The sequence below is a fragment of the Monodelphis domestica genome, chromosome 2 (assembly GCF_027887165.1).
Source record: "Monodelphis domestica isolate mMonDom1 chromosome 2, mMonDom1.pri, whole genome shotgun sequence".
Classification (NCBI taxonomy): Eukaryota; Metazoa; Chordata; class Mammalia; order Didelphimorphia; family Didelphidae; genus Monodelphis; species Monodelphis domestica.
Window position 1 is genome coordinate 157,443,663 of NC_077228.1, and position 72,089 is coordinate 157,515,751.

At 36.8% G+C, this 72,089-nt stretch overlaps 1 protein-coding gene across 1 annotated transcript; it reads right to left on the reverse strand.

Annotated features, from left to right (window-relative positions):
- Positions 1-13,452: 13,452 nt before the first annotated feature.
- On the reverse strand, positions 13,453-20,260 carry MAP10 (microtubule associated protein 10). Its single transcript, XM_001378878.5, has one exon. It carries the CDS (start codon positions 20,084-20,086, stop codon positions 17,294-17,296), a length of 2,793 nt encoding a protein of 930 aa, XP_001378915.1. The 5' UTR covers positions 20,087-20,260; the 3' UTR covers positions 13,453-17,293.
- Between the last annotated feature and the right edge of the window lie 51,829 nt (positions 20,261-72,089).

A 72,089-nucleotide genomic window follows, 5' to 3' on the forward strand; every position in this document is an offset into this window, starting at 1 on the left:
GGAGTCAAACTGAAGAACCAATGTAAAATTCATTCGAGGGACTTTAAAAGTCTAGGTAAAGATCAGTATCAATTCTGAAATATATGTATATATATAGTGATATTAGACTTGGTTATAGTCCAGTGAGCTTATAACATTTGTTATTAATAGGAAGATGTCTAACTGTTTTGGCTAATAGGGTGTCAGATAATTTTAGTTAGTATCAAAGGAAATTATTTGGGCTTTATATAATTCAGGGACATTCAAGGACTTAAAAGACTAAGAAAATATAACATCTTCTAAAAGAGCTCTTGGAGGTAGGTAATTTTGCTTTATGGCTTCTAATAATGGATTTCTAAAACTATTGAGCAAGACAGAAGGTCATCCTGACCCTCTGTTCCCCACAATTCACTTTGTTCCAGTGAGGTTTTTTGTAAGAAAATAATGTGGCTTTGAAACAAAAGAAACTCAACAAGGTTCCACTGACTGTGTTCTAACTCTCCGGAAGACTATTTCCTGAAATGGTTTTAAGGACAAAAAACCCCAAAACATTGGCAGTCTAATGAATAGTTTTTAATTTCACCCTGTCAGTCTCATCAAATTCAAATAGCATTAATAATTTTTCCCCTCACTTTCTGTGTGTAGGTCCTAGGTTTCTTGATTCTTGCATTACTGTGGCCGGAATAAAAAGATGCGATTGAGAAGAAAAAAAAAAACCCACACTGTTTTTTTTTATTGTTGTTCAGGCTATCAATTTAGCAATTCAGAGTTTCAAAGTTAATTTTCCTGAAACTTTTCTACCCAAATATTATTCTCCATTAAAAAATAAGAAAACTGAGAAATGAATTGCTCAGTCACAAAACTGGTAGATGACAGAACTAAGACTTGAACACAAGTTTTCTGCCTGTGACTTCCCTCTCTACCATACTCTGATTTCTCTCTTAGGTGTTTATTACTAAGCTTTAAGACCAGTGGTAGATTTTTCATTTTATCCTATGTGACTTTTATCAAGTACCAGCAAATCCCTCAGGAATAAAGTTCCTTAGGTTGTTTTCACCAATCTATGTGCATGCATGTTCCCATGTATGTATGTGAGCATGTGATGAGCTTTGTTGCCCTTGTTGTTGTATGTCCTCATAGATCTATCTAGGCTTTATTTGGATGAGAGTCAGTATGGAATAAAGGATGGAAAGATCACGGTCCAGAAGACCTGGTTTCAAGTCTTCTCTCTTACTATGATATTTGATCTCTGGATCATTCCTCCATCACAATGGAGAGTTATTGTTATTATAGACCCTATATATAAAGGAATGTGTGAGACTAAGCATGGCAATATATTTGATTTGATTCTCTAGACAAAATAGCATGGTCAAGACCTCAGAAAGAGGAATGAGGTGGACCCAAAGGGAAATGCTAGCCTTAAGTAATTCTAGCTTTTAAAGAGTGTACAGAGAGAAAGCCAAAGGTATCAGATTGGTTTTAGTAAATCTAAGCAAAACCTGAGTTAGAAAATCAGCACTCTGATGAACTTGAAATTAAAACCAAAGGGATAGAAATAGGATATGGAGGATAGAGTTTACTTGATACTTTTGTGATCCCAAGCCACTGGCAGGCCAAATGAATTTATCATGAAGGACATCACTTTATACGGAAGATTTCACGAACATTTTGTCAAAAGTAAATTTGTTGGCTACAGAGAAAGAGATGTGATTTGTTCTATTTATGATGTATTGCTTTAAGAAAGTCTTGCCTTGTGCTGAGCTTCTAAGTGATAACATACAAAATGAAAATTAAATTGCCTTGCCCCATTTCCAGGATAGTAGTTGGATCAAATCAAATACACACGTCACTATAGCATAGTTTCTGAGATATTTCTATTTTATACTGGTTATATAATGTAAGAAAGCATTTACTTATTTAATAAAATAATCAATAGGGCAATTTTTTTTCTGAATTCAGATAAAATGTTATGAGGAATATAGAATATAATTTTAAGTACAAAAGTTTTTTTTTATATTTTGGAAAGAAAGACGGGAGGAAATAATCATAGCATTATTGTAGTGCAATAGTGTAAAGAGTAGTTAAAGACATTTCCCTCAAACCTATTGAGTGCCAAACTCTAAGTGCCCTTTCAAGAGCTTCATAGGAGGGAAGGAAACCAGAAAGCATTTATTAACTTTGTCCTCATTCGGTTTCTGATTCTTTGTGACCCCATTTGAGGTTTTTTGCTAAAGATACTAGAGTGATTTGCCATTTCCTTCTCCAACTCATTTTATATATAAGGAAACTGAGGTTAATGAGATGCCCATGGTCATAAAGCTAGTTAAGTGTTTAAGGCTGGATTTTAACTAGGGTCATTATGACTCTTGGCTCAGCACTCTCTCCACTGGGCCATCTAGTTGGGTGTTGAGGGAGGATTAACACCTTTTCAGGACTGCTCATCCACCTTTACTGTTTACCTTTTTCCCATCTCTCAACTGTGGCTCCAAAAAGCTATAGCACATACCCAACTCGGGGGGGAATGTTATTGTATGTAATCAATGTAATAATGTATTGCAAAGTTTTTTTTTTATAAATTATAAGGATGTTTGATATTAGAAATTGATCTTATATTAGTTTAGCGATAACAAGTAGAGAAACTAACTTGAGAAATAATTGGAGTTTGAAGCAGAGCTGAAACAGTGTCAATTTCAAATGTTGACAGTGTATGGGGGAAGTTTTAATGGTTAGTCTCTGACACTTGGTGGAGTTGGACTCCCTCTCTGAGGGTTTGGAGGAGGTAACATCTTTTCTCTTTTCTTACTGTCTGAGGTAGAAGGAAAGGAGGGAAAAACTTGAAGGAGCTAAGTGTTTTCCACTTGGGAAACACTAGTGACTATCCATTGCTGTTTTTATAGATTGTTTAACTTTGAGAAGATCCAAGAAAGACCTGGTCTTTGGTTTGGACTCTAATCTGCTAAGGCTCAGAATACTAACTTGGTTCTTGCTGAGGCTCAGACAGCTAGTCTTTGTTATTTTTATAACTTGGAGAAGTTAAGAATTATAAGGATAATAGTGTCAGTTTATTTAGAATAGTAAAAATTTGGGTTAGTCAGATCAGGAAGAATTAGTGTAGCCTGTGGAAACAGGAGAAGCAGTTCCTTGCAGAACCAGGGAGTTTTTTTGGGGGTGGAATTAATCTTAGAGTTAGAAATCCTTTTTTTATCCTTATACTCTCAATAAATAGTTTATTTTTATATAACAATAGTTTCCTTAGATCCTTGTGCCTGGCCCTGAAGAGAAGTTCACTTATGAGCTTCACTTCACTGATATAAACTGAAGATACTTTGTAAGCACAGCAAGCAGAGTATCTAATTAGTTTATAATCAATAATCAATTCATTGCCTATTATTTTTACAATAGTAACTAAGTTGAATTTGCATTATTATCATTAGGTTTTCTTTTGTAATAGTATAGCTTTTAAGTGTCTTATTTTTGTAATTGGAAATGTCTGTAACTGTAATATCTATATATAATATATGAAATGCATTTTGCAAGATGTTTTGCTTTCATTCTTCCTCCCTTTAACTCTCCCTGTTTTAATTTCAGAATAAGTTTAGTTAGGTTAATTGATTCATTGGGAAGACAGGTCTCCCAATGAATCACAGGGGGAAATGTTGCAATTAAAATTTATTTAACTTTCATTACGAACAGATTTTGGGTCGGAGAAAGGGTTTGCCCACTTTTACTCTGTCCCCTTTAAAAGGGAGAACCTACAGAACTTGCAGAGGGTTCTTTAAGAGGCCTAGGATAAAAAGAGAGGCAGTTGGAGATTTCTGAGCTTGTCTCTTGGATTTCCTCTCTTGAGCAGGTGGCTGGGTCTTTTTTCTGACAGTTGGGATTGGAGTTAAGGGAGACTGTGAGAAAGCCTATTTCTTCTTCAACTTCTAAAGAGAGAGAGAAACTGCTTCTACTTTTCTCTCTTGATTATGCACTTTACTTTAGGAGTTTAATATATATGTGTGTGTGTGTATATATATATATAATATATATATATATGTGTGTGTGTGTGTGTGTGTGTGTGTGTGTGTGTGTGTGTGTTTGTATTTAAAGTTCATCATTTCACCTTTGTAAAACCATACTGTCAGGTGGGCTAAACCAAGCTGAGGATTACTGATGGGCCTCAAACCCATGAGTAAGTTAGGAAGATGTCTACTCCAAGTAGACTTTCTCTGGCAAAATGGGCAGATGAGAACAATTTCATTCAATGGCATCTCTGCCTCACTTAAATTCAACTCATGAGTAAGCTATCACTTTATGATACTATCTTGGTCCTCTTTAGAAAATGAAGGACAAATAATAACAATAATATATAGGCAATAAATAATTTCTTGATTTGACAAAAGACAATTTATATTCTATATATATGTGTGTGTGTGTGTGTGTGCATGTGTGTGTGTGTGTGTGTGTGTGTGTGTGTGTGTATGTATTATGGGTATGATACTGAAGAGGAAACTGTTAAAAAAGGAAATTTAAAATACTTCCTATTGGAAGGCCCTACAGATGGTACTATGGGGTAGTTAGAAAGAAAAAACAGTATAAAATTCATCTCTGACCTCAAAGTATTTGAATCTGTTAGATAAAAGAGACAGAGAAAGAAAAGATAACACAATGCTGTATGTAATAAATGCCAAAGGAAGGGTTGAGACAATCAGGGCTTGCCAAAGGAATGAGGGAAAAGAGATGATGATCATTGCAGATTAGATAGTTATGGAAAAGAACTTTTATCAATGATTCAAAATATTTTAAAACTTTCTTGTAAAAGACTGGCCATCTTGAATTTTTGTGCTTTTATACAAATTACTAAGGGATTTTTTTTAATCCATAGACCTAAGTTTTAAAAATAACACTCCAGTGACTACAAGAAAGGCAATTATTTGATTCACATTTGATTTACTATCCCATTGGGTTTTCAGTTTGCTTTTTTTTTCTTTTGCTGGGCATACCTAATGGAATGCATCTTCATATTCTATATTGTAATTCTTAAGTGCTATATCTTTCTCCATTGCTTGCTAGAAATTTCTTTTCATTAGAACTAAATGGTTTTTTTGTGGGTCCTCATTAAGAAAAATAGATTCTATTTAAGCACTGTAAGTCATATAAAGCATTTTCTTTGTAACAAGTTTTAGATCAAGTGTTCTGATTTTGCAGATGAATAAATTGATCCAGAGTTCAGCTTTTGTTCATGATTATACAAAGTTAATAAAAATGAGAAAAACAAATAAAATCCAGCTTATTGTCCCCATCTGATCCTCTTTTCATTACATCATGTTGTTTCTCTAAACTTGAGAAGAATATCTCATATTGACCAGTAAGATGATTATACATATATCTATGCATGGGTCAAGATCAGTCATGTGCTGGTAAATGTTTCACAACTGGATTTATGGAAGAAAAAAGAACTTCTAAAACATTTTAAATATTAATCTGCTTTATTAATACTCTCTCTAGCACTTCTTCAAAATAGCAAACAAACTAAACAATAAATCAAGCCTTGATTTGTAGCATTGCTGATTTTCAAGTTGTAAGTGACACATTGAGAATTTACACACCAGTTCTCCTTGCCAGTTTGAGCTAGCCCCAGTATGACCCTGGTCCAGACTCATCTTTTCACTGGTTTAGGGATTTGCTTGATTTTACATTTTTCTTCCTTCTGCATTCTAAGCTCCTGTCAAACTGGCCTACCTGCTCTTCCCTCAGCACTACATCCCTCCCTTTTCACAGATTATCCTTATGCTTGGAATGTTCTCCTTCCCAACCTCCACCTCTTGAAATCACTAGCTCCTTTTAATATCCTGGTGAAATTCTGCCTCCTCCAGGGGCCCTTTCCTCATCCTTCCAGTTGTTACTGACCCTCCACTCCATTTTTTTTTATGGTTTACATATCTTGCATTTACTACCTGGGAACATTTATCCTTCAAATAGAATGCAAGTTCCTAGAAGACAGATCCTTTCTAAAAACTATCTCTAAGATTTAGCTCAGTGATAGGCATATAGCATAAGGGAAGAGGAAAGGAAAAGGAACTGACATTTTTAAGTGCCTACTATGTGCCAGGCTCTATGCTAAGCACTTTACAAATATCACTCCATTTGATCCTCACAACGACTGTTATTATCCTCATTTTACTATTGGAAGAAACTGAGGCTGATGGGATTTAAGTGGCTTATTTGGGATCACATAGCTAGAGTGCAAGTCTGGATTTGAATTTGTCCTCCTAACTCCCAGTCCAGACTAATATACACTGTGCCACCTAGCTGCCTCACATGAGCCTGAATAAATGCTTGTTGACTGAATAATTGATTAAATCTTCACAATTATACATGCCATTGGAAAAGTAACTTTAAAAATAATTTATTACATCATCTATGTTTCCACTTATTTGAAAAGAGACATTACACATTTTGATCCCTTATCGATAAGCTTTTTAATCTGACATTATCTAAAATTATAGTATTTTTATATAGCAAAAAATAGCATGCACACTACCTTTAAATGCAGATACCCAACAAAACACTTGGTGCGTCACTGTAGTCACAAGAAAATTATAACTTAAATAGCTCTCAAAACAACCCAAAGTGACTCAAAGAAGCCGTGGGTCCACAAAATTGAGTAGAAATTTTCATGAATCCTAGCTGAATCCTTGGCATTCAGGCTTTTATGACTCTAAAAAGATTCAAAGGGTTTCTGAAAACTGGGAAAATACTGCTTTATGTTAGATTTCTTTTTTGCTGAACATCAACATTAGGACATTGAAATCAATTAAGAACATTTTTTGAAACCAATGAAAGATGTACCAAAGCTTGTCCAGGCAACACAGCTTATTTATAAAAGGTACCAAAAGCTTAAAATCACATTTAGTTTATTAACCATTTATTGCTTATTTTATACCCAAAGAGCTAGTGAGGGGGCTAGGGAAAATACAAAAGCAAAGAAAGCAACCCCTAGCCTTAAGGAGCTTCCAATCTAGAAAAGGGAAATGATGTTGAGCTTTCTTAGAAAGGAGCCTAGAAAAGGAAAGACTTTTAACTTTGAGGAACTTGTTAAATTACTCAGAACTACGCAAGGCCATTAGGAAGAGTCAGAGTGGTGATGGGGGGCCATCATCTCCAAGACAGACAGTTTAATTATTCAAAATCATTTTAAATATTAATGAAAGACTGGTTTGATAGGTAACACCATTTCCCAGTGTCTGTCCCTTGGGATTGAAAAGGGCAAGTGAGCTAAGCTAGTACAAGAAAGGGAGCTCTAGATTAAATCAAAACATGGATTCATCATAACTCAGTTATTCATATTGGGGAATATGCTTTGTCTAAAACCTACCTCAAAGGTTGTTTGTGAGGATTTATTGAGAGAATATTTATAAAGTACTTAGCCTGGCACAAAGTTACTGATGGCATTTTCTATTTGGTGCCTAGTAAAACTTTTAGACTTATATTCAGAACATTCAAACTCAACTAAAAGATAGAATATTTACTCTAACCTGAGATTTTTTGTGGAGTCCTCGGCAAGGCTGGTTGCAAAAACAGGTAACAAGATCAGCAATAGTTTTCAAGTTCCTGTTAGATTTTCATAGTGGGAATGGCCAAATACAGTGCTATGAAAAATCACAACTCTAGTGACAGTGCATTTATCTACCATATTCCAATATTGAGCATTTTGGGTTTGGGTTTTTTACTTTGTCATCTTTACCAATCATGGGGTGAAACTTCGCAGTCCTTTGTAGTTTTCTATTCTGTTATTACTACTGATTTGGAGCAATCTTTTCTTTTTCTTTTTCTTTTTTCCCCCTTTAAACATTATTTTATTTGGTCATTTTCAAACATTATTCATTGGAAACAAAGATCATTTTCTTTTCCTCCCCCCCCCCAATTCCCTCCCATAGGCAACGTGCGATTCCACTGGGTATCACATGTGTTCTTGATTCTAACCCATTTCGATATTGTTGGTATTTGCATTAGAGTGTTCATTCAGAGTCTCTCCTCAATCATATCCCCTCAACCCCTGTGGTCAAGCAGTTGCTTTTCCTAGAAGTTTTTACTCCCACAGTTTGTCCTCTCCTTGTGGATAGTGTTTTTTCTCCTAAATCCCTGTAAATCTTGAAATCTCTCAGACTTATGAATGTTAAAAATTTCCCCATTGGGGAATTCTTAATTGGAACAAATTCCCTATGGAGAAACATTCCCCATTTTGATGTGAGAACTCGCCAGGATCAGAAATGGGAGGACCTCTACTCCAACCGTACTTAAGACTGCTTTAGGGGAGACAAATCCTTGCTAAACAAAAGAAAGTACTTGGATCCATGCTTATGGTGGGGTGGGACAAGGAGTTCTTTGAGCCAGGCCTGTTTTTAGAATTGATACAATGAGATGCTAGGTACCTAAAAGGGTCGGGCAAGTTTTGTCTTAATGAGATTAGTTGACTCAGCTGTGTTTTCACTGGTTCAGACTTACTGAGGAGATTTGTTGATTTAGCAGGAATTTAGATGGGCAGTCCTTTGGAAAGTGTCTACAGTGATTGGTAGATGTAGGGACTTAGGGGAGGTGACATGGGAGAAAAACCCCTATATAAGAAAAAGCAGAATCTCTTGAAGAGATATCCTTTTGGAGGATCTCTGATGAGGATCGCTTGGGAAGAATCTCTTGAGAGAGGCTCTGGAGAAGGGAAGCTCTTGGAGGACAATCCCTAAGGAGGTCTCACTGGAGCTCTCTCTGGTGAAGTCAGCTGAGATGGAGCTGGCCTGGTGTCACTAGAATCCTTGTTTAGGCATACCTTGTGGTGAGTGTTAAAAGACTAACTGACTGATTTCTCTCTTAAGACTCAGGTCTAGGCCATATTGGCTTGAGGCCCTTCATACTTATTCCTTTCTACTCTCCCTCTCTTTCTTTGATTACTCATTGTATTGTTAATTAAAAATCTCTATAAAACCCAGTTAACTTGGGTATTTGAATAATTGGGAATATTTCCCTGGCGACCACCTTATATTTGATTTAAAAACCAAGACATTGTAGTGAAACATATTTTCCACAGTCAAATTTACTCACCCTCTCTTATATTTATCACAATTTATATCTTCCACTATTTTAATCACTACAGTTTAAGACCTCAACCATTTTAAATCTCACATCCCTGCTAATTGTTCAGGGACACTAATGGAGAAGTCCATTATGTTTGATTGTACCAGAGTGTATCAGTCTCTGTGGACAATGTTTTCCTGGTTCTGCGCCTTTCACTTTGCATCGCTTGCTAGAGGTTGTTCCAGTCTCCATGGAATTCTTCCACTTTATTATTCCTTTTAGCACAATATATACCAACAAATACCACAATTTGTTCAGTCATTCCCCAATTGAAGGGCATCCCCTCATTTTCCAATTTTTGGCCACCACAAAGAGCGCAGCTATGAATATTCTTGTACATATATTTTTCCTTATTATCTCTTTGGGGTACAAACACAGCAGTGCTTTGGATGGATCAAAGGGCAGATGGTCTTTTATCGCCCTTTGGGTATAGTTCCAAATTGCCCTCCAGAATAGTTGGATCAATTCACAACCCCACCAGCAATGAATTAATGTCCTCACTTTGCCACATCCCCTCCAGCATTCATTGCTTTCCTTTGCTCTCTTGTTAGCCAATCTGCTAGGTGTGAGGTGATACCTCAGAGTTGTTTTGATTTGCATCTCTCTGATTATAAGAGATTTAGAACACTTCTTCATGTGCTTATTAATAGTTTTGATTTCTTTGACTGAAAATTGCTTGTTCATGTTCCTTGTCCATTTATCAATTGGAGAATGGCTTGATTTTTTTGTACAGTTGATTTAGCTCTTTGTAAATTTGAGTAATTAAACCTTTGTCTGAGGTTTTTATAAGATTGTTTGTTTGTTGTTTCCCTTCTGATTTTAGTTACATTGGCTTTGTTTGTACAAAAACTTTTTAATTTGATGTAGTCCAAATTATTTATTTTACATTTTGAGACTCTTTCTAAGTCTTTCTTGGTTTTAAAATCTTTCCCTTCCCAAAGGTCTGACATATATACTATTCTGTGTTCCCCTAATTTACTTATAGTTTCCTTCTTTATGTTCAAGTCATTCACCCATTCTGAATTTATCTTGGTGTAGGGTGTGAGGTGTTGATCCAAACCTAATCTCTCCCACACTGTCTTCCAATTTTCCCAGCAGTTTTTATCAAATAATGGATTTTTGTCCCAAAAGCTGAGGTCTTTGGGTTTGTCATAAACTGTCTCGCTGAGATCATTTACGCCAAGTCTATTCCACTGATCTTCCTTTCTGTCTCTTAGCCAGTACCAAATTGTTTTGATGACCACTGCTTTATAGTATAGTTTGAGACCTAGGACTGCAAGACCATCTTCCTTTGCATTTTTTTTTATGATTTCCCTGGATATCCTTGATCTTTTGTTCTTCCAAATGAACTTTCATCCTCTTTACCTTGTCTTTCATTTCCTTTTTCTCATCTTTCATCTTCTTCACCTCATCTTTCATCTCCTTTGCCTCATTTCCAGCTGGTTGATTTTGGCTTTCAAGACACTATTTTCTGTTTCCAGATTATTTATCTTAGTTTTTAAGTTCTTTTCCCAATTGTCTTCAGCCTCTCTTAATTGTGTTTTGAATTGCATTTTGAGTTCTTCCAAAGCCTATATCCAATTCACTAGGATTTCTGATTTTTCCTTGGCTGATCCCTCTCCCTCTGTTTCATTTGCTCTTTGCTTGTTACCTGTACTGAAGCTGTCTATTGTAATTTCTTTCTTCTTTTTCTGTTGTTTGCTCAGGTTTACCCCTTCTTTGCTTCCCGTATTTGTCTGTGCTCTTGCTCCTCTCATTTTTTTGTTGTTGTTGTTTTGGGGCTGTTAGTTTCCCCTCTTGGAGCTTTAACAGGAGATCTCTTGGTACAGTCTCTGGGGGAGGAATGTTGGCTTCCCTGTCCTTTGGAGGCTTTTGATCGGATTAAGTTCAACTGGCTTGGAGTGTATTTGCTCTGAGGCCTAAAACTCCTGGAAGGCTGGAGCCAAATGGAACGTCTCAGTTGCCCAGGCTCTCTCCAATTCTCCAGCTGCTTTTCCATTGCCTGCATTCCATGCTCTGAGCCTGGCACAGCACTGTCCTCAAGGTACACCAGTGCCTTTGCTCACCCAGAGGTTCCTGTCCTTGCGGGAGGCCTTGCACTCTACTGGGGGAGGGGTCCTGGCCTCCCTGAGCTCTGAAGACTCTTGATTGGATTAGGTTCAACTGGGTTGGTCTGGATGTGCCCCGAGGCAAAAACCTCTGGTGAGACTGGAGCCAGATGGAAGGACCCAGCCATGGGGCTACAGGCTCTTCAGTCTGTCTCTGGCTGCTTACCTGCCACCTGTGTTGGATGCTCTGAGCCTGACCCAGGTTGCTCTCAAGGTACACCCTCCAGACCAACACCTTTGCCCACCAAGAGGTTCCCACTGCCACTGGGGGCTCAGTGCTATGGGTGGGGGGGGGGGGCTTGGGACATTCCTTCTGCTTTCCCCTTAGACCCAAGTGTTCTAGGATTCTGGATTTGGAGGGGGTGTACCTTTTAAATTGAGTCCAGAAAGAGGGTTCCCCACCTCTGTCCTGTTGTTAAGTTTGAATTTCAATCCCCTAGGAGCATTCAGTTTGTGATAGGTAAGGAAGGGTTTTCAGAGGTCTGAACTTTTGCTGCTTCTAAGTCACCATCTTGACTCAGCCTCCTGGAGCAATCTTTTAAATAGGTGTTAATGGTCTGCAATTTTCCATTTGAAAACTGGTTGTTATCTCCTTAGATTAAATCATTCATTCCTTAAGGAAATCTTTTGTCTTTATCCTTTCCTGTTTTGGATTTTGGTTGCTCTTCCCATTATCTTCATTATTAACTTATTATAGTCTGTCATCAGCCAATGGCCAATTGGAAAGAGCCAATTGTACATTTGGTTATTTGATTCCACTCATACTTCTTCTGAATTCATCACAGAGCTCTGCTATCATAACTCTGTTATCTACCCCAGATTAAACACCAGCTTCAGCTCAATCTCTGGTTTTTAAGCTTGGTTCTCTTCTTTACTCACAATCTATAATGTTGTATCAGCAGTAGAGGACTATGGTAAGTAATGAAAGGCAGAACAACTAAACTTACAAGAATTGTTACAGGCAGCCAGAGAGGGCTATGAGAGCTAAACATAACAATATAGGACCCCAAAAGAATCTTTGCAAGTACAGGAGGTTTGTCTGAGCTCACAGAACTTGTGAATTGATAAGATCTTTAGCTGTTAAGAAGGGGATAATAGCACCTTACTCCCAAGGTGGTGAGGATCAAATGAGAAAATATTTGCAAAAGTGCTTAGCACAGTGCTTGCCATTATATGTGTTAAGTGCTTCCCTCCCTCTTTCATGCTCCTATGCTTCCCTTTGTATTCTGCTCATACCCATTCTACACAGACCATTTTCTTGGATTCCAGGCCCATTGCTCTATGCAGGAGTAGATACCCTAAAATGTTGAGGCAGAAAAAATCTGCACCAAAGAGGAAACAAGAAGGGACAAATCTGTGGCAAAGAGCAGAGAGTTCAAGGAGGGTCACTGGCCCTTACAGGCACATCTGTGCAAAGACTCAGTCTAATGTCACCAGTTGTACCTACCTTCTCAAAAACTGCAAGAAGTTCCAAGAAAAGGTCTGTTTTTCCCCTCTCCATGCCTATTAATAGTCACTGTAACATTATGCACATTTCTAAATTAATAATTTTGCCATGCTTACAAAGATACCAGGGGTTAGGCAAAAAGCAAACAAAAACCTTTGTCTAAACATTGGACATTTGCCTAATTGAGGGTTCTGAGCAATTGTAATTGTAATTATATGCCTAACTTTTCAGTTCCTACAGGGAATGAAGGAGACTTGAAGTGTTATTACTCCCCAAACCTCCTCTAGCCCCTCCCATCTTAAAATTAACTCCTTATTGGAATATGGTCTGGCTGCTTACATTTACAGAGATAAAGGCCATTAAGGGAGAAGAAGACAGAGAGAAAGATCATTGATTATCTGTACCTACAATACCTGCAGGCATCAGTGTTAATACTTGAATTGATATATAATGAAGTAAAACCTAGAAAATTATATGACATCATCTCTGAAACACTTAAACATTCTGATCAATAAAATGACCAATTTCTGGAGGACTAATGATTAATCATGCTTCCTTACTTCTTAGAAGTTATGATTTTAAGGAGTAGAATGAGATATAAATTTTTGGAAATTATCGATATTTGGTATTTCTTTTGCTTGCATATGCTCAGGAAGGTTTTTTCCCCTTCCAATTTTGTATGGGGAGTTGGGAGGGAGAGGTACTAATAAGAGTATTATTCTACCCCATCTCCACCCTTGTAAAAAAAGAAAACACAGAATGAAGACTTGCTAAAATGAAAAAGAGAAATTCAGACCAGTTAGCTTTGATATTAACATTGAATTTATTATACAAACATATTTTTGAATAAAGCAGAGATTTTTTTAAGCCCCTATCTTCCATCTTAGAATCAATACTGTGTATTTGTTACAAGGCAGAAGAGCGGTAAGGGCTAGGCAATGGGAGTTAAGTGACTTGCCCAGCGTTATGTAGTGTCTAAGCAAGATTTGAACCCAGGACCTCCCATCTCTAGGCCTGGCTCTCAATCCACTGAGCCACCTAGCTGCCCCTAAAGCAGAGGTTTAAAGGTTTTATTTGTAATTTTTATTATCTACTATTCTTTGTATATGGACATACTCAGAATAATGGATTTTTTAAAAAAGAGAAAATATTAGCAAGGTCACATAACCACTAATTGCAATGTAATTTGTTACACATAGTAAATACTTAGTAAGTTTGTTGAATTGAATTATATTTGTATATTTACATAACTGTTATTTGACATTTATTCTTATTTTATGAGAATGATACACTTTTTAAAGGAAAGAATATGAAGACAACAAAAATGAAAGTATTTCATAATCATTTTTTACTACTAAAATTTGTCTCTCTAACCCACTTTTAAATAAAATACTTTATCTTGGTCAAATTATTCTTCAATATCACTTTTAGCTATGCTTCCTCTGGTCAACAACCTAAAATAATTCCATTTCACAAAGTCTAAGTTTGACTTTTGACTTCAAAAGCTTGTGCTTGTAATTGGTAAAGTGACAGAACTTGGAAGCATGGAGGACAAAGTACAGGGCAAAGCAGGATGTGAGACAAGTATAAGCTGTGGTTTATCCAGAAATCTGTCCATGTAACATAGCAGGGGGTGGGGCAGAGAGGGAGGGACATGGTGTCAGGTGCCATTAAGGTAAAACCAGAAGTACCAACCGATTTACTAATTGTGAGTTCAAGAAGCATGGAAAATAGTTTTTTTTTTTTTTTTGGGGGGGGGAGTCCCAAAGGGATTCTGTGCAGAGTTGTGCAACCAGTGGGGAGATGCTTCATTCACTCAAATGGTCTGTTTTTCAAGTCTATTTTCCCACACTGAAGACAAGCATCTTTAGTTTGTGCTGATGTATCTTATCTGTTCAATTTACTTCTCAGTATTTTCCAACAGGGAACTTACATTCCACTCAAACTACTCTACTCTCTATCCCATCAATATACTTGGATCAGTCATACTTCTGTGCCTTTGTTACAATTGATTTCTTTCTCCTCTGTTCTAAAATTTCCTCCTCTCCTCTAAAATTTTTTTCTTCCTCCCCTCTACAAACAATCCAATTTCTACTCCCTTAAAAAAATTTTTAATAACAAATTTCCAGATAAGTTTTCCAAAGTTATACGATCCATATTATTTCCTTCCCTTCTTCCCTCCCCTCTCCCAGAGCTGACAAGCAATTCAATCTGGGTTATGCATATATTATCACTAAAAACACATTTCTATATTATTCATTTTATAAGTGAATAATCTTATAAAACCAAAACCCCAAAATACATACCCAAATAAAAAAGTAATAAATCATGTTTTTATCCACATTCCTACTCCAACAGTTCTTTCTCTGGAGGTGGATAGCATTCTTTTTCATAACTTTGTCAGTATTGTCCTAGAAAGTTGTATTGTTGTTATAGTAGCAAAGTCTATCACATTTCATCATTCCACAACATTGTAGTTACTGTGTATAATGTTCTCCTGATTCTGTTTATTTTACTCTGCATCAGTTCATGTAGGTCTTTCCAGCTTTTTCTGAAATCATTCTGTTCATCATTACTTGTCGCATAAAAGTATTCTATCACCATCACATACCAGTTTTTTCAGCTATTCCCCAACTGAGGGACAGCTCTTTAGTTTCTAATTCTTTCCACTACAAAAAGATGAGCTATTAATATTTTTGTACAAATACCTCTTTTCCCATTCTTTTTTATCTCTTTGGGATACAGACCTAGTAGTGGTATTTACTCAGTTGTTTTTTTTTGTTTGTTTTGTTTTTTAGGCAAAGCTCCCATTCCACCTCCTCCCTATATCTTCTCAACCTACTTATTTGTAGACAGTGGTCCTTAATGGTTACCTTCCATTTGAAATGAGCAAATTGTTCTAGAAACTATTTCTAGAACCTCAGAAGTAATCTAGTACAATTGCTTCATTTTTTCAGAGAAGGATACTATGATCCATAGAGGTTAAGTGACTTATCCAGGGTCATAGTAGAACAATGATTCAAACACAAGTTCTCCAACTCCAAAGTCATTTTTATCATAAACAATATTAAGATAACAAAAGGTAAATTTGTTGGGGGAGGGTTGCGAGTTGGGAGAGCTGAACACTTCCTGTTCCTATTTGGAAGAAGGTAGATTTAAGCCTAAATCCTAAATCCTTGCCTCCAACCCAGATCTACATAGGGATAAGCACATATAACACTATTTTTGTCACTTAAGATTTTGATAGCACCAATGCGATTGTTTAGTTGTACTTTATAAGTAATTGGGGCAAACTGCTACCAGTCCATACTTCAGTAATTGACAGTATCTATAGACAAGCCTCCCCCATTACACACAGAAAACTGGGCCTCATAGCACTCTTTTATAATAACTATCCTTTAGGATTTACAGCTGGATGGTGCCTCCGATATATTTGAAGTCAGATATCTGTGTTCAAACCTCATCTTTGTCACTAAATACATCATCATCAACCAAGTCACTTAAAACTCTCAGGACATCTACTTCTTCATGTATAAAATGATGGGATTGGACTAATAAATCTATGATTCTATGACTTACCCACAATTACGTGGGTAATAAGTACCAGATCTAAGGCTTGAATCTGAAGCCTTTGAATCCAAACATATAGTATAAATAATAGAATTTTCCATCAAAAGCACGAAATGCTCATTCCTATCGCTAAGATGATACAGGTATGGCACAAAATTTAAGATATAATATTACAATTCAATACAATACTTATTTTATTAGTCTTTAAGATTTTATCATTAATCCTTTCCCTTCACAGTTCCCTTAAGAAATTCTTAACTTTTGCTTTATTTCTGATTCAGGTCCACATTCTCTTTCATATATATGGATTGTCATTTAAAGTTGAAGTCCCTATTCCTAAAGCTTCCTTCATAGCTATGACCTGTCTTCAAACCTCACTCTGTTGTTCCTTGCTTTTTTGCTCTCCACCAACAAAGCAAAAATGAAAAAATAAAACAATTTGTACATTTTTATATTAGTAGTCCAAATATTTGTTCCTTATCAATAATAATTTTTTCAGTGGCTTTATCTTTCCTTTGGAGGAATATTTTATGCCTACTCCCTTTCCTCAGGCCTGTTTTCTATATAAATTGTAATTACACCCACTAGGATACAATAACATTGTATTTAGGGATTACATTTTATGTCTTTATATCACTCATAATGGTTAGAACAGCAACCTGAATACAAAGGAGATGCCCCAAAATGAAAAACAACTCCTCTAACCATTTAAAATTGTCTTCATAGGACCCTCTCTTTTCTTCCCCCTAGCATAAGCATTGCTTTTTATTCCCAACTTCTTTGGACGCTTTAGATAGTTCATTGAACAATTTCTAAATCCTTTGTACCTTTTCATATATACCTCTAAACACAAAACCTTATAAGGCTTATAATGGTTTCATGACCTACTCCAAATTACTTCTCGAGGAACACTGATTTTGAACAGTAACAGCATGGTATATAAGCAAAATTTTATTTTGCATTTCCATAATGAATGTATTCACATAATTTGTATATAAAAATAAGCAATATAAATGCTATAAAAATTCAGTATATACTACATCTTTAAAACGTTAAATATGAAAAAATTCCAATCTTACACTGTATACCCAGGAAGCTTATTTATTACTAACTCACAAATGTCTTTGTACTGATTGCAAATATTTAGTGAGCCAAGTTCATCATTTTCTTCAAACTGATCTGAAGTAAAGCTATCCAGAGCACTAAGTTCTAGTTCAGACACATTAGATGGCAAATAAGAACTCACTTGGGAGGTTCTCAGGGACTGGCTTTTTTCTAAAGATTTTTGACCAGTTCTTGGATTAGATTTATCAACAATCCCTTGACTACTCATTTCAGAATTATGAATGCTATTTTGATCATTTTGTTTTTTCTTCCTTTCACTCCAATGTGAAGAGATGTCACTGCTAGAGATATTACTTGCATCTACTAGACTTTTGCCCTGAGACTTTGAAAGATGAGATTTTTTATATGAATGCACTGGCAAGCCAGCTGAAAAAGGTGGGGTAAGAATAGAATTAATTTCACTTTTATGACTTTTTCTAGATGTTCTAGATTCACTAGACTTACCATCAGTATCTAAATAAGAATAACTGAGGTTATTTGCTTCCAGTTCAGGCATGCTATCATGAATTCTAGAACTTCCAATAGTATCATCAACACTGGAGAAATCTTCAGAATAGCAAGGGCTAGTAAAGTCTTCAGAATACTTTACTTCTAGTACACTTTCAGAATAGCTATTTTTACTTGATTTATTATCATCTGAATCAAGAGAATGAAAGTCGGAACCCACAGTTTCAACCTGTCTGTCACTTGCTCCATTACTGTAATCTACAATATTGTCTTTTCTACTATGCTCTGAGCCAATATCTAGATGACAGACTTTTACTTCTTTCTCAAATAGTTCTGAAACACTTGTAGGAGTGACCTTCTTCGTTAAAATGGGGCTTATCACATTGTCTTTTTCTATAGCTGGTTCCTTATTTATTTTGACTTCAATATTTATCTCCTTTTCAGTTCCAGTTTCTGAAACATCCGTTTCTTTTGTAAAGCTTTGGCCTTCAGATTCTACCTCATTTTGCTTTAAACTTTTAATGTTTTCAGCAAGAACATCTGAAGTAGAACACAGATTGCTGGGAAGTGTGTTTGGCTCCCCATGCTCCTCTGTATAACTTTTTTCTTTAGATGATGGGAGCCTAAGCTTTTCTGTTTCTGGCATTTCTGTTTGCATTTTTCTATACTGTTCTCTTTTTTCATGTAGTATTAACATGGCTGGGTTTGTACGCTTTAAACGGAGTTTGAGTGTATTTGTAAGGCCATAAAACAGCTTTCTTTTTTGAACTACCTTTTTGGGGATGCTATGTTTTTTTTCAAAACACACTTCTTTTTTGAGACTGTGTTCAACCTGGTTGCTTGTTAATTGAGGATTTAAGTCCTTTTCTTTTTCCCTGGGTAAAAACTTGTCTCCAACTTCTTCAGTTTTACCAGTAGCATTTTTGGAAGGTTCTGGAGCCTTCCCATCCTCAGGCCTGTATAACCAGGCTAAGTGAGGGTGTATACCAGTAGCAGTTGCAAGGGGCTGGTTATATAATAAAGATAACTCAACCAACAAAGCATTTAATAGAGGCAGCTGCCTTATTGTGTCAAGTTTATCTTGATCAAAAAATTCACCTCGGTCAGGATGAGATTGGGCCATTGAAGTTTGATTCTGATCTGATGGTACCTCATGGTTCCTTACCATGGGGCATGGGGCTATTTCTTCCTGAACCACATCATCTGATTCTTTAGGTACACTGATTTGAGGTACAGTTATGAATCTGCCCTTAGCTGGAGGGACCTTTTTTGGCTCCAGATGAGAATAATACAGAGGTGGTGGGCAAATTATGTTAGTTTCAAGTTCTAATTCTGTGACTTCCTGATTTGTTGCATTAATGTTTTCTCTAACTTCATTTAATCCCATAATCTCTGACTGGGAAGAATCTGTCAACTCTAAATCTTTATCACTTCTCTTGCATTTACTGGGAGTTTTAACTATCTTAATCACATATTCCTGCTGCTTTGGTTTAGTTTTGTCACAGGTAACTATCTCAATTACATCATCCTGCGGCTTGGGTTCTTCCAAATCTTCTAAATCCTCTGGCTCCACTTGAGCAAAGCTTATGAATGGTGGAGGAGATGGCTGTTTCTCCTGTGGGGCTGGAGATACACTCTCATTTGTCCTCATTTCCTCCACCCTACTGACCAGAGCTCCAGCAGCATTGCTCTCCCCCTCCCTCTGTAAGGTCACAGGTGTCTTTGGGGGAATGTGGCCCAGCAAAGTACTCCCCAAATCAGTCAAGCGATAGCCCAGGTAAATTTGCCCAATTTGCTCCCCCATTAGGTCTCTCAGGATATAAAGACCTCGGTGGCCCTGGGAAGCTCCCGTTGTAGAGAGCCCATTCGCCTCTCCTCCAATGAGCCCTCGGGCTGCGGGGGCCAGTGAGATGCTGCAGCTGCCCAACAGCTTTGGAGCCGGGGTTGGGTTCCCGGGGGGCACTGTCAGGAGCAGCGCATAGAGAGGTGAGAAGCCCAACAGACGCTGCAGGGTGGCCGCACCCAAGCGGAAAAGGCAGGACTTGCCGCGGCCGAAAGGGAACGAGCCAGGTCTGGAACCACGGGAAAGAGCGACAGGGCCTCCTGGAGGGTACACCAGCAATGTGGGGAAGTCCAGAAGACGGAAGGCCACAGCCAGACGGAGAAAACTGGACGGGAGCGGCTCGGCCTCCTCTTGGTCCTCAGGCGGGAGGAGCCGCGCCTCCAGGTGTACCCAGTCCACCAGCAGTTCCAGGGAGAAGAGCCTCTCAGAATCGGATACGGTCACAGCAGCCATCTCGTTGCCCCCAGAGATTAAGACGCCTCCGCGGCTGGGGATGGGAAGCGGAACCGAGGAACTGAGATCTCGCGAGAATCTGGGAAGGAAGACGCTGGGAAGACGGAAGAGACTAGACTAGAAAAGGGGGCGGGGCAGTCGTAGTTTTTCGCTAGAGTGGTGGGATGTAATTTCAGTTAGTGGGACTTTTCTCTCTCGTCTCTTTCTTTCTGAAATAGGAATCTTCTGATTTGTTCCCTTAAAGTGTTCCTCTCCTAAAGAAGGAGAGGACCTAGGTTCAAATACTACCTCTGTCACTGCTTATGGGACCTGGGACAGCTCTCTTAACCTCATTGAGCCTCAGTGATTCATCTGCAATAAGAGGTGGGTGGGGCTAGATGGCCCCTAGGTCCCATCCACCTCTAAACCACAAAGATATTCTGATCCTTCCAGCTCCACCTGGGAGGTTAAGGTCCCTGTAGCCAGCCTTTTTTCTTTTGAGCCTAGGAGGTTGCGGTGTGTGTGGGGGGGGCGGGGGGGGGGGAGTAGGGGAGAGAGAGGTGGGGAAGGAATTGGAGTCTTGAAATCCAAGAACTCTTACTTCCCAGGAACTACTCTCTTATTGTGGGACAAGAAGAAACAGGTTCTGGGGGAGGGGTGTCCCCACAGCCTGCCTTTTCCCTGATGGCTACTGTGTCTGAGAAAACAATTTAAAAAAATACAAACCCTTTAAGACATTTTGGATGCACAGCAGGTCAAGCTAAAAGATATTAGGAACTATAGGGAAAGCGCTAAACATGTATGATAGATATATATGATAGTAATTTCTAATGTCTCTATATGCTTTAAGATTTGAAAAGCTCCTTTTATAAATGTAAGTGTTAAGGTCCGGGTTTTCACTCACCACCAAGGAAATCCCGACAATGTAATCAAGCAAGGAGAAAGCCTTTATTGGGAAAACTGATACGCGCATCAGGGGGAACCTCTACCATCAGAGTTCCAAGTTGCTTCTGACAGGCTGGGGTTTAAATACTTTTTCATGAATAACCTTTGTTGGAAAGTTGCTTTTTGCACCTGGGGTCTCAGTGCTGGAGTTTATCAGGGACCTTGGACAGGCCCCAGCACAAGCCCCTGTTAGAAAGTTGCTTTTTGCACCTGGGGTCTCGGTGCTGAAGCTTATCAGGGACCTTGGACAGGCCCCAGCACAATCCCAGAGCTTATCTGTCTGTGGGGCCTTGGCATTTTTCCTGGCTGAATATCTCAGGGCAACTTTCAATTTTGATCTCCCTCATAAGCACCCTTAAATCCTAGCAAAATCCCTGAGGAAGGTACTAGTATCCCAATTTTACAGATGAGGCAACTGAGGCTGAGAGAACCATTAGGTAATTTGTCCAGGATCACACAGCTAGTAAGTGTCTGAGGCAGGATTTAAACTCAGGTCTTTTTTACTTCATTGCCAGTATTTTCTATGCCAGTTAGAGATGCCAGTTATGATAATGGATATATGCAATATCCTAGAGATCATCTAGTCCAATTCCATTGTTTTCATATTGCAGAAATAAGACCAGAGGGATTAAATTCCTACCCAAAGTCTCATAGGTAGTGTCAACATGGAATCTAGGAATCCCAAACTTGTGGCCTAGTGGTATCTGATGAACCCCAAGTTTCAGGACTAGCTTGTAGGTTGGAGATCCCAAAGTTGCCTGTTCCCATGGAAATCTACCCTGAAGAGAATCCCAGACTAGCAGTTTCAGACTGATTGGGGGACCCTTCCTAGATTCCATGCTGACAATAGTAAATAGCAAGGTTAGGGTTTCAATTAAGATCTCCAGATTCCAAATCCAGTTCCCTTTCTATTGTAAGATACCGTTCTTAGTATGGAAAGGTATTTTGTAACCACAGATTAGGGTAGGTAGTACTTTAGTCTTCTCTGATGCTTATAGTCCATTTGACCTTAGGCAAATCACTTATCCCCTATGGGCCTTAGATTCTTCACTAAAAAGATAGTATTGGACCAGATAACTTTTAATGCCCCATGGAACTCTTAAATCTATAATTTATGAATCTGTGACCTTGAGAAACTTATCATGTCACAGGAAAAACTCCACTTATCCCTGATTAAATGCCATCTTCCATAGTTCTGCATAATACCATCCTTGAACATAATAGGGGTCTAAAATAAGGAAAGTTCTAAATTCTTATATATTTTGTGCTCATCCCCTCCTCAAATTTCTTTGTAATAGGCTTACGATATACACGATAAAAAAAAAATCCTCCCTCCAGAAGAATATAAGCACCCCCTGCTCATAATAGTTGCTTAACAAATGTTTGTTGAATCTAAATGCAAAATGATATAATATAGAAATCTGGTGTGTTGAAGGAATAAATAATAGAGAATTGATTTTGGTTGAATGTATTTTTGGAAAGCTTACAAAAATAAGCACATACTGAATCAGGTTTTTAAAAAAAGTTTCCAAAATGTGAATGTTCTTTTTTATAATGCCTTTCATAAGATATAACACCTCTATATAGTATATATGCCATACTTATTGGCTCATCCCAAGCTAACACTACCATTATTATCATGGAATTGTACTATAAATAAAAGTAATAAAATGCTTTCACATGAATTATCATGTTTGATTGTTTACCAAGCTGTTTAGCTCAGTTGATTAGACTATAAGTAATGAAATTCAGGATCAGATATTTAATCAAGTGTAGATCAATTATCTTCTCTCTCAAGTAAATGAGTATGCATTTGAACCACCTATTTTAGCTCAATGTTTTACACCTCTAGCCCTAGCTAGCCATCTTTGGACAATAAATGAGAGATTGTGAGAATATATCAACATTCACAGAAAAATAAGTCCAGTTTTAGGGTCAGTGTTTTAGATTCACATAGGAAGTAAAAAACATTACTATATTTGTGGTAAAAATATTTTAAAAAATCCCCAAAGCGTAAGCTCTTGTTTTAGGGAGCTGAGATAGACCTTTAAAATACCTTTAGTCTAGGGGTAGGATGAAGTGAAGTTGTTCATAGGAAAGTACAAACTCAGTTAATTATATCATTAAGTCTGTACTACTAAATGCCTGTCAGATACAACAGAAACAACTTTGTGTTTTTTCATATGCTATTATTGTATGCTCTATAGAAGAATCTATAAAGTATTGGACTTTGAGTCAGAAAGGCAGGTTTAAATCTTATTTTTAAGTATGAGGTTAAATTTCATTCTTTCTTGACTGTGTTACTGTAGACATATGGCCTATTTAACTTCTTAAATCTCAAGCAATCCTCAAAAACTTGTCTTGATAGATACTAAAGGTTTCGTTCCTAGTGGGAGTTCCCATATCAATAACATTAAAGATTCTTGATGTATTGAGACAATTATTTATATGTATACATAATATGTATGTATTATATATAATATTATGCTAAGTTGTAGGTATATAAAATGTGAGGAAAAATATATTGAACCCTTAAAGAAATGAAAATTTTGTAGGAGAGTGAAGTGGGTACACAAATAATCATAACTGTTAGACAACAAAAGCAAAGAAAGGGTCAAAAAGTGGCTTGACTGATTTGAGGAGGCAGTTAATTCCTGCTAGAGGGAAGATTCATGCTAAGATTCATGGTATAAGTGTTATCTGAGATGTGACTTGATGAAAGATCACATTATGTTAATAGGTGAAAATAGGAAGCGTAGATGATATATGCAAAAGCATAAGCAGAGGCATAGTGAGTATTCAAAGATCATTTTTCAAAAACCTGAGAAAACAACCTGGAACAACTGCTGTTTTGCATCAACAAGGATTAGTGGACAAAATAGAAATAATGATAATTTGGAAACTGATCGCCACTTCATCCTAGAATTATTGATAAAAGAAAAGCTCAGAATAATATGTTGTATATTCTAGAAAAGCAGATTCAAAAGGTTAAGAAAAAAGGAGAGATAAAATTCCATGGCATAAACTTTTATAGGCAAAATTAACCAGCAACAACAAAAAGATATTTTGGTATTTTTTTTACACTATATTGAGTAAAGGATGATAAAAGAAGGACTATGACTACTACTTTGGGTGATGGATGAATGGACCAAATGATGACTATGGGTGATAGAGAAGAAAGAGCTGCTCAATTCATTTTGCTTCTATTACCTCTACTAAGGTGAAACATTATTGGAATGTAAAGGAAAGAACAAAAATGACAAATAGAAAGTTTCTGCTTAAGATAAGTATGAGCATAGTGAAAGAGCACTTACTTGCCTTTAGTGAGTTCAAGACCTCAGGTGTAGGTGAACTACATACTAGAGTACTGAAGAAACTGATGGATGTGATAGCTGAACCATGGTCAGTGGTCTTTGAAAGACTGGAGATCAGGAAAAGTACAACAGCCCTTGTGAGGGCAACACTTTTTTTTTTTTTGCAAAAAAAGTGATCTTGACTTTCATTCCTAGCAAAAAAGGAATATAAGACTGGAATTAGGGTTGATTAGGAATTAGTCAGGATTAGGGTTGTATATATATGTGTGGGTGTACATATATATATATATATACATATATATATGTATATATATATATATAAATCATCTGCTTTAGAGATGATAGTTGAACCCAGGGAAAATGATGAGATCACCAAGTGAAACAGAATTTGAGGGGGAAAAAAGAAAAGGGCCCAGAATAGACCCCACAGTTTGTGAGTATGACATGAATGAAAAACCAGCAGCAAGTAGGACTAGAAAGGAATGACCAGATAAGTGGGAGGAGAATTAGGGGAAAACAATGTCACAAAAACCCAGAGAGGAGAGAACATCCTCAAGGAGAAGGTGATTAAGGTGTTAAGTGCTTCAGAGGTCAGGAAGGATCAGAACTGTGGAAAGGGCATTAAATTTGGCCATTAAGATATCATTGGTGACTTTGGAGAGAACAATTATAATTGAATGATGAGGTTGGAAACCAGAGTAAGGGGAGGGAAGCATCAAATTAGTCTTTCTAAAGGAGTTTAATCAAGGAGGAGAGAAAAAATATTGGGCAATCACTAGCAGGAAGAGTAGGATCTAGGTTTTTTTTTTTTTTTAAATGAGAGAACATGGTCCTGTTGATAGGAAGCATGAAAAGTGATCGCAGAATCATAGGGTCAATCTGCAGATGAATATTCTTTGTATCAGAAAAGTCATGGTTGATAAATGTCAGAGCACTTGAGAACTGGTATTGAATCATCCTGAACCCAGGTGTATTGAACCTAAATCCAATATTCTTTATACTTTGTAGTTGGAATAGTAGTGGGATTCCAGAAAGTAGAGGATAGAGAAACCCTCCACCAGCCTGTGAGGCCAGGCCTCAACTCAAAAACTAAGAGAGACTCAAAAACCTCATCTAAGGAAATCTCTCTTCCCTCTTCCTGGATACCTCCCAAATCCAAATTTGTAAAATTTATCTTTATTTGAATATTGTAGTCAGATAAGAGGACTAACATTTCAGGGGACATAGAGGGAGCTGAACCTCAGGACAGCCATTTAACTATAAACAGTCCTTATTGGACCCCTGCTGGGTGACTAAGTCGGGGGAAGGGGGAGGCTTGTCCCTCAGGAGGGTCCATCCTTACCTGCTCTGGGGTAACTTCTACATCAATCCATAGAGAAAATGTCTCCTCAGGCATAAGTGGCCCTTTTCTCTGGAACCCCATTTTTCAAAAATAGTCTCTCGGCAGGGGGCATCTCTCTCTCCTTTTACCTCACCAGCAACCATATTTCCTCTCTCCCTTCAACTCCTCCATTCCCTGTTATAAAATCTTCAGTATCCCCTATTCTTCAATCCCACCCATTTCCCCCTATAAATATTAATTTGAAGTGCCAATGGCACCTTTTGCATATTAAAAATTCAAAGCCCTTTGAAGTCATCAAGGGAGAAGTTCAAGTTTTGCATCTAACACATTCTAGCTATGTGACCTTAGGTAAGACAATAGATTATAGAAGAATTGCTGATTTGCATTAATAATGGGGGGGGGGGGGTTTACACTTAAAGTTCCTTACACTGATGAGATTGAAAGACTGGACAAAAAATAAAAATAATTATATGTTTGCTTGTGTTTCCCTTGCAGACCTTATAAGAATGTGTATAACCTATATACAATATATACATATATATATACATATACATAAATATATCTAACATAATTTGTACCTAAATAATACATATACTAATATTATATATATATATATATTTATATATATGTATTCAAACAAAAATTCCAATATAGACTATGTACCAAAAATATGTCTCACTCTTCATCAAATCCACCACCTGTATGTCAGTATGGGTCATGTTTCATCAATATTTTGGAATCATGGTTGGCCATTGAAAATACATGCATGTACATATGACATGTGCTATTTAAAATTAGCATTTGTGTTATTCTTATTTTGCTGATCTCATTTTTTTCACTTCATATGAGTGTTTCCATATTTCTTTTATAACTACATTCATATCCTCAGAAGCCAATTAGAGTCTCAAGGACTAAAAGAGCTCGAGAACAGGGAGGACATTGCTGTCTTACTTCCTTTCCAGGAAGGAGTACGGGCTTATTATTTTTTGGATCAATAGTATACACAGTCAGAGAGGATCCTGAGAAAGGAATTGGATGTGAGGTGCTGCGTCTCCAAGTCTAGAAGGATGAGATAGTGCCCAGACATGATCTAAAAGGGGCTGATGTGCAGAATAGACACTATTTGAAAGAGGCTGAGGCTGTAAGAAGTGTCAACATAATCTGTAACACCTTCCTGCTCTTTCCTCTTATCACAATAGTAAGAAAGTCATTGTTCCCATTTACCAGTCAAATCAGCAGGCCTTTGGAAATTTTATTTCTTGACTTTCAACTTATATGCTTTTTAAATTGTAATTTAAAAATGAAGACAACTACTACTATATGGCTGAGTTGTTTAACTCATCCTGAGTTGTTTAATTACTGAATTTGGGAATTGAGAGTGGGGAAGCCAAACTAAAACGAGTAAAGATTTTAATTGTTTTTCTTATCCTTTAACTGAGGTGGGAGTTAGTTAATTAGGGAATAAGTACAGCTACTATTTTCATAACCTCCCAGAGTTCATATGCATACTGATCATACCTTAGACTTATTTCCTTTAGAACTTGGTGTGAGAATAAGGAATGAGCCAAAAGCCATGCTGTGGGACAAGCAGTTGCTTCTTTTGCCTGAGGGCACTTTGATAAACTGCCAGCTCTGCATTTTGACTGCAGAGCTGGATAAGCTGGCCTGGTAGGGGAGGTAGAGTGATTGTGCATGTTTGGGTTTTGGCAGACTGTGACTGACCAATCATTCTTATTTTGGTACAAGAGGATCTCTGGCTTTTCTCAGACTTTCCACCCCGAGTGAATAGACTTAGGAGTTGCATTGGGATTTTTCTTTGGGGAATTTTTAGAATTTTTTTTCTTTTAACTTTACATTTCATTTTGAGTAGGTCTGACTATGGGACATTGTAGCTAGTGACTCTGAGAATTCTCTCTGAATTTTTTTCTACACTGACAGAATTTCAGCTTAGGTTTTCTTTTAGAATAATCTTCCTTTTTGCCTCACATTTTTTCAATGCAGAAATCTGAGAGTGCCTATCAAATGGGGTATAGCTGAACAAATGCCACATGAATATAATGGAATACTATTATAACATAAGAAGCAATGAAAGGAACTGTTTTAGTCAAATCAGGAAATCTTGTATGAATAGATGTAGAGTGAAGGGAGCACAAGAACTATTTATGTGACTATGACACTGTAAAAACAATTTTGAAAGATTTAAGAACTGATCAATTCAATGAATAATAGCAATTCCAAAATATTGATGATGGCAGTTGATAAACTCTGAATGAATATATATATGCATATATGTATATATATTTGTACATTGACAATCTTGGAATTTGTTTTGTTGGACTGTGAATATTTGGGGTTTTAAATTTTTATTTTAATAGCAAATGTCCACATAAGTTTTCCAGTCATGTGATCCAAAATATTTCCCTCTCTTCTTCTATCCCCCCTCCAGGAGCTGCCAAGCAATTAAATCTGGATCATACATGTATTATCACTTAAAACATTTCCATATTATTCATTTTTGAAAGTGAATAATCTTATAGAACCCAAACTCCCAATCATATACCCAAATAAACAACTGATTAATCATATGTTTTCATTTGTCTTTCTACTCCAAAGGTTCTTTCTTTGCAGCTCGATAGCTTTGTTTTGTTTTTTTCCATAAGGCCTCAGAATTGTCCTGGAATATTGTATTGCTATCAGTAGCAAAATATCACGTTTGATCATTCCATAATATTACAGTTGCTATGCCTAATGTGTTCTCCTGGTTCTGTTAGATTTAAAATAGTTTTGAGCTTTAAATAGTTGTAGATAAGAGAGTGGGAGCCATAAACTGTGATAATTAAAATGTTTGGGAGCAAGGGAAATATATATATATATATATCAATTATGACCTTTGAAATATGTTTTCTACTGTGTCTTGGGTTTATATAAATATAAGATGATTGCCAGGGAATATATTCCCAATTTATGAATATGCTCAAGCCAACTGGGTTTTATAGAGAAATTTAATTTATAATACACTGATTAATCAATAGAAAAAGAGAGAAAGTAAGAAAGGAATAAGAATGAAGGGCCTCAAGCCAATAAGGCCTAGACCTCAGTCCTAAGAGATAAATCAGTCAGTTGGCTTTATCACTCACCCAAGATCTCTCTAGGTAAGGCCTTCTCATGCCAACCTCAGGCTCCACCTTCAAGAGAGCCTCCTTTCAAGAAATGTTTCCAGAGAATTCTCCTCCTGACTCCTCCTGAGTTCTCCTTCCACAGCTTCCTTCAAGACCTCTCCAGGTTCTCTCTCCAGGACCTCTCCTCTCAGACCTCCTTCAGAGCAAAATCCTCCCCAGTCCTCAGACCCTGCTATCTTTAAGCCAACAATCTAAGTTCCCTCCCCTCAGTTCTCACATCTACCAATCACTGTCGATGTCTCCCCTGTGCCAATGGTGGCTCTAGCTTAACCCAGGACCGCCCAGAGGTCTGTCCCCTTTGCACATGTCTGTTGAAGGTCATATTCTCAAATAATTAAATCTTGATCTTTGCTGCAGCACTTCCTAAATCCTGTTACTCTGAGTAGGGTGGAGATTGTAGTTTCCAAGACCTGGTTCTGTCATTCCAAGTATCTCTATTGTATCAATTCTAAAATCAATCATGACTCAAAGAACTTCCTGTTCTATGCTTAAGCATAGGTCAAAGCCCTTTCCATTGTTTAGCAAAAGGTTTCTGTCCTAAAGTAGTCTTAAGTAGGGAGGAGAAGGATCCTCCCATGCCAAGGAGTTTCATATTCCAATAGAGTTCTTACTATCAGTAGGAAATTTTTTCAAGTATGAATTTTCCCAATGGGGAAATTTCTAACATTCATAAGTCTAAGAAATTTTAAGGTTTACATTTCCCTTATTTCACTCTGCATCAGTTCATGTAGGTCTTTCCACCTCTGTCTGAAATCATCACGTTCATCATTCCATATAGTATTCCATCACTATCGTTTACCACAGTTTGTTTAGTCATTCCCCAATTGAGGGATATCTCTTTAGTTTCTAATTCTTTGCCACCACAAAAAATGCAGCTATAATTATTTTCATATAAAGAGGTTGTTTCCTATTTATTTTTATTTTTTTGTGATACAGCCCCAATAGTGGTATTACTGGATCAAAGGGTATGTATTCTTTTATAGCTCTTTGGGCATAATTCCAAATTTCCTTCCAGAATGATTGGATCAATTTACAACTCCATTAGCAATGCATTAGTGTCGCAATTTTGCCACATTTCCTCAAACATTTATCATTTTTTTTAAAATCATATTGGCCAACTTGATAGGAATGAGGTGGTACCTCCGAGTTGTTTTAATTTGCATTTCTCTAATCAAGAGGGATTTAGAACATTTTTTTCATATGATTACTGATAGTTTTGATTTCTTCATCTGAAAACTGCCTATTAATGTCCTTTGACCATTTATCATTTGAGGAATGACTTAGATTCTTATAAATTTTACTTAATTCTTTATATATTTGAGAAATGAAACATTTATCAGAGAAATTTGTAAATTTCCCCTAGTTCATTTCCTTTCTAATCTTGGTTGCATTGATTTTGTTTGTATAAACCCTTTTTAATTTAATATAATCAAAATTATTCATTTTACATCTTGTAATGTTCTCTGTCTCTTCTTTGGTTATAAATTCTTCCCTTCTTCATAGATCTGACAGGTAAACTATTAGATGTTCCCATAATTTACTTGTAATATCACTCTTTGTGTATAAATCATATACTCATTTTTACCTTATCTGGGTATAGGGTGTGAAATATTGATCTAAACTTAATTGTTGCCACACTCTTTTCCAATTTTTCTAGCAGTTTTTGCCAAATTGCTTTCTTATCCCCAAAACTGGGATCTTTGGGTTTATCAAACACTCAATTGCTGAGATCATTTACCCCTAGTCTATTCCATTTATCCACCCTTCTATTCCCTAGCCAGTATCAGATTGTTTTAATGATTAGTGCTTTAGAGTGCAGTTTAAGATCTGGTACTGCTAGACCACCATCCTTTACATTTATTTTATTATTTCCCTTGATATTCTTGACCTTTTGTTCTCCCAGATGAATTCCATTATATTTTTCTAATTATATAAAATAGTTTTTTGGTAGTTTGATTGGCATAGCACTGAATAAGCAAATTAATTTAGGTAGAATTGTCATTTTTATTATATTTGCTCAGCCTACCTATGAGCAATTTGTGAACTTTTTTAATAAGGATTTTGCTTTCCCTTTCCTTCCCAATAATAAGATAAAGGAGAGATAAAAATAATTTTTGTTAATTGGAAAAAAGAAACATGGAGACTGACGTAAAACAAATTGTTACATCATGAATGTGTAGACACACAAAGATCAACAGTAGATCCACAATGTAAAACTAAGTACATTTTGAATTCACTGAAAAGAGCAATAAAACATTTGAGGGATCTTAAAGTAATTCATAGCAAGATCACACTAGGAGAAACCACCCAGACAGTGTTCTGTGAATTATCTGTTAACTTTTATAATTCAAAAGTTCCTCTTAATGACAGGTGGAAATAATACCTGGAAATTAATTTTAAAACCCTCTGAGAAAGAGATGCTGTTTAAAAGTCTAGAAACTCTCAGATGCAACTAAAATTTGCTCATTAGGAAATTGTAAGTCATCCTAAAATCCAAGAGAAATTTTACTTCTAGGTAAAGCTAAGGTTAAATTTCCATGAACTACATTAGAGATATATTCTCAGGAATAAACCATGCACCAGGGGAACAACCATAGAGCATTTAGATAAGTCTTTTAGCTACATAATAAAATCATTATGTAATTGGGTAGCATTTGAGTTAGAAAAGAGTCTTAGATAAAGAATTATTGGTCCCACCATGGAGTTCACTAGTCCATTTTCATCATCTACAGTGATGATATAATAGAAGAATAATGAGACACAAATTTGTGTATACTATCAGAATTTTTGAATCTGTAGCAGCCCACAACTATGTGTGGACAAGGAAGAAAATCAATCTGTGAAGATTGTCTTAAGAGAGCACATACTCAGTCTTGTGCATGGCAAGAAAGATACTGAACTTTGATCCCAACAGGTTTAGGCAAGAAATCAGGTTTCTTTGTTCTCACCAGGCTGAAAAAGGATATGCCTCTATCTTGTCATAATTTACATTTGAACCAATGACAATCCACTATGTCTCCAATTAATATGTATTATGTATCTTTGCATATGAATGTCAATAAAGGATGAGCACACAGGACTGGTCCATCTCACTTGCCCACTTAGCTTCCTTCCTCACTTCTACCCTTTTCCTCTCATTTCTCTCCCTCTCCTGGAGCTTGGCCTCTGGCCATGCTCTGCTATTCTCATGGAACTTCCTCTACCTCTTTGAAACACCTTTCCTTCTTAATCTCCTTTCCTCTAGTCTGAGAGGTCCATCTTTAGAGCCCTGGCTCTAAGAGACCGGTGACTTTCCACTCTTCTGATCTCTAAACTCATTCCTGATTCCCATGATGTTGTTTTAAGATCTTCTCACTGTCTCATCTCCTGGTGAAGTGGGAAGACAGAGCTTAGGTCTGTGTAGCTCGATTTCCATATGATTCGGTGTCCCTGTCTCTCTTCCCATCCCCCACAGCTTCGGTTCCTTTCCCCAAGGAAATAACTTTCTATCTTTCCTCTCTTGGGGGAGCTGTAGGCAGTTTCCCCCAACAGAATCAGAGACCAAATGAACAAATAAATATTCTGCTTTGAGTTCATGATGTCCTAAACTGACTATCCTTTGTATAGGAAATGGTTTTCAGTGTTTGTATGTAGTGAATACTATCAAATTTCTTATGATAAAGAATGAAATTACTTTCACCTGACTTTGTCATCAGATATTACCTAACACTTTTAAATGCTGTTCTGCACACATAAGAGTCCATCTCCCAACTCCAGGCATTTTTACTGGTTGTCCCCCATGACTGGAATACTTTCCCTCATTACAATCTACTGGTTTCCCTGGCTTCCTTCAAGACCGTAATGGAAAACCATTGCATTATAAGAGATTATGAACAGAATGAGATCAGAAAAACCTGGAAAGAGTTATGTGAACTGATTCAAAATGAAGTGAGCAGAACCAGGAGAACATTGTACACAAGGAAGAGAAATATTATAAGATGGCCAAATGTGAAAGACTAAACTATTATCAGCAAAACAAGATTCAAAGATAACACCAAGAAACCCAGGATAAAAACAACAACAACAAACAAACAAACAAACAAAAACACTACCAACAACTAAAGAAGGAACTAGTGGAGTCATATTGTAGATTGAAGCACATGATCTTTTACTTTTTTTCCTTTTATGCCCTCTGTCATAGCACATGAAGAAATATGTATAGCATAAAAGCACTAGTAGTAGTCTCTTGGTAACCGAGGATGACGATTGTCTTTGTGCGTTTTCATCTATGGTGTATATATGAGTGTGCACAAAGACATTTGTGCGTGAAGGAGATTTAAGTGGAAAAGTCGATGCACAGAGACAGTTCCACTCTCTCGGCGTTGGAAGCCTGGGTCCAGTGGCACGAAAGGTCTTTACACCTGGAGACTTCCTCAGCTGCATTGGATGGCCGTGTTGTCTTTATAAAAGCATTAGTATAACCTATATCCACCCACAATTCTTTATCCACTGCACCACCTTGCTGCCCCAATGTATATACAATTGTATATTTAGTGATGTGTGTTAATTACTGAGTTTTCTAAGTTTTACTTATTTTATTTTGCCATTTAGGATTATTATTTATATTTTGATATTATGAACATAATGCTGCTCTCTTTGTCTGTACTGTTTATTTGTATGTGCTAATGCTATTCATGTTTGTTATTCTGTACGAAAATTTATATTATTGCTAGTTTTTGGTTTTTCTTTGATCTTTATTATTGTTTCTATTTTCTTTCTCTCTCCTGAGCTCTGTTTCCTCAGAAGAATTATTATAATCTTATCATAAAGTAGTATGACTGATACTTATGTTGTATGACAAAACTATTCCTACGCTTTGACCCAGGAATCTCAATATTAGCACTGACCGATAAAGGAAGTTATTGACAAGGAAGGAAAAAAAGACCCAAGTATAAAAATAAATCCTACTTGCACTATTCACAAAAAAAAAAATTAAAAAAGAAGTGAAAATAATCCATGTTTTCTTTTGTTTTGTATTTTTGAGTTATAAGAAAAGACAAATATAAGAAAGCAAAGGAATATGAGAAGACATGTGGATAGAATGAAAAATGCAAAACCAAAATAAAACTTGTACTGACTACAACTATGTAAATAAATACCAGAAAGTCAGTTCAAAGAGAAAAAAAAAATAAGCAGGTTAATTTAATGATTACTTCAGTGAAACTGATATATTTATATTGAAAACCAATTTCTAATGTTTATGGTTGTCATTCCATATACAGTTGTTTGTTTAATTTAATTTCTTTTTACATTTGAATATAAGTGCATTGATATTGATAGAGATAAGGAGAGGATCAATGATTACACTGGATTCCCAGATGTTCAATCTACCTTTAACAATGCAGGTTGGTACCTTTTATGAAACATTTTAAATTTAAAAATTCCTTTTGAGAATTTCTATAGTTATGTTTAAAGGGATAATGAGAAAGTAGATTTTCAATATTTTATTCATTTCTACTATCACAGAAATACTAACTTAATCTAAATCCTTTTATTTTTAGCTTGAAGGTTTGGACCCTTTTTTTTTTCATAGAGGATTGTGAAGTATGAGTATTTCTCAGTGATTTCTTTAAACTCTCTTAAAAAGAAAAAATAAGTTATATCAGAAACTTTTTGATTAATCTCTTATTTTTAAAGATTATTTTTATTTTTTGGAAGAATAATTCTTATTTGTGATCTATATTTCTTTCTTTTAATAAACCCTTGCCTTGTGTCTTGGAATCAATACTGTGTGTTGGTTCCAAGGCAAAAGAGTGATGAGGGCTAGGCAATGGGGATTAAGTGAGTTGCCCAGGGTCACACAGCTAGGGAGTGTCTGAGGCCAGATTTGAGCCCAGGATCTCCTGGCTCTGGGCCTGGCTCTCAATCCACTGAGCCACATAGCTGCCCCCCCCACCCCAGCCACCCAGCTGCCCCTTATATTTCTCAATTTTATGAATGTCATATTCTAATTTCTCTAGTCATTTATTTCTGAGGCAAACTGCTATGATAATGCTGACTGGGGCCTCATTATATGCCATATCTCTCATAACTTGCAATATTTTTCTTTGTTATTATATTACTGATATTTTAGAAAAATTGAGGTGAACCAAATTTTAAGGTTTTTCTTATTTGAGTATTTTATCTATTTATAAATTGCCACTTACTTTTGCTAATTCTATAACATTTTCTTGAATGATTTTTCTTGAATACAATACTCAAATTACTTTTTTTCCCCTGAATTTTCTGGGATGTCTCAATTCTGAGGTAGTTTCATAGGGATTTATCCTCCAAATCTCTTGCTTGCATCCAAATGATTTATAATACTCTTTCCAGGTGATTTATTTTCTGCCCAAGTTTGATTTGAGTCTTCTATATGAACTGAGCAGTTGACTTTATATGATGTTTCTATCATATGTATCACTAACTCCAAAACAATATAGTCACTCATTTTGAAATGTAAATGTACTTGTGCTTAGGAATTATAATTCTCACCTATATATACATAAACATATATAATTATTAACATAGTTCTCTTGATTCTTTTTTTTAGGAGTATGAGTGTTTAACTGTTAATTTTCCTTTTGTTTCTAATTTTCTAGCTGGTAGGGTCTGCATTTTTTACATGCTCTCTTTAATATATTTTTTAATGACTACCTAGGACTTTTGGTAATGCATATATCACTATAAACAAAATATATTTAAGGTAAATGAATATCTGCAACTTAAATGCTGCCAAAAGCATTGTAATTTCTATTTTCAATTTTTTAATTTTCTTTAGTATGAATTAATTTTATTTGTGGAACCAAACTTTTTTGGATTTTTTTTTGTATTCAGGCCTGTAGGCCAGAACTAATTTGAATAGCTCTAATTACTAATTTAAAACAGGCCTCATTTAATGCAATTAGACTTTAAATGGGTCTTATTTTAAATAGACAATCCTTATAATCTGCTTAGCCTATTCTAAGACATAGCCAGCTGCTATTTTCATTATTGGTGTGGGAATTATCTTTTGAAATCTGGATGGCAAAACAAAAATCTTTGCTTTAGATATATTAAATATCTGCTTATTTAGAGTTTAGAATCTATAGTTTCTCTAGACAGTTTTGATTATAAACTCAGCTATAATCAGTATATTTTTATATATCCCTACAAATAACTGGTTACATTTATTTCCAAAAGAATATTACTTCCTAGTTCTTCAGGGGCCAGGCTCATTCTGCAGCTCTTGTAATTTTGCCTTACACCTAAATAATAGCCACATAGAGGGAAAAATTGCCATAGTGTTGCAACCCCCCCCCTCAATTCCTGTTTCCCATTTTTTTATTTTTTATTTCCATAGTTCATTGGCGCTAATTTTAGATATAAAGTATCATTTCAGTCTTACAAATTCTTAACTTTATGGTGATAACAGCTTCCTTTCATATAGGAATATACCCTTAAATTTTATTTTTAAGATTAGAAATGATATCCTTTTTAAAATATGCATGTATTTATTTTGTCTTAGATTTCAAGTTCTAAGAAATATCTGGCATGCTTTATATAACTTATTTTTAAAATTAGATACACTGTCACTTGCTATATAAATGATAAAAAATATGTGACCCTGGGCAAGTCACTTAACCCTCATTGCCTAGCCCTTACCATTCTTCTCTCTTGGGACCAATATACAGTATAGATTCTAAGAGAGATGGTAAGAGTTTAAAAAAAAATAAAAGAATGTGTAGCTTAACACTATATAACATTAGTTTCTGTATAAAGCAGAGCTGTCAAACATGTAAGAAGCCCACAACATTCCTAAGTACCAACCCAACAGATTAAAATGCAATTGGGAAATGTTTAATAAAATCATTAAGAGGCAATGCATTAAAAAGATAATATTAATATGTGGTTTTCTAAGCCAATATGAGGCCCACTGAGACTCTCTTGGGTACCATTGAGAGGAGGGAGATCTTGAAGAGATTGGTGCAAATGAAGTTATGAATGGAATAGAAAGAAAAGGAGGCCCAGAGGTATCCCATTTCTAAAATTTCTTTTAAAACCCATAAAAAAAAGCTTAACATTATTTATAGAAACCTTGGAAAATCTTGAATTGGCTGCAAACCTTTTTACAGAAACCCTACTGAGTCCAATTTCCCTTAGATTCTGATGTTTATGGTTGACTAAACCGAGGACCTTAGATAGGTAGATTAAAGGAAATGGTATAAATCTCCCTTCTACTCCCTCCAGTTTTATGGTGCCCCGTGTTTCTCCACAGCTTTCTTTTTCTTCAGGCATTAGACGTGAGCATCCTCTGAAGACTATTCAAGACGAGTCAGACAGCAGGAGACGCTGGATCCCTAGTGGCACTACAACAGTTTCTGTAAATAATGCCACACAAGTACAAGTGTTGTGACTCCTTTTATTATTGTTCCTTAATGAGCACAACTTTTGAATTAAACTGTAATTCAACCCAGGATAGAAATTTCCCTTAGCTTCGATTTTCTTAAACCATTCTCTCCTCATCCTCTTAATGTCTCTTGTCTTCCTTTGTTTCTGGGGGACCCTGGGGTATGGGCTTAAATACAGAGCCAGCACATCAGACATGGGCAGTCCTCTTGGGGCAAAGACTGGAGAAAGGAAGAAGTTAAATGGTAGCAGACCTTGAGAACGTTTGTGATTGGGATCATGCTACTGGCCACTTCCCAGTCAAAGAGAAGAATCCTATTTTCAAAGTGTTCATTTTCCATTTTATAACTAAAGCTTTGCTCAGGAGTTGCATAGGCAGGTGATTATTTGGAGCTTTCCCTAGGTGGTACCTTTGAGCTTTAGATACTGTTTATGACTCCTTTCCACACATTCAGCCCATACCTGTCACCTCCCCAGAGTGGAATTTCCCAGTTTCTCCTCATAACCATGTTATCCATTTTTTCTCCCATCTTCTCCCATTAAAGCTTAGCTTTTCTGCCAATCGTTTTCTCAAAGCCATCTTCGACTCCAAACTCTCCTTCATCCTTCCTTTGTGATCACTTGCCAAATCTTGTCATTTCTATCTCTGCAACGTTTATTCCAGGGGCCACCTTCACACCACTGCGACCCTCGTTCCGGCCTCTCAACTGGACAATCGCAGTAGCTTCCTCACTGCTCTCTGTCTTAGTTTTCTCCACAATTCATCCCCTCTATGGCTGTAAATCAGACCAGACCATTATAAGCATTGTGTCTCAGTGATGGCTATTTCAAACCTCTCTCCCCATCAGGAAATTACAATGGCTCACTATTAACCCCAAATCAAATGCTCCCCATCCTTTTACATCCTTTCACCTTTATAATGAATGAATACAGAATGAAGTCATTTGTGGGGACAAATACAGAATGAAGTAGATCATGGTGACCTGTATTATTTTCCCTGGTGAATATATCCGGGGAAAACAATACATGTCACCACAATCTATATGGAAAGAACAACAAAAACGGAATACTTTATATTTGTACTAACTTAGATTTGTGCCTGAGAAGAGATAAGAAAATGGATCTCCCTTTCTTTTTTGCATTGCACAGACTGTCAAACTCAGTTCCCGCATTGGTTATTTTGCTGATCTGCATTTTCCCCATTTAAAAAGTCTCTTTCAAGATATTGTCCATTATATAAGGATAAAGGGAGGGATATGTTAAAAAATTAAGTTGATAAATAAAAAAAAGCTACCAACAAATGTTATAAACTCCCCCCTCATCCCACAACTTATCTACAACATACTTTTCCAGGTTTATTACACATTTTCTCCCTCCCAAAAGTAGAATTTCCCAGTTTCTCCTCATAACCATGCTATCCATTTTTTGTTACGTTTTCTCCCATTAAAGCTTAGCTTTTCTGCCAATTGTTTGCTATTCGATTGCTACAGTCAGGCCAAATTGCACTTCTTGCTGCTCTTTCACACCCAATGATCCTTCTCCTATTTTCATGTCTTCAGTGGTGACTATTGCCCATGCTTTAAGTGAACTCCCTCCTCTCCTCTAAATCTTAGAATCTGCTTCTTCCAAAGCTCAGTTCAGACCTTCCCTCTTGTAGTAATGTGAGACCTATCCTGATCACCTCAGCGACTAGTATTTCCCCAACAAAATAGTGGTACATTATTCTGTGTGTATTTTGAATCTGCATATTGGTATACAGATATCCCTTCCACATCACCAGGATTAGTGGAGTGGTGGCCACATGATCTGGAAAATCCAGGTCAATTTTTTTTTTGGCCCTTCCTTTGTACCTATGAAGAAGTATGGATTTTTCTTTCGTTTATAAGGTGTTTACACTAAAGGAAACTGTATATTTATGGTATAAAAAGATAAAATGTGTTGATATTATGTAATATTTACATATATTTTATTCATTTATGAGTTTCTAAGTGTGTGTCATCTGTTAGCCTTCATGTGTCATCTTCAGCTTCCACAAAACTTTCTCAAAATTCCCATTTAATTTCTTATGTCCATATGCTATATATCAAAACCATGATGGAGTAAATAATTAAATCTACAAATTACAATAAGCCATGAGGGATGAGCTAATATACCACATAACAGAATTGAGTAGCAAAAAGGACTAGAATAATGATAAAAGTCAAACAAGATAAAATTTAATAGGAATGACTGTAACAGACTAGAGTTGTGTTTTAAAAATAGTACATAAATACAGTATTAAAAATATGATGAGCAAACAGTCTACTTAAAAAGACATGGAGGTTTTAGAGGGCTGGCAGCACAGTGTGAATAAACAAAGCAAACAAAAAGCTAATCTGATCATTGCTGTTGTTGTTCAATAGTTTCTATTGTGCCCAACTCTTCATGACCTCATACGGGTTTTCTTGGCAAAGATATTAGAATAGTTTGCCATTTTCTTCTCCAGCTCATTTTACAGATGAGGAAAAAAAGAGGGTTATATGACTTGCCCAGGACCACAGTTACTAAATGCCAGATTTGAACTCAAGAAAATGAGTTTTCCTGACTCCAGGCCTTGTATGATCATAGGCTCCATTAATAGGACAGTCCAAAAATGAGGGATGCTATAATCCTACTTTTCTCTTCCCTTGTCATACTATATCTAGAATTTTGTAATTATTTCTGAAAAGCATATTTTAGGAAGAATAGTGATTTGTTGGAACATACCCAGAAGGATAAAAAAAAACTCCTAAGCAACATGCAAGGTTCAGTTAAAGGAGCTTCAGGTATTTTATCATAGAAGGGAAGATTCAGGGAGACCAAGATAGTTGTTTTCAAGTATTTACAGATATTTAATTAACTCAGGATGTGGTCTTGTGGTTCAGGTTAAGGATTGAGAGAAAAAAAAATGGTCATCTGATAGTTAAACAAATGAGGTTAATTTAGGCAGAGCAAGGAAAGTTACAGCATTGGTTTATGTAGCAATGACTTCCTTTGTTTTCATATGAAAATGTATCTGATACCAGAAAAGTTTATTGATTCTCCTGGCAGTGGGATATCCATCATCTCTGAAGATAGTAGATTCCTTTACACCTGAAGTGACTGGGTGTCTGAGCATTATTTCCTTGGATTAATCAAGTCTCAGAGACAACTACCCTACCATTTAAGGAAAAAATAGACCAGTCCATGCAATAGATCTCTGGAGAATTAGTTATTCTAGCCCTTATATGGAAGGGCATTGATTGCTCTTACCACACAAGACTGCCATACAGAAAGGGGTTTAGATTTGTTCTCCTTGATTCCAGAGGACAAAAATAAAAGCAATGGATAGAAGTTACAGAGAGGCAGATTTAAGCTGGATATAAGGGAAAATTTAGTAACACTCAGAACTACCCAAAAGGAGAATGGAAAGCCTCAGGTTGTTGTGATTTGCCAATATGGAAGTTTTTCATTTAGAGGTTGATATCCATTTGCTGGAGATTTTGTTAAGAGAGAGAATGTCTTTTTCAATATGGGTTTTGCTAAATGATGTCTAAGGTCTGAGCCAGCTGACTATATTTCCATGAATTAGGTTTCTGAGGGGCTTTTGGCCACTAATCTGATAAATCTATTGAATTCAACATTTATTAATGTCCTTCTAGGTGCAATGCAAAGTGTTAGGGGTATTGACTTCAGTGGATTCTCTCCACTCCTTTTACTGGTGCAATCAATCAGCCAATCATTCTCAAGTATTTGCTATAAACTAGGCATTATGCTAAATATTGGTAGATGCAAAGAAAAAAGCAAAAAAAAAGTTTCAGCCCTCAGGGAGTCTATAATCTAATGGGCAAAACAATATATAAATAAATAGATACATAAAAGATACAAATAAATGAAAGGTAATTTAAGAAAGAGGAACATACTTGTAGCTTGGGGGGCTTGGAAAAGTCTCCTGTAGAAAGTGAGTCTTGGAGAAAGTCAGAGAGAAACAGAGAGAGAGAGAGAGAGAGAGAGAGAGAGAGAGAGAGAGAGAGAGAGAGAGAGAGAGAGAGAGAGAGAGAGATTATTCAATATCTGGATAGAGGACATCCAAACAAAAGACATAGATATAGGAGATGGAGTGGTATATAACAAGTTGTTAGATTTAAAATAGTTTTGAGCTTTAAATAGTTGTAGATAAGAGAGTGGGAGCCATAAACTGTGATAATTAAAATGTTTGGGAGCAAGGGAAATATATATATCAATTATGACCACTGAAATATGTTTTCTACTGTGTCTTGGGTTTATATAAATATAAGATGGTCGCCAGGGAATATATTCCCAATTTATGAATATGCTCAAGCCAACTGGGTTTTATAGAGAAATTTAATTTATAATACACTGATTAATCAATAGAAAAAGAGAGAAAGTAAGAAAGGAATAAGAATGAAGGGCCTCAAGCCAATAAGGCCTAGACCTCAGTCCTAAGAGATAAATCAGTCAGTTGGCTTTATCATTCACCCAAGATCTCTCTAGGTAAGGCCTTCTCATGCCAACCTCAGGCTCCACCTTCAAGAGAGCCTCCTTTCAAGAAATGTTTCCAGAGAATTCTCCTCCTGACTCCTCCTGAGTTCTCCTTCCACAGCCTCCTTCAAGACCTCTCCAGGAGCTCTTCCTCCAGTACCTCTCTCCTCTCAGACCTCCTTCCAGAGCAAAAACTCCCTCCTCAGTCCCCAGACCCCGCTATCTTTAAGCCAACAACCTAAGTTCCCTCCCCTCAGTTCTCACATCTACCAATCACTGTCGATGTCTCCCCTGTGCCAATGGTGGCTCTAGCTTAACCCAGGACCGCCCAGAGGTCTGTCCCCTTTGCACATGTCTGTTGAAGGTCATATTCTCAAATAATTAAATCTTGATCTTTGCTGCAGCACTTCCTAAATCCTGTTACTCTGAGTAGGGTGGAGACTATAGTTTCCAAGACCTGGTTCTGTCATTCCAAGTATCTCTATTGTATCAATTCTAAAATCAATCATGACTCAAAGAACTTCCTGTTCTATGCTTAAGCATAGGTCAAAGCCCTTTCCATTGTTTAGCAAAAGGTTTCTGTCCTAAAGTAGTCTTAAGTAGGGAGGAAAAGGATCCTCCCATGCCAAGGAATTTCATATTCCAATAGAGTTCTTACTATCAGTAGGAGATTTTTTTAAGTATGAAATTTCCCAATGGGGAAATTTCCAACATTCATAAGTCTAAGAAATTTTAAGGTTTACAAAGTAGACCAATATGATTAGGCTTGAGAATATGTGGGAAAGAGTAAGGTGTGGAACACAGGATATACTAGAAGGGGTGAGGTTCTAAAGACCTTTAAATGACAATCAGATGATTTTATATTTTTTCCTAAGAGAAATAGTCATTGGAGTTCATCTTCCACTGGAAGTCTTTCCCAACTCCTCTTAATTCTAGTACCTTCCCTCTGTTAATTTTCTACTATTTATCCTGAATATAGCTTGTCTTGTATATATTTGTGTGTTATCTTTTTAAATTATATTATAAGATCCTTGAGAGCAGACACTGTTTTTTGCTTCTTTTTATTTTCCCAGCACTTAGGACAGAGGCTGCCACATAATAGTTGCTTAGTAAATGTTTATTTATTAATTGATTGACTAATAGGATGACATGGTCAGACCTGGGCTTTTGGGAAATCACTGGCAGAAGAGTGACTTGAATTAGGGAGACTAATAAAAACCTATTGTAATAATCTGAATATGAAGTAATGGGTGTCTGAAGTAAATTGGTGTCTTTATGTAGTGAGAAAGTGACACATTTTAGAGAAATGTGGAGATACATACAAGATTTGGAAAATAATTGAAATGTGGGTTCAGTAAGTATGAGTAGTGGAGGATGCCTCCAAGTGTAGGAACTTCCAACTGAACTTGGCAGTATATGAGAAGAAACAAGGACGATGATGGCGGGAGTGTTTCAGGGTAAGGATTTAATGAGGGAGCAAAGAATCCAAGAGGAGAAGAATATGCAGAGTTGAACTGGTTCATCAAGGATTGCAAATGGAGAAAGATTAGCATTCTATCTCCTCAATATTTTCTCTAGCTAGAGCAGAAGCTAGAGGAAATATTGAGGTGATGGGAAGGATTAGGAATCACAATGAGGATAAAGAATAGGCTTCTGAGTAGTAAAACATAGAGAGGAAATGATAAAAAAAAATGTGATCTGACAAAAGAACTTTTTCAGTTGTCAGCCATGGAAGTAGAACAATTGTCAGTAACGGCAAAATCAAGAATTAGAAATTAGGAGATTAGTAGACTGAGGAATTTAGAAGCAACGGTCTTCGAGGAACACAACATCAATGTTAAAGTCCCTTCACATGAGGACAAGATTTGGGATGGAGTAGAGCAATGGGATCCAAACACTGAACAAGTTTAGAAAATAATAAGAATGACCTGGAAATCATAAAAGAGAATAGCCATTGGGATATGAATTGACTAACAGATTTGGATAGAGTAAACCTTAAAGCAGGAGATGAGAGATTAAAGATGGAAGTAGAAGTAAACGAGAAAGTGGCAAAGGAAAACATGAAGCATTTGTCCTCTTGCCACCTAAAGTAGTGAATTGAGGGTTGAAGGTAGGAGAGGAGGTGCAACCAATATTGGAAAGGCTAGCCAGGGATGTAGAGTCATCTGGAGGAGTCAGGTCTTAGTGGGTGCCAAAGTAGAGAAGGAACAAGCGAGGAAGATATTTGAAATGAAAGGAAGCTTGGGAGTTCCAGAGGGCACAGTGAAATGAGGTGGTGTAGGAATGAGAAAGTAGATGGCTTGAACAGAGAAGAAGGCTTGTTCTTCAGCAATTGGATGTTCATTATCACTAAGATGGGGAGAATTAGAGAGCAGGGTTATGTCGGACATTGTGGAATGAATCCAGGCAGGAAATCAATAGTCAAGAAGAGGTCTGGACCCAATGGCATTTGGGTATCTTGGAAGCATCCAGTCTCCTAGATACTCCAGGCTTCAGGGGGCTTCTCAAAGCCTAATAATCAGAGAAGAGCCTTTGATACCCTGGCTTGAGAGCAAGCATGAGCAAGGACACGTGGCATAGAATTTAAATGCAGCCCCTGGAAGCTTGGTCAAGAGACAGGCCTGGTGTCTGGGAGGGCGAAAGGTAAAGTGGGGCTAGGGAAGGTGTCCACGAGCTTAGATACAGTGATAAACAGGTTGGGTGACACTGTCTCCCAGGGGTCTCTGGGAGCCTGATCATGATCAGGAGAGAGGTAATATATCCAAGGACATTGAGAAATCCAGTGCAGTCAGCAGCCCATCCACACTTTCTCATTCTGTGCAAATCTTGCCCATGTTTTCCCAGGAATCCGTCGTAAGGCACAAGTATCCAATGCACTAATAGGCTAGGGAGTACAGAGTACAGTACAGTACACTAGGGTGATATCCATTCTTGACCTGGACTTGGGAAGACTTGAGTTCAAATGTGGCCTCAGATGCTTAATAGCTATGTATCCTAAAACAAGGTTTTTTTTTGCTTCTATTTGTCTCTGTTTCCTGAACTATAAAATGATTTTAATAATGGCACTTCTCCCAGGGTTGTTGTGAGGATCAAATGAGCTAATATTTATAAAGCATTTTGCATAGTGGTTGGCACATAGTAAACACAATATAAATGATATAATCATCATTATTATTATTATTCTTCCTTTGAGTTCTAAATATTTCATGGAACCTAAAGCAGTGAGAAAGTCTTTTTTTTTTTTAAACCCTTACTTTCTATCTTTGAATCAGTACTGTGTATTGGTTATAAGGCAGAAGAGTGGTAAGGCCTAGGCAATGGGGGTCAAGTGACTTGCCCAGGGTCACACAGCTAGGAAGTGACTGGGGTCGGATTTGAACCCAGGACCTCCCATCCACTGAGTCACCCAGCTGCCCCTAAAACAGTCTTACAGAGTGGGTAGGAGGCTAGCCCTGGAATTCAAATCCCTTCTCTGACACATTCTTGCTGTGTGAGCCTGGGCAAGTGACTTTAACCTCTTGGACGTATGGACAACTTTAAAGCTATAGGTTGCAGAGAAATGATCTGTTTTCATTGGTAGAGGCAGTTTCATGAACTAGGAATTTCCTGTATCAGTAAAAATCACAGTTCTAGTCCCTACCAGTTCTCCTATTAATTCAGAACTCAAACTCTCCATCTTTTATCCCTCATTCTTTTTATACGACCACTCCCCTCCTATTTTGCTATATCTATGTTCTAAATGAGGTCTTTTAGATTAGGGACATTCAAAAAATGAAAAAAAGCAATAGCCCTTGTTCTCAAATAGCTTACAGTCTAGTAGGGAAATTGGGCATATGCACAAATAACAATGCAACGAGTTTAATTAACTGTGATAAGTTCGTAGGAAGGGTCCAGGACAAAGAGGGGCAGATCATGGAGAGAAACAGATCACTTCTAGCTGGGAGAAGAGAAGAATCAGAGAAGGCTTGATGGAGGAAGTAGGACTTTATTTAAACAAGTCAAGAAACAGAGGAAATCCACTTGGGTATATATGGAGAGGCTGATCATGTCATAGAACCATCTTATGATCTATCTAGTAACAAATATCAACTTAGTGTATTTGCAATAGAGAAGGAAAAAAATGCTGAATTTGGTAAGAGGAAGCGTAGACTTTAAATTTCCTTATTTGTTGTTAAGTCAGTTGTGTCTGACTCTTCATGACCCAGATTGGGATTTTTCTCAGCAAAGATACTGGGGTGGTTTGTCGTTTCCTTCTCCAGCTCATCTTACAGATGAGAAACTGAGGCAAACAAGGTTAAATGTGCCCAATATCACATAGTGTAAAAATGGAGGTTTCTGGGGTTAAAATCAAGGTTCTTTCCCCTGGTTTTGATGGTATATCAGTGGAGTTTCTCCAGGAGTTCTGGAGAAGAATCTGAATGAGAGAGTTGAAGCTTGAATGGGCTAGCACCTACTCCCCTCTCACCTCCCCTGAGAGGGGCTGCTGTCCATTGCTGCACTGATATATTGAGGTTCCCTGAGGGAAGGGGGTGGTGGAGTGTTGATGACAGGGTTTCCCTACCAAATGAACCCAAGGACAGCCTCAGTTTCTCTGGCACAGAGAAGATTTGGAGACAAGTCTGGGTGGAGGCTTTGCCTCAGTGAGGGATGGTCTTGGTGCCTCTCTCTGTTGAACTTGATTCAAATATCTCCTCAAGTATAAACCCAGAAGCGGGACAAATCTGACTACAGTTTGTGAAGTTTAATAATGATACTATAGGCAAATTGGGAGATGAGAAGTGGGGATTGGTTTCCCTAATGTTTTCCTAATAAGGTCTTTCACCTGGGCAGAATAATTTCACGGACCCACATTTGTCTATCTTGTACCCCATCTAAATAACTCTACAATTTAACAGATCTATCTATCTATCTATCTATCTATCTATCTATCTATCTATCTATCTCTCTATCTATCTGACCTGAATAATCTATAAATAGATAGCTGCAAGAGGGCTGGAAGGGCAAGGGAGCTGGGACTCCATGAGTCCACAGCCTCCCTTTGGGGTTTGGGGGATCTTCTCCTCAGTTGAGAGGTAGTTGGAGATATAAGACAGAAGATGGAACTATAGAAGAACTTGACTACAGGAACAGGATATTCTCTTGTGGCTCTCAGTGAGATCCTCAGCCTGGGATCAGGTCCTGCCAGGTCAAGGACTCAGCTCAAAATCTTTCTCAGGTCAGTTTTCCTTTCCCAACATGCCTCATTCTCCAACTGACATTTTCTGCCACTCACCGCTGAGACAAAGATTCCAAATTCCTCTCATGCACACATCATTACAATAGCTAGTAAGTGTCTAAGGTCAGATTTGAACTCAGGAAGATGGGTCTTCCTAACACCAGGTCCAGCTTGCTATTGATTGTGCCACCTACCTGCCCCAAATCACAGATGGATTGAGAGATTTTTTTTCTTGTTTGTCTCTACAAAATAGACACCTTTGTGAGAACTCAGCAAAGATTAACTTACCAAATTACATGAAAGATCTTTTCCTTCAAATTCAATAATTTAACTGTATAAAAATTGTGTATTTGGGAAAGGGAGTGAGAAGAGGAGGTAATTTAACTTAGTGATGAGTGCATCTTTTAAGAGTACTAGAATCCAGCAAATCCTATAATGTACATAAATCCAAGAAGTTCACAAAACTTGAGAGCTGTAAGCACTTAAAAAGAAGTTTGCGTTTTGGAAATTCATTTGTCACCTCCTTTATTTTAAGCTCCTGTTTCTTTTCAGGATTATCTTCTGCTGAGCAGGGGCAGCATTTAGAGTTAGTGCAATTACTCAACTTGACAACATTCTTATTTAGAATGAGGTCAGCACCAGTCTCTTAGAATGTACCTGAACATTAATAATAATAGTTCCTAGAAGACCACAATTTAAAAATAAAACCATTAAGAGTCTCAATTTTTCTCTGACCACTAAGAAAAGTCTGCAGATTTTCAGTACTATAATCCATTCCCTACCCAATTCCTCGTTCATATACATATTTTTCTTTTTCAACTGGAACAGTATTATCTCAAGGGCTATAAATTATAAAAACCTTTTAAAAAGCAAACCCCAAGTACTGTACTTCCCCAGGACCAGCTACAAAGGACAGTTTCTTGTCCTAAGTCCTGGGAGGGCTCCTAATACACATTTATTCATAAGAAAGCATAGAGTAACTTGTAAAAACATTACTTCCCAATGGAACTTTTCTCCTTTTTTAAAGTAAAATTAGATGTAAGTGTTTTTCCAGAGAATCCCAGGGCAGAACTCTCTAGAGAAAGAAAATGGATTCTGAAGGTATTGTTTCTTTATGTATAAATTGTGTGAATTTTAGATTTTCTATGCCCTGATTAGTTTTTAAAATCCTAACAAATAGGAATGTCTACACTCCTACTTAAGAATTAAATGTTGAAGAGGATGGCCTATGACCAACATGTGCTAGCAAGTGACAAATAAGAAACAACTGACAGACCCCTGGGCTGTTCTAAGTCAAGCTTAAGCTACCATTGGTACATGTGAGATGCAGGAAGTGATGTAAAAAAAGTCTATATATTTCGTGTCTCTTCTTCTCTTGGCTCTCTTTTCGCGGAAATGTGGCTCTGGCTCTTTCACAGGATGTGGCTCTCTCAAAGAGATGTGGCTCTCACTCTGTCTTTCACTCGTGGAGACATTGGTCTCTGTCAGCAACATGGGGAATGCTGGGCAGCGTTTGGCATCTTGGGTCTTGGTGTCTTGGAGGCTTGGCATGAGCAATGCTAGGTGAGTGAGTGTAGGCTGATTCCTTTTTCCTTTACCTTCCAAAACACTATACACTTAGGAAAACCCTAATCTTCTGAGAAGGCCTTGTGGCTGAGCTTTTTGAACTTCCCTTGGCTTAGGCTAGACTGGAGAAATCTTATACCCCTTTCTCTCTCTCTCTTCTTCTCAATTCCTTCCCTCTATATTAATTAAACCACCATAAAATTCCCAAACCGACTTGAATATTTTTATTGGGATTTGAATTAATCCCTGGCAACAACTAGTATAATATATTCAGTCAAAAATCCCTAAATTTGGCCCTTACAATTGTCAGGGAGATAGGATCTTGCTTTAGAGTCCAGAGGTATTTGTTCTAATCTAGTCTCCTCACTTTTTTTTTTATGTGCCCTGTAGCAATCAATTTTACCTTTTTGAATTTTTGCTTCCTTGGGCACAAAATGGGGATAATAATGAACACCATCACTCTACTTCACAAATATGTTATAAAGAAAGACTAAGGAGATATAGAGCCTGAAAAACACTTTAATCTTCTTGAAGTAGTATGATGTAATAAAATGGATAATCTGTGTGGAACTATTTCTAGTGTCTGTGAATGGATATACTCTGGCAGTGACTAGAGAGCTACTAGGGGAACTTGAGGGATGCCTATTTGCTATGGAGATAGATGAGAGGTAGATAGAGAGATAGATACTGCTTGTGGGGTGCTCTGGAGCTGCCTATAAATCACTAATGGCTAATAAGTCAAGATGTTCCCTACCCTTTTTCTCCCTTCACCTCCCAGGTTTCACCCAGCCCTTTTGCCTCCCTTTCCTCTCCCCCAGTCTTAGTCAGCCACCTTCTAAGTAACTCGGGGGAACTATGAGATTTCAGAGAAATATTCTTCACTCTTCCTTTCTCAAGTAAAGGGGTTTATTGGGAGCAAACAGGATGGGGATTGAGATGAAGGGGATAGGGGTATCCCTAATCTAAGGAAAGTTATGAAGGTTTTAGGAAATGTCAGTCTGGTCACAATTGTGACACAGAGACAGCGGACCACTGTTAAATCTTCATTCTTCAGTCAGATAATCTCTGCTTGAGTAATTCAAGTCCAGACTCTGTCAAAAAACTACAAAGGTCTCTCTCTCTGTCTAAATCAGGAAAAGCCAGTCTCTCGTGATCAGGAACCCAGAGAAGAGATTTCTTTCTTGGTCAGTCACCCCCAGAGAGCCAAAGTCCCAGTTCCTCTCCTCTGGCCAGGGGCTCCCCAACTGCCTCCTCCTGGGAACATTTCATTTGGAATCTTTACCTTGATTTTTCAGATCAGGTCCCCAACTTTGTTTCTTGCATGCTTGGCTTGTCCTGCAAATCCCCTCTTTCTTCATGCCTCTTCCACAATGATTAAATATATATATATATATATATATATATATATATATATATATATATATATATGCTATAGAACACCTTGATGATTGTATATATGTATATATACCTGATGATTGTATATATGTATATATACCTGTATGTAAAATATGTCTAAACACATGCCTGTATATACATATATTTTCTACAGTGTGAAAAACCAGCCCTTTGGATGCTTACTAAATATCAACTGAATGAATGAACTAGCATTCATAGTGGCAAACTAACAAATATTTATTCATAATCAATCTGGGTTCTAGATTCAGTGTTTAGATAGTTTTTGTTTTATTTGTTTACATTTCTCATGACTGACTGGCTAAAGTCAGGTACCTGGAAATTTTATAAAGCTCTACTCAGGGACAAGGGATCTCCCATTGGAGCCTCAAGGAAAGTTGGATGTTTGGGATGTCCAACCTAGGACACAGAATTTCTCAACAGTGCAAATTTTAAGGAACAGCTGACATTGAACTACATCCATCTGAGGATTAAAAACCTGGTTGTGGGGCAGGGGTCAAGGCAGGGGCTACTTGGGGTAAGCAAAGCCAGGAACAGGAGGATGGCCCTGGTTCTGGAGCAGGAACCTTTTTCTTCAGAGGTCAGTACTGGCTACCAGAGTTGGGGAAGGAGATTCAGAACTGGTCCTGGCTAGTTCTTGCAGTGTATACAACTTGTGACTCTTAAGGGACCACCTTTGCATCCTACCTAGCTGCCTGAGAGGAAGAGGCAGCCCAGAAAAGAGCCAGATGGGGAGCACTCCTTCCTTGGCTCATATTGGCAGCAGAGAGGATATCCCATCAGGTGAGGGGTTGCATGTCAAGGGAAGGAAGACAAACACATCAGCTTCTGATGAATGATTATTCTTTCCTTGGGACATGCCTGCCTCCCTGATTAATGAGAACATTTTCTTTTCCCAACATTTTGCTCTTCACCTGTCAAAATTTCCGGAGTATTGGGTATATCAAAGATCCTAGACCCCTCCAGTAGCTAGACTGAGAAAGAAAAAATGCTTCATCAGGTCAAAGAGTTTCCCATAGTCCCTTAGGCTTTTCTTCTGCCATTGAAGAGAATGGAAGGAAGTAAAAGTGCCTTAGGCGGGTTAGAACAGGGGAAGGTGCTATTCCCTTGCTGAATAGCCAGGTGCTCCTGGAAATGTTCCTGTCTCTTCTCTCTCCAAGATTTTTATTTTTCTGGGAGCTTTACTCTTCCAAGTTGCTTAAATATGGTGGAATGAGGGAAAGAGTTTGGTCTGCATGAGCTCCCTTTCCTTACTCAGCCAGCTTCCCAGAAGTAACTTGAGTCCCCCAACCCCAGCTGAGGGTGCCTTGTGCGCCACCTGCCCTGGGCATGGTTTGTGGTTTGATTGCTTGGGTACACTATATCTACAGCTATGTCTACATATTTCCTAATTTTATATCTGTTTTTAGCTCTCCTGATTCCAGCTGGATCATTGATTATCCCTGCTTAATTAACACTCATATCTTAATTCTTTTCATATGATATGTTCACATGCAGCATTCAGAACATTTTATCATATTCTGCCCTGGTCAAAACACAGCAGGAATTTACTGTTCAGCTTTGAGGGTTATATTTTTAAAAAAGAACATTGACAATCAGCAGCTTGTTAGAAGAAGCAGCCAGGACAATGAGAGGGTTCCTAAAACCATTCCACAGAATGTATGGTTGAAGGAATTTCAGATGTTTTACCTGGAGAGGAAAAGCTTAGTAGAATCAAGTTAGCAATCAGAAAATCTGGCCTCAGATACTAGCTCTGTGACTCTATGCAATTCAGTCAACCCTGTTTGTCTCAGTTTTCTCATATGTAAAATGAACTGGAGAAGGAAATTGCAAACCACTCCAGTGTTTTTGCCAAGGAAACCCCCTAAAATGGGTCAAGTAAAGTCAGATGCAACTGAAAAATCAACAACTTCCTAACTCCAGATCCAATGCTTTATCCACTATGCCACCTAGCTGTCCTCTGACTCTGTAGGTAGTGTTTATTTGCTATAAAGCTTATTATTAGGAATATAAACCCAAGTGATAATTTTATTCCTATGAGAAAATAGATTCTGCTAATAAGAAACCACTTTATGTTATAGGTGCTAGAAATGTATTATGGAGGAAAATGAGGATTGTTTATTCCAAAAAATCTTTCAAGAAAGATTGTCAGCCTAAATTTTTAAAAATAGTTTGTCACAATAACATATCTTTGGACATTCAATCTGAATATGTAAAAACACATCATCATTTAACCGCCAACATTCTGGTGGTATCTAAGCACCAAAAGAACAGGTTACTTGAGTGGGGGGGAAATTATCACCCAGATTTGATTATTTGGCATTTTTTCAACCAGAAAACCTGGTTACTTTTTTGCCAACTGGTTCTGTTATCATTATGTATGTGCAGCCTCAGAACAAATTTTCTCTTCTGAAACACACTAGTTTTTCCTTTTAAAAAAATCATGAAAACTAATTTTTTTTTTACCATTTTCTATGACCCTTTTGAAATCTTGGATTTTCCATAATATCTGGAGAGAAAATAGCCAGAAAAAAATAAAACATGACTGGAGAGCTGCTTAGGTATAGTGACCCATGTGTGACATAGATCAATCAGAATCCAGGACCCCCCGAGCAGAAGTTACAGAGATGAAAGATTAAGTCCTCCAGGATATAATCTCTGGTCCCAAAGTACACCATCAGAATACTGAAAGATGTGTGGGTCCTGGGCCTACCCTAAGCACCAGAGAAGGCTACACTGAAGTCTTGAAACAGTGCTTCCTCTGTCTCAGGAGCATAGCAAAGTTGTAATAGATAGGCAAGGTAAGGGGGGAAATAACCACTAGAAAAAATGAGCAAAAGACAAAAAAAAACCTAACCTTAGAAAGTTACTTTAGTTAAAGGGACAAAATACAAACTCAGAAGAGGAAAACAATGGCAAAAAATGAAGCAAAGGAAAATGAGTAAGGGTGTCAGATCCCAAAAGAACTAGAAGAACTTCAAAAGAAATTTAAAATCAAATAATAAGAGAATTGATAGAAAGAATCAACAGCTTGTGGAAAAAAAATTAAAAAAAAACAATTCCCTAAAAACTAGACTAAGACTAAGCCAAATGGAAATGGAGGCTAAAAATTAATGAAGAAAAAAATTCTTTAAGACAGGAATTCAAGAAAAAGAAGAGTAAAATGAACAAAACTAGGAGAACATTTATACAGCCACAGAATTAATGTTGGAAGAATAAACTGTGAATGTTACCTCCAAAAAAGTGAGCAGAAAGATAAAATAAGAAAGGCTTTATATATTTATATATATACATATGTATGTATATATACACACACATGCTGATCTCTCTGGCTATATCTTCTGTGATTCAGGGAGGGTTGGAAGGGACTGAGACACTTGTGGACGGGATTTATTATGTAGATAGTAAAAAAGTAAGCTAAACATATAGAAGATTTATAATTTTATTCATGTATGATCTTTTTCTTCGTATATAGAAATGCTTGCTTTGTTTGCTTTTGTAAAATTTGGAATTAAAAATGCATTAGATAAAAAAAATGACCAGAATAGGACAAATGGAAATGGAAGTTCCCCAAAAAAACCCTGAAGAAAATAACTCTTTAAAGACTATGATGGGCCAAATGGATATAGAAGAAAAAATAAAAAAGATTGGCAAAGAGTCAAATTATAACAATAATTTCTTCTTAAAAAATAAATCTTTATCTTCTGTCTTAGAACCAGTATTGATTAAGTGACTTGCCCAGGGTCACACAGATAGGAAATGTCTGAGGCCAGATTCAAAGCCAGGACCTCCCATCTCTGATCCTGGTTCCCCATTCATTGAACCACATAGCTATCCCCAACAATAATGTCTTCCACAATAACTGTAACAAGTTGTTTTTCAGCCTTTGCTTTAAAATGTCTTGTAAGGAGGAGCCACTACTATTTTGAGGTGACCCATCCTACTTTTGAATAGCTACAATTGTTAAGAAGGATTTTTCACTCCCTTAAATTCAAGCCTAAATTAGCCCTTTTTTTGAATTCCATCATTTGCTTTTAGTTTCACTTCCTAGGGCCAAGCAATTGGCTGAGGGCAAATGATGGGTCCATTTTATGACTCCTAATAAAGGAGAAGAAAGTTAGAAAAATTTTAATAAGCCAAATCTGTCTTCTATATAATTTAGAATACTTGAAAAAAAGATATTTACATGCCTGCTCCCATTTAGTTTTCTTTTCTCCCGGCTAAACATTCCAAATTCTTTCAGCAGATCTTTCTATTGTAGTCTCCAGTTTCTCTCATTATTCAAATCCACCTCCTCTCCAGTTTATCAATATCCCACCTGAGATGTGATTTCCAGAATTATTTAATATGGTCTGATCAGAGCAAAGTATAGCAGAACTATTTTGGAATTGCATCTCTCTTACTTTATTTTTTTTAAATATTTTATTTGATCATTTCCAAGCATTATTCGTTAAAGACATAGATCATTTTCTTTTCCTCCCCCTCACCCCCCATAGCCAACGCGTAAGTCCACTGGGCATTAGATGTTTTCTTGATTTGAACCCATTGCTTTGTTGATAGTATTTGCATTAGAGTGTTCATTTAGAGTCTATCCTCTGTCATGTCCCCTCAACCTCTGTATTCAGGCAGTTGCTTTTTCTCGGTGTTTCCACTCCCATAGTTTATCCTTTGCTTATGAATGGTGTTTTTTTCTCCTGGATCCCTGCAAGTTGTTCAGGGACATTACACCGCCACTAATGGAGAAGTCCATTACGTTCGATTATACCACAGTGTATTAGTCTCTGTGTACAATGTTCTCCTGGTTCTGCTCCTCTCGCTCTGCATCACTTCCTGGAGGTTGTTCCAGTCTCCATGGAACTTCTCCACTTTATTATTCCTTTTAGCACAATAGTACTCCATCACCAACATATACCACAGTTTGTTCAGCCATTCCCCAATTGATGGGCATCCCCTCGTTTTCCAGTTTTGGGCCACCACAAAGAGTGCAGCTATGAATATTTTTGTACAAGTCTTTGTGTCCATTATCTCTTTGGGGTACAGACCCAGCAGTGCTATGGCTGGGTCAAAGGGTAGATATTCTTTTGTCGCCCTTTGGGCATAGTTCCAAATTGCCCTCCAGAATGGTTGGATCAGTTCACAGCTCCACCAGCAATGAATTAATGTCCCTATTTTGCCACATCCCCTCCAGCATTCATTACTTTCCTTTGCTGACATGTTAGCCAATCTGCTAGGTGTGAGGTGATACCTCAGAGTTGTTTTGATTTGCATCTCTCTGATTATAAGAGATGTAGAACACTTCTTCATGTGCTTGTTAATAGTTTTGATTTCTTTATCTGAGAACTGCCTATCCATTTCCCTTGCACATTTATCAATTGGAGAATGGCTTGATTTTTTGTACAATTGATTTAGCTCATTATAAATATGAGTAATTAAACCTTTGTCAGAGGTTTCTATGAAGATTTTTTCCCAATTTGTTGTTTCCCTTCTGATTTTAGTTATATTGGTTTTGTTTGTACAAAAGCTTTTTAGTTTGATGTAGTCAAAATTATTTATTTTACATTTTGTGATTCTTTCTATATCTTGCTTGGTTTTAAAGCCTTTCCCCTCCCAAAGGTCTGACATGTATACTATTCTATGTTTACCCAATTTACTTATGGTTTCCTTCTTTATGTTTAAGTCACTCACCCATTTTGAATTTATGTTGGTGTAGGGTGTGAGGCGTTGATCTATTCCTAGTCTCTCCCACACTGTCTTCCAATTTTCCCAGCAGTTTTTATCGAATAGTGGATTTTTGTCCCAAAAGCTGGGATCTTTGGGTTTATCGTATACTGTCTTGCTGAGGTCGCTTTCCCCCAGTCTATTCCACTGATCTTCCTTTCTGTTTCTTAGCCAGTACCAAATTGTTGCATCTCTCTTACTTTAGCCAAAGGTCACATTAACTTCCTTGGATCTCACATCCTTATGAGCCATACTCATCTTTCTGTTCACTAAAATCATCAGATCTTTTTAATGTAAATGATTTTGTATTTCCACCCTGACTTATATTTGGGAAGTTGAATATTGAACTCATTCAGACAGGATTCTTTATCTATGGTCAATTTCCCCATATTATATATGAACAAATATTCTGGCCCTGACAAGGTTTTTTAGATCCTGGTTTTCTTAGCTCAATGTCATCAACAAATTTGTTAAGCATAACTAACATCTGTGCCTTTAATAAAATATATTTTAATTAATTATATTTAATGTAATATATTATATTATATGTATATAATATTATAATAATAAAAATGTTAAATGGCAAAGGGCCAAGGATAAAGTTCTGGGGCTCCCACAGAGCCTCTTTCTAAGTTGATGTTGACATTTTAATAACATCTCTTTGTTTTTGATCATTCCACAAACTTTGAATCCACAGAAAGAATGTCATATAGTGTTATCCTCTAGTCCCTGTGTTGGTCATTCCCATAAAGCTAGCAATCATCATTGTCATCATTTACAACAAAAATCCTAAGGTTCAGAAAAGCACGTTATCCATATTGGTTCATCTGATTTTTACAATTCCTGAAGGGAGGAATTTTCATTTTTTTTAAATCTAAGAATTTCTCTTGTAATTCCTCAATCTACCAGACTAATATTTCCACTTTCTATACTCTGATACTTTGAAAACCCTATCAAAAAAGGAAATAAGGTTAGTTTGGCATTATGTGTTCTTTTTTTAAAAAAGTTTTTTTGATGTGCTTTATTTTTTATATTACAGTCATTTCAGGAAATGGCCCATAATACCAGGTGATATCTTGTCACAGTGAACCTTCCTTCAGGTTTACAGAGTGTTTTTTGTTGTCTCATTTAAGTTATGAACCCTCAGGATATTCTCCATCCTTCTAAAGTGAGTTTAATAACTCATAGGCAAGGGTGGTCTCCTTTGAAGAAGTTAGGGTCAGTTCTCAGGACTTGATGGATTCAGAGAGCCCTGGGGATGAAAAAACCCAGTGCAAAGAGAGCTCATGCTTTAGAGATTGGAAATTCCTATTGCCCTGATGAGAGGCCTTTTGGACCTTTCTTTCACATTGATGTGGGGAATGCAGAAGGGAAGAGAAGTAGCATTTATTTTGAATTTAATGAGGAATTATATAATTTTTGGTCTATTTATCAACAAAGTTTTAATCTTGTGTTTTATGGTCTGTGAGGTATTCATAGCATTCTTATTTGGACTCTAAACCATTGGATCAGGCTGAGGTAAAGGTGTTTCCAAATATATAGGGAGGATGAAGGACATACTAGGAAATGTAGCTTTAAAAAAAGATATCAATCCTTTTTAAAAAAAGAAAGTAGGTCTCAGAGGCTACAAAACAAATCCACATAAATCACCAGCTTTTCTATACACCACCAGGAAAACCCAGCAGGAAGAGGTAAAAAGAGAAATTTCTTTCAAAATAACTACAGACAATAGAAAATACTTGGGAGTCTACCTGCAAAGACAAACCCGGGGACTTTATGAATGCAATTTCAAAACACTTCTCATATAATAAAGATATCTAAACAATTGGAGAAATATTAATTGCTTGTAGGTAAGATCAAGTCAATTTAATAAAAATGATAATTCTTCCTAAATTAATTTACTTATTCAGTGCCAAAGCAATCAAATTGCCAAAGAATATTCCATTAAACTAGAAAAAAATAACAAAATTCACATGGGAGATCAAAAAATCAAGAATGTAGAGGGAATAAATTGAAAAAGTGTTAAAGAAGCTGACCTATGGGATCCAATTTTAAACTATATTACAAACTAGCTAAGAAAAAGAATGGTGGATGAGTAGAATAAGTTAGGTGCATAATACATAATAAATAATGGACACAATAATCTAGCATTTTATAAACCCCCAAATCCAAGTTTTTGAGGGTAAGACATCAATACTTGACAAAAGTTACTTGTAAAACGGGATAGCAGTTTCACAGACATTGGATATAAACCAACATCATACCAAGATAAGGTCAAAATGTATAAATGATTTAGATATAAAAAATGATATATAGAATATCATAAGTAAATTAGAGGAGAATGGCAAAATGTCAACTCTGTTGATAAGGGAGGAGTTTATGACCAGAAAAGAGTTAGAAAAGTTTATGGGAACTAAAACAGATAATTTTAATTACATGAAATTAAAAAGCTTTTGCACAAACAAAACTATTATAGCCAAAATTAAAAGGAAACTAGGAAATAAAATAATTGAACTAAGATTCTCTGATAAAGTCCTTATTTCTCAAATATAAAAATAGAACAGAGTCAAATTTATAAAAATAAGAGCCAATCCCCAGTTGATCAATAATTAAAGAATAGGAACAGGCAATTGCCAGAAAAAGAAATCAAAACTATCAATTGTCACATGAACAACCTGTCTAAATCACTGCTGATTATTTCTGATTTACCAGTTCACACCAGTAAGATTAGCTAACATGACAGAAAAGGAAATGACAAATGCTAAAGAGAATGAGGAAAAATTGAAACAATAATGCACAATAAGGCAGAGCTATGAACTAGTCCAATCACTCTGGAGGACAATTTTGAACTATGCCCAATAGACTATAAAACTGTACATTCCCTTTAACCCAGCAATGCCACAACTAGGTATGTATCTCAAAGAGATAAAAGAAAAGAAAAAAATTTTATATGCAAAAATATTTATAGCAGCTCTTTAATAGCAATATTATAATGATAGCTAATTGTGACTGAGCTACTTTGCTCAAGACAATGATCCAAGACAATTCCAAAAGAGTCATGATAAAAAATGCTATGTATCTTGTCAACATGGTATCTAGAAACCCCAAACTTATAGCCTAGTAAGATCTGATGAACCCCAAGTTTTAGGACTAACTTGTAAGTTGGAGACCCCAAAGCTTGTCTTTGTTCTCTGTTCCTGAGAATCCACCCTGAAGGGAATCTCAGGCTAGCAGTTTCAGACTGAATAATGGACCCTAAGGTAAATGACAATCCCCATCAGATGGTGCCAAGCCCAAGCCAGGTGCTCTAGACTCTAGCGCATTAGACAATGGATCACTCTCATAGGCTGAAGGTCCTGAGTTCTTTTGCTCCTCGAAAGGAGGATGTGATACAATGGGGGAGGCTTCTGGAGACAAAAGGAGTCACTTGGCTTGAGCTTGACCCCACCTGATGGGGATTGTCATTTAGCTTAGGGTCTATTATTCAGTCTGAAACTGCTAGCCTGAGATTCCATTCAGGGTGGATTTTCACAGGAAGGGGGAACAAGGACAAGCTTTGGGGTCTCCAACTTACAAGCTAGTCCTACAATGTGGGATTCATCAGATCTTACTAGGCTATAAGTTTGCAGTTTCTAGATTCCATGCTGACAACCTCCAGCAAAAAAACTTATGAATTCTGTATTTTTATTGTTTTATTTTGTTTGTGTTTTCTAATATGGCTAATATGAAAATATTGTGCATTACTGAACATGAAAAATTGCTTGCCTTCCCAAGGAGAGGGGAGAGAAGAGAAAAAGGGAGGGAATTTGGAGTTCAGAATTTTTAAAAATGCTAAAAAATTTACATTTTATTGGGAATTCTTTAATGAAATAAATATAAAAAATTTAAATAAGAAAAAAGTAAGAAAGTCTGATGAATAATTCTTGATACTAAAGAGTTCAAGAAAAATGAGAAGTGACTCCTTTGGATTAAGGAATTAAAAGTTTCATTCATTTCATTAAATTGTTTCATTCATCTTTAAGAGAACAGTTTGATTAGAGAATGAATAATAAGAGTGAAGCCAAATTTCAGAGACTTAAAGTTGGAAGAAACTGGAAATAGAAACAACAATTGGCCTCTAATTCAATAATTTTGACTATAAGAGACAGAAAACTACAATATTATCTAACTGTGACTTTATGTAAACTGCTGCCCCATGGGAAAAGGAATGAAAAGAATTTACCCCATTAAGGACTGACTATGTGCCTGGAACTGTGCTGAACACTAGGGATACAAATAAAAGCAATTAAGACATTCTGTCAAGGAGTTTACATTAGAATAAAAGACAACAAACACGGGAACTTTATGAACAAAACTTCAAAACACTTTCCACACAATTAAAACTAGATCTAAATAATTGGAAAATCATCAATTGCTCATGGGTAGGATGAGCTAACATAATAAAAATGACAGTCCTATCCAAATTAATTTACTTATTTAGTGCCATACCCATCAAACCACCAAGAAACTTTTTTTTACTGAATTAGAAAAAGACATAAAGTTTATTTAGAAGAAAAAAATATCAAGAATATCAAGATAAATAATGAAAAAAAGTGAAGGAAGGTGGGCTAGCAGTACCAGATCTTAAACTGTACTATAAAGCAGTGGTCATCAAAACAATGTGGTACTGGTTAAGAGACAGGAGGGATGATGAGTGGAATAGATTTGGGGTAAGTGACCTCAGCAAGACAGTCTATAATAAACCCAAAGATCCCAGCTCTTAGGACAAAAATTCACTATTTGACAAAAGCTGCTGGGAAAATTGAAAAACAGTATGGGAGAGATTAGGTTTAGAGCAACAAGTAATGTAATACCTTATACCAACATAAACTCAGAATGGGTGAATGACTTGAATATAAAAAAGGAAACTATAAGTAAATTAGGTGAACACAGAATAGTATACTTGTCATATCTTTGGGAAAGGAAAGATTTTAAGACCAAGCAAGAGTTAGAAAAAAATTATAAAATGCAAAATGAATAATTTTGACTACATTAAATTAAAAAGGTTTTGTACAAACAAAACCAATGCAGTCAAACTTAGAAGGGAACCAACAAATTGGGAAACAATTTTTATAACAAAAACCTCTGACAAAGGTCTAATTACTCAAATTTATAGGGAGCTAAATCAATTGTATAAAAAAATCAAGCCATTACCCAATTAATAAATGGACAAGGGGCATGAAAAGTCAATCTTCAGATAAAGAAATCGAAACTATTAATAAGCACATGAAAAAATGTTCTAAATCTTTTATAATTAGAGAGAGGCAAATAAAAACAACTCTGAAGTACCACCTCACACCTAGAAGACTGGCTAACATGACAGCAAAGGAAAGTAATAAATGTTGGAGGGGATGTGGCAAAGTTGGGACATAAATACATTGCTGGTAGAGTTGTGAATTGATCCAACTATTATGGAAGGCAATTTGGAAATATGCCTAAGGGCACTAAAAGACTGCCTGCCCTTTCATCCAGCTATAGCACTGCTGGATTTGTACCCCAAAGAGATAATAAGGAAAAATGGACATACAAAAATATTTATAGCCACGCTCTTTGTGGTGGCAAAAAATTGGAAAATTGAGCAGGGTATCCTTCAATTGGGGAATGACTGAACAAATTTGTGGTAACTTGTTGATGGGATACTATTGTGTTCAAAGGAATAATGAACCGGAGGAATCCCATGTGAACTGGAACAACCTCCAGGAATTGATGCAGAGTGAAAGGAGAAGAACCAGGAGAACATTCTACACAGAGACCAATACACTGTGGTACAATCTAATGTAATGGACTTCTCTAGTAATAGCCATGCAATGATCCAGAATAATTTGGAGGGACTTATGATGAAGAATGCTATCCACATTCAGAAGAACTGTGGGAGGAGAAACACAGAAGAAAAACAACTGCTTGATCACATAGGTTGATGGGGATATGATTGGGGAGATAGACTCTAAATGATCACCCTAGTGCAAATATCAGTAATATGGAAATAGGTCTTGATCAATGATATATGCAAAACCCAGTGGAATTGCATGTCAACTACAGGAGAGGGTATGGGAGAGAGGAGGAAAAGAACATAAATCTTATAAACATGTAAAAAATTCTAAATTAACTATGTAATAAAGTTTTCCAAAAACAAAGGAATAAAAGTCTATACATAAAAGGGAACTAGAAGACAGTTAAGGGGGCAGTGATAAGAAGGTATAAAGACCTTCAGGAGCCCATTGGGAAGCTTGAATCCCCTGAGTCAGCTGGCCTACAGTGGGTTTTTGTTGTTGTTCCTCAGGGGGGACTATGTTATTCTTGTGAACTTTGACTTAAATTTGAGTCAAATTTAGAAAAACAAAAAAACAGTTTTTGAACAAGGAACTACTTCCCAGAATCTAGAAGGTTCTGTGAAGATGCCTGCAGAGACCAACATGCTATATCAGAAGATCTAGAGTGAACTTTGAGATACGGTGAATTTGAACTTTGGGAGGGTTGAATGTTTTTGTTTTGAATGTACACTCTTATGCCAAAGGGGACTTCCCCCAATTGGCTTTTTGTCAATACACCTATTTTTGGTTTTGTCCCTTTTGTCTTTTATTTTCACCTTATCCACAAATTATTGTAATTTCCCTTTAAAAGATGTAATATTTCTATTATAACTCTAGTTCAAGTTATAAGGTAGTTATGTTTTCATGATCCATTGGGGAGACTGGTCTCCCAAAGGATCATAGTATTGATTTAGAATCTTGAACTTTAGAGACTACATTTCCCACAATCCCCTTTTCTTTTTCCTGTTTGTGTGTCTCCTTATGGATTGCGTTTTATGTTTCCTTTTCTGCCCACGTGGTCTCTTGGGCTTGTACCAGTGTGAAGGAGGGAGCAGTTTTTTTGCCTTTCTCTGATTTTTTTTTAAATTTCTCTGGTTTTAAATTTCTCTCTGTTCTAAGTGGATTTTTAATAAACAGTATTAAAAGAATACTTGGAGTGTTTAATATTAATTTTAATCTTTACAAATGGCAATCTTTATATCTGCAACATTGACTATCCATGCACAAATCCGGGTCTATGGGGCTTTGTGAAGAACAAATCAAACTTTCTTTGTCTATCAATCAGCAATTTTAAAATTAATCAACCAAAACTTAAACACACCTACTTAACACTAAGTAAGGGCATTGCAAGCCACTTACTAGAGTGGGTGACAACTCCAGAGGCCATAGACCAGTCCCTGGCCAGTGCCAAGCAAATTGAAAGACTGTAATTAGTTCCTATAAAGTGGAGGAAGGGACTGAAAATGATGTGGGAAAAGGACTATAAAACGTCCTGAATTTCCTGTCCAGGGAGCTGCTTCTTGGAGGACTGATCCTGGATCTTCTCCTTTGGACTTCATCTTGAGTGAATGAGTAGCTGGTCTTCCTTTCCTGGTTTCTGGAGAGATTAATTCTGGAGAGGCCTTCCTTTCCTGGAGGAGGCTGCATTGGTAGAACCCTCTAATTAGATACCACCAGGTCCTCTGGCTGAGGGTTAACAAGCCCTACCAGGGCTGAGCCAGACACTGGAGCAACATTTACTGTGATAGGATAGACATTTTCTCTACTCTCTTCTCACATTTCTCTACTTTCACTCTTTCCATCTCTTTTTAAATAAAAGCTATTAAAAGTCATATTGACTTGAGCTATAATATTTTAAATTGGTGACCACAATATTAATTTAGAATTCTCATATTTAATTAAACCCTAAATTTAATTTCTTACAGTTCTAATGACTAAGAAGTTTGTGCTGAACTGATTAAAAGTATTGTGGAGCAGCAGAAGAAACAGATATATAAATGAACAAAGAGGTCTACTCTAGCCCTATAGAAAGCCCCTTTTATCCCAGATGAGGAGTTTGGCTTTCAACTAGTCCCAATATCCCAAGTGTTTTCCCCTCCTATATATACATCATTATAATTCCCCCAGCCATAGCTTGAATTCCAATTCCCAGCTCTCACTTCTTCTTCTCAGTGCCTAGTCCTTCTTGACCTAGATAAGAATCTGTGATGGAATACTATAACACTGTAAGAAATGACAAACTGCCTAATTTAAAAAAATATACAAAGACCTACATGATGTCACAAAGAGAGATCTGAGCAGAATCAAGAAAACATTATAAATGGGAACAGGAATATTGTTTTTGAAGAAGGACTTGTGTATGTCTGTTTCTGGAGAAAGAACTAATAAATAGAAATAAGCAAGACATAGTTCTATATAGTCATACATCTTTTTGTCAAATGAAAGCAGAGGAGAAGGGAAGGAATTACCTGGATATTTTAATGTAACAAATAAGCTAATTATTTGTTTAAAGTAGTCCAGTTGGACTGGAAAAGAGAGCTAGTAAGGGAATTGACTTGAGTACTTTGAGCATAGAGACTAATTTTCTTTTTTGCTGTTGTATCCCTAATACCTAGCAGAGTCTCTTATATGATAGTCATTTAATAAATCCTTGTTGAATGAAAATAAACAAATAAAAAAACCTGTGTTTCAGCCAGACATGTTTCATGTTTCCTGAACATCCTCCTTTATTGTGAATGTTTCTCTTTCTCCTCAATAAAGCTGACTTGCTGTAGTAGTTGTCGTTCAGTCATTTCAGTTATATCCAATTCCTTATGACTGTGTGAGGTTTTCTTGGCAAAGATACAGGAGTGGCTTCTCATTTCCTTCTCCAGATCATTTTATAGATAAGAAAACTGAGACCAACAGATTTAAGTGATTTGCCCGGGGTTATTACACAGCTAATAAGGGTCTGAGGCCAGATTTGAACTCAGGAAGATGATTCTTCTTGACTACAGGCACTGTGCCACCTACCTTTCTCCACAGAATCTGTGATCATCTGAATTTTGAAATCTTATACCTCACTGAAATTGCATCAAAATAAAGGGATGTACACATGGCAGCGTGGTATGGAAATGACTGGGAGGAGGCATGATGGCCTGGTTCTGGGCAAGATAGAAGAAAGCTCTCCTTTCAGATCCCAACATGGCAGGGTCAAAGTTGCTTGGTGGGATGAGGAGCTTGAATGGAATACAGGAACTGTGAGGCAGTAGATGATCAAATCAAAGATTCCAGTTGGATCAGAGTCCAAAATCTCTGATGTACTTCTAATGAAGTCAATGAAGTATGAGATTACATAAGGGAAAATAAATTAGAAAACAAAGTGGACTAGAATCCTAAGGAGATGCTATATGGTACTATGAAATGCTGGATTTGGAGTCAGAGAACTTGGGTTTTAATCCTGGATATACCACTTAATTCCAAGATATCCCTGAATAAATCACTAAGTCCCTCTGGGCATCAGCATCCCAATCTGTAAAATGAAAGCATTCAGCTAGGTCAATTATTCAATCAATAGGATATTAACGATTTAAAATTTTAAGCCATCATCATCATTATTAAATTTGTCATATGTCAGCTGCTATTTTAGGTACTGTGATATGCAGACAAAAATAAATCAGTCTCTGACCTCAAGGAGTTTGCATTTCATTAGGGGAAACTACATATTTACATATAAGTATATAATATGTTATATTATATTATTATATGTTATGTTACATTACATTACATTACATTACATTACACTACATTATATTATATTATATTATATTATATTATATTATATTATATTATATTATATTATATTATATTATATTATATTATATTATATTATTAATATAATTCTACACATTAAATTATATATTATATAACCAATATCATATAATCAATATATTATATAATTTATATTATATGCAATATTATATATGTATATATAATTCTAAATAAAATATATATCTAAAACACCATTTCCAACTCTGAAGATAACACTAGCTAAGGTTTATTTGGAATTTTAAGGTTTATAAAAGACTCTGTATGTTATTTCATTTGATATTCATAATAATTCTGTGAGATGAATGTTATTATCATCCTCATTTTATAGATGAGGAACCTGAAACTAAGAGAGGGTCACACAGTAGTATCAGAGGTAGGATTTGAACTCAAGTCTTCCTGATTCCAAGTCCAGTACTCTCTCTACTCGGTCACCTTGCTGCTCTATGATCTTAGAATTCCATGTACAATCATATGGTTTGAAGGAAAAATAGCATTTGCCTAGTTTATTACCTTTTAAAGAATTTCTTTAAAGCAGTATTTTTTTCTTGAACTTACAAAATGCTATCTGCTGTCTCTTTGCTAAATTGATTTCAGAAACTGAGAATTTGAGAGTACAAAGTTATCTTCCCTGTTGTCCTCTTTCTTTCTTGAAAGTGAACCAAATTATGCTTATGTAGTAGGTGACATTGCTTTCCATCAGTCACTTAAAAAGCATTTATTAAGTCCCTACTGTGCCCCAGACATTATATTAATTGCTAGAAATCATCCATGCAAAAGTAAAGGGTTTTCATTAGAATGAGGGAGAGAATAGATAAATCTATACATTCAAAATACATTTGGATAAAATGGAGAGTAATCTCAAGGAGTAGGACAGCTGGTGTCTCCTTGGATAGAGTGCTGGACCTGAAGTCAGAAAGGCTCATTTTCCTAAATTTAAATCTGGCCTCAGACACTTGTGAATTGTATAATCCTGTGAAAGTCACTTAATTCTATTTGCCTCAGTTTCCTCATCTCTAAAATGATCTGGAGAAGAAAATGGCAAGCTACTCTAATATCTTTGCCAAGAAAACCCCAAATGGGGTCAAAAAGAGTCAGACACAACTCAAACACGACTGAATAACAACCAAAATCCTAAAGGTTAAGACAATAAGAGCTGGGGAAAGAATACATTTAGGGAGGAAAACCTAGGAAAGGTGAAATTTAAGCTAAACCTTGGAGGAAGGTAGACGTTGGAAATGGGGAGAACAAACACTTCTGATATGGGGATGAGCCAGTAGAAAGGCACATAATGAGCAGATGGATTGTTCTGCATGAGAAACAGTTCCAAAATTAATAGAGCTAGGTTACAGAGTGTGTGCATTTTAGTAAAGTATAAGAAGTCTGCAAAGGGAGGGAGGAACCAAGTTGTAAAGGGCTTTCAAGGTTTAGTACTCATCTCTACCTTAGGATGCTTCCTTTCTTTTTCTTCCTTCCTTTCTCTCTCTCTGTCTCTCTCTCTGTCTCTCTCTCTTTCTCTCTCCCTTCCTCTCTTCCTTCCTTCCTCTCTTTCTTTCCTTCCTTCCTTCCTTCCTTCCTTCCTTCCTTCCTTCCTTCCTTCCTTCCTTCCTTCCTTCCTTCCTTCCTTCCTTCCTTCCTTCCTTCCTTCCTCTCTCCATCCCTCCCTCCCTTCCTTCTTTCCTCCCTCCCTCCCTCCCTCCCTCCCTCCCTCCCTCCTTCCCTCCCTCCCTCCCTTCCTTCCTTCCTTCCTTCCTTCCTTCCTTCCTTCCTTCCTTCCTTCCTTCCTTCCTTCCTTCCTTTCTTCCTTCCTTCCTTCCTTCCTTTCTTCCTTCCTTCCTTCCTTTCTTTCTTTCTTTCTTTCTTTCTTTCTTTCTTTCTTTCTTTCTTTCTTTCTTTCTTTCTTTCTTTCTTTCTTTCTTTCTTTCTTTCTTTCTTTCTTTCTTTCTTTCTTTCTTTCTTTCTTATATAAGGAATATATAGGAATATAAGAAATATATATAGGAAAATAGGATTAAATGACTTAGGCAGGGTTATACACAAATAGGGAAGTGTCTGAGGCCAGATTTGAAACCAGGTTCTTCTGACTCCAACTGGACTCTCTTACCCCCCCCCATACTTTCCAAGAAAACAAATGTAGGTTCTATAAGTACAGTGGATGCCCAACAGGAAGTTAATGGTTTAGAATTTTCCTTGGATTTAGGTTGGAATCCTCTTTTAGGAGTGTTTTGGTGCCAAAAGTATGTCTTACAAATTGAATCTAAATCTAATGTGTAAGTTATTTATGATCACAAGGGATTCCAAAGCACAGAACTCACAAAATTAAAAAAAAAATGCTACCCCTTAGTAACATTCCAACTCTAGTAACCACTTTGGAAGGAGGCAACAGGGTGTAAGTGGAGGAGCTGTTAGGCAGGAAGGTTGGTTCTAATTTTGGTTTTTCCTTGGACTAACTACATGGCCCAAGCAACCTTAACCTTGTTATACCTTGGTGTTGGGGGTTGACTTAGACTCTAATCTCCTTTCCAGAACTGGCAGTATATGAAACTTTATGACTGGATGACCTCTAATACACCTTTGAGCTTTCTAAAAGAAAAAAAAAATCAACCTCTCCTATTGTTTCCTGAAATCTGAAATAAGAAAAGGATTCTATTTCTGTCTCAAACTATTCTATGGCTCTTGAGCAGCTGCTACTCTTAAGGCCCTCAAGCAATTTATGGTTTGCACCTATGGGAGTTTTCCTCAGTAGCAGTTTATTTGGTTTCTGTGAGTGTTCAATGTGGGAAGGTCTAAAGATTTCAGTAGCTTCCCTGCTTTCTAAATGAAGAAGCCACTGCCAGAGGGGGTTTATATCTCCACCAAAGCCCAAGTCTCTTTTCCTTGAGCAGAAGTCTGAATATCTACTAGTTACCAATTCCTCAGCTGGTCCTTCCTAGCAAGAACCAGCACCATTCTCCAAACATTTCCCTTGACTTGCCCATGAAAATTAGGTTTCTCACACCTTACCCTCAATGATTATTCCTACTTGACCCAGATAAGAACCCTGTAAAAGCCCCACTGATTTTAGAATTGGGAGAGCCATTACTTCTAGTACCCTAGTAGACATGACCTTTTTCCATCTTTCTTTTTATTGTATTTATTCTCAATAAGATTTGGTTGCTTGCTTCACATTTTCTGTACTAACTACACAGTTAGTAAGTATTTAAGACGAGATTCAAACTCAGGTTTTCCTGACTTCAGGAAAAGTGCTCTAACCACTGGGTCACCAGATGCCCCAAGTTTGACAAATATGGCATGTTTTCAAATTAAAATAGCTTTTCTTGCTTGAACGAAGTAATATATACAGCACCCTACACATTGCTGACTTTTCCCAGCTATGTCAAATAGAAAGGGGAATTTTATTTAAAAAGAAAAAATAATATAACTCTTTTCCCCACTGGCTTCAGTTCTATTCAAACATCAGAAAGGAGGAGATGAATGACTCATAGATTTCTTGTTTTTCCAAAAAGACCTTTGACTCTATTCCAAAATACTTTAAATTCCCAAATAAAGGTTACCTCACTGGAACAGATTGGATTAGATGAGTTTTAAGGTACCTTCCATGTATAAGAATGAATGTCTAATAATATGCTTTCTCTTTTGCTAACAGCAAAATATCTTATCAAAGATCCTGATTAATATAATAATAGATAATAGAATATGCCATGTTAGTAAATAGAAAATATTTAGTTTGGCATAGAATCTTTATAAAATCATTAAAGGGTTACAATTTGGGGCCTCTCAGGAAGGCTAAGGAAGCTATATTATTAGCGTGCTCTAATTTGTTGTTGAGACACCTTTAATTCTTCCTGAACCCTCAAACCATATTTCAGTCACCTTTGATTCTTCCTGAATTCTCCAGTCATATTGTCTATAGGGTTTTCTTGGAAAAGACAATGAAATGACTTGCTATTTCCTTCCTCAGTGGATTAAAGCAAACAAATGTAAAGTGGCTTGCCTAGGGTAACACAGCTAGGATTTGAAGCCAAATTTGTACTAGTGATCTGTCCTTGGTCTTGTTCTGTTTAAAAATGTTATCAATAAATTTAGAAGAAGATATAACTTAAAAATAGAACAAAACTTGGATAAAGACAAGTTTTTTTTTCAAACTTGTAGATAGCCTCCTAAATGGAAGTGATATCTTAAACATTTGTGTACCAGATTTAAACAGACTAGAATGTTGGAGAGAATCTAATAAGACAAAATATAGTAGGATGGAGGGAACCAAGATGACAGAGTAAAGGGAGAAATCTTATTGAAATCTTCCAACATTCACCTCCAAATAATTTTTTAAAAAGTCAAACAGAATTCTTGAGTAGCATAAACAACCAAAGATACATGTGAGACATTCTTCTAGCCCAAGATAATTTAGGAGGTCAGCAGGAGAGATTTATGACATCATGGGTTGAGCCAGTCCAGAGTGTATGTAGCAGTCCAGCTCATAGGTATTATGGAGAGACAAGGATTGTGAGTGAGCACATGGCCACCCTGCACATGGCAATGAGCTCTATTCCCAGTGTGGCTGAAGTTTAGGCGCGAAACCTTGCTTCTCTTTGTCTCACTCGCCCAAGGATAATAACCCCACCTTCACCTTGTCATAAGTTGCATTAGCCAATGGCAATACGCCAGGTAACTCATCCATATGTATTGAGGTGTCATGTAACTGATCAATATGTATTGAGCTCATTTGTATATCAAAGAGAATATAAGGGATGTGACACAGCCAGCCCGCCCACTGGGAGGACACCAACAGGTTTGCAATGGAGCAACTTCTCCCCTTTCCCTCTCCTCTCTATCTTTCTCCCTGAGGCCTGGCCTTTTGGCCAGGCCTCCCTGTCTCTCTCTCTCTTCTAATGCTAATACCTAGCATTATCTACCTCCTTTAGTTTCTGATTTCCTTTCCATCTGAGCTAGCATTATCCTCTGACCAGTGCAGTGTTAAATTGAGACCATTGGATGGGAATAGCCTGAATTAATAACCACCAGTGGTCGGAGCAGGCTGTGGCTCCCGAAAAATAATAATTGATTACTGACTCGATTATTTACAACTCTAAAGTCGGCTCCTTCACGCCCTTTGCGGGATCTAAAACTTCTATCCTGTTTCTATCTTCTCTCCTTGCAATCTCTTGTGGGCCGGGAGGTTGCAGTGTAGGCAGCAGCAATACCAGTGGCAAGCTTTGGAGGTGGCTGCAATAAAGCTTTGGGAGCTCTTAGCCAAAAACAGAAAGGGGATTGAACAATTGGTCAGAAAGAGATTATAAGGGACCTTTAGTTAACACTGGGCGCAGGACTGGGCACTGTTTAACAACTCAATTGCCCAAGCCATCAAAGAACTCCCTAAGAAAAAATCCTCAGGACCAGAAGGGTTCACAAATGAATTCTATTAAACATTAAAGGAACAACTAATACCAATATAAATCAAACTATTTGACAAAATAAGCAAAGAAGGAGATCTACAAAATTCCTTTTACAGCATATATATGGTACTGATTCCAAAGCCAGGCAGGTTATAAACAGAGAAAGAAGACTATAGACTAATCTCCTTAATGAACATAGATGCAAAAATCTTAAAGAGAATACTAGCAAAAAGACTCCAGCAAGTGATCACAAGGGACATTCATTATGACCAGGTAGGATTTATACCAGGGATGCAAAGATGGTTCAATATTAGGAAAACCATCCACACAATTGACCATATCAACAAGGAAACCAGCAAAAACCACATGATTATCTCAATAGATGCAGAAAAAGCCTTTGACAAAATACAACACTCATTCCTATTGAAAACACTAGAAAGCATAGGAATAGAAGGGTCTTTCCTAAAAATACTAAACAGTATATAAAATATCTAAAACCATCAGCAAACATCATCTGCAATGGGGATAAACTAGAAGCCTTCCCAATAAGTTCAGGAGTAAAACAAGGAAGTAAAAGGAGATAGGTATAACAAAAAGGGTAGGATGACAAATGGGAGGGGGTGGTGGTAAGAGAGGTAGTGGTCAGAAACAAAACAGAGTTTTGAGGTATGACAGGATAAAAAGAGAGAGAAGTATAAACAAGAAAACCGTATGGAAAGAAATAGATTTTAAAATGCTTTTGATCATTAATGATTAAATAAATGCAAATTAAAGCAACTGAGATGCCACCTGGACAGCAGTCATATTGGCTAATATGATAGAAAAGAAAAAGTAGATAAACTATTGAGCTGCTGGTGGAGTTGTGAACTAGTTCAATCATTCTGGAGAACAATATGGAACTGTGTCCCAAAGTATATAAAGTTGTACATACCCTTTAGTCCAGAAACTCCCAAAGAGACCAAAGAACAAGAAAAATGATCTACCAGACAAAAAAAATTAGCAGCTTTTTTTTTGTTGTTGTTAGCAGCAGACTGGACATTGAGGGATGCCCATCAAATGGGGAACAGCTGAACATGTTGTGGCATGTGATAGAGATATAATTCTCTTGTGCTATAAAAAATGATGAAGGGGGATAGTTTCAAAAAAACCATGGAAGATGTATATGAACTGATGAAGATTGAAGTGAGCAGAACCAGAAGAACATTGTACACAATAAAAGAATCATAGTGATAACTGGGAAAGATTTTGCTACTCTATCAATACAGTGATCCAAAACAGTTCCAAAGGATTCATGATAAAAAATTCAATTCACCTCCAGAGAGAGAACTGGTGAACTCTGAGAACAAATTAAATTGTAACTTTTTCACTTTTTTTGCA

Bases quoted from the DNA above. Each gene is read 5' to 3' on its own strand.
- MAP10 (XM_001378878.5), bottom strand. From the start codon at position 20,086: ATGGCTGCTGTGACCGTATCCGATTCTGAGAGGCTCTTCTCCCTGGAA.